The sequence below is a fragment of the Anolis sagrei genome, chromosome 1 (assembly GCF_037176765.1).
Source record: "Anolis sagrei isolate rAnoSag1 chromosome 1, rAnoSag1.mat, whole genome shotgun sequence".
In the NCBI taxonomy this organism is placed as follows: Eukaryota; Metazoa; Chordata; class Lepidosauria; order Squamata; family Dactyloidae; genus Anolis; species Anolis sagrei.
The window spans coordinates 187,330,762-187,402,850 of record NC_090021.1 but is presented as its reverse complement, the minus strand read 5'-3'; the positions used below and the strand labels follow the sequence as shown (position 1 = coordinate 187,402,850).

The following is a 72,089-nucleotide window of genomic DNA, read 5'->3' as shown; positions in this document are numbered from 1 at the left end:
GCTCTCTCCCTTTTTTGGAAGAACTTTATAATTCCCAATATTTCAAGAAAGCTCAAAATAATCTTAAGGTTTCATCAAAGGGAAGCCATTCGGTCGGAGAAGGAGGAAGAGGAGGGTCAGTCAGGGTGCAATGACTTTGAGGCTTTGTCCTCAGTTCCCTTTGGGGCCCTTTTCGAGGGGTTTCCCAATGTCTCACCCACAAAGCTTGAGGGTATTCTTTCTTTGAATTATTACTATCTGGTAGATGGTATGGGATGATAAAAAAGGTCAAAAAGGCTATTTATATATTGTGTCAGGAGTGAACCAAGGGTACAGTTGTATTGTATTTTTTTTAAAAAAAAAACACAAAGTTTGAAAACTTGACATTATACTAAATGTCTTTTGACCAGTAGCTGGCCACTTGGAGTTGCCATAAGACGGTCCTCTGTTGTGCATGTGGCGTGGCTCAGGCTGCATTGTAGCAGGTGCTCTATGGTTTGCTCTTCTCCACGAAAAGGCTGAGAGATAGCTTTTATCCTAGAGCTTTGACTATATTGAAGTCTATGGTTTCACATTGTTGTGGCATTAGTGACTAGAATGTGGAAGGATCAGTGTTATCATTTGTATTGGGGGTGGCATTTAATTTTGTTGTACAAGGTATAATGACAATTAAGTTGTTCTACTTTATTCTAATCTAATCTCTTCCCAATCTGCCACCCGGAGAGCTAATGACAGTCACATCCCCTTCTATTTCTACATGGGTCAAAGTTTTGATGCTACTTGCTCTCTCTCCTCCAGCACTTTCATGCAGCAGGACATGCAAGTAAAATCCAGGCAAGGCAGAATTGATTCAAACACACTGGATTTTTTGAAAATTGAAGAGTGACTATTCCATGGGATGCGACATACTGTATTTTGTCTCTTGATTATTGTACCTTCCATTTTTCTTCCGACGCATGGAGGCTGCTTCCTTGAAGCCCCAAAGCCCTGTACTGTCACACTAGCTTTTAACCCAAAATGCTGCTCGTAAGTCAAAGTGAGACCCAGGTCAAGCAACAGTTCTTAACTCAAAACGCCCTTAAGTTTGGATGCTTTGTAGTCGAGGTTCCACTGTATGTTTCACTGAAAATTGTTCAGATTGAAAAACAATTCTGCAAGGCTGTTGAGGATAGGATGACCTGGAGATCTCTCATTCATAGGGTCCCCATATGTTAAAGTCGACTTGAAGGCAATTAACAAGAAACAACTGCTTGAAATTATAGTTGTTTGTCATTATTATTGTTAAGTTTTTAAACTGTATTTATTCTGTCTGTTTACTATGCCTTAAATTGCTTTGAGCAATCTTTTGGAAACAATGCATACATGCTAACAGATGGTGCTGCCTAGCCTGAGCACTTGTGGAATTATGTTAGGATGTTTCTGCTGCCGCTGCTGTTGTTTTTGTTGCATGCCTTCAAGTCATTTCCAACTTATAGTGGCCATAAGGCAAACTTATCACAGGATTTTCTTGCCAAGACTTGTTCAGAGTGAGTTTTCCATTGCCTTCCTCTGAGGTTAAGAAAATGTGACTTGACCAAGGCCACCCAGTGTGTTTCCATGGCTGAGTGTGGATTTGTACCCGACTTTCTCCGAGTTCCAGTCCAAAACTCAAAGGACTACACCACGCTGGCTCTCACAAGGTATAATGCCTTTCCAGTTAAAGTAGGTTAATGACGGTCATCGATCATAAGAAATTCTATTTATGAAGCCAAACAGGTCTCGTCCCAGAAGTCATCTGGATGGAACATCAGCTGAGAACCATATGTAAGATGCTTTTAAGTTGGGATGTATCATGCAATACACAACAGTGATACTAATTATTATTTTCCACAAGACTTTGGCTCATCTTTAATACTTACAAGTTCCTTAACAATGATTTTCTAAAAGGGCTATAAATGCAAATTTGAAACTTTTAAACAAAATACAACAAAATCTCAGAGCATCATGAAATATAAACAAATTTAAGCATATGGCTATTACGAATCAATCGGGACATTTTTATTTTCATTTTTATTTTCATTTTTTGCCTCTCACTTTCATGGCAAACAATTACACATTTTATCCTGAAATTATATGCATTCTACCACAGATGTTTATGAAATCAACTCTCACAATAATTCTGAATTTTGCAGTCAACATTATTTATTTACTTGTTTAAAACATTTATATTCCAACCTTCTCACCCGAAAGGGGACACAGGGCGGAGCACAGCATATACATGGCAAACATTCAATGATGAAATAAAAATAAACTATAAATATACACAAACAATAAAATCAATCGTAACCACTTTAAAATCAAATTATTAAAAACCATCTCAAGCCAGCCATGGTTTCCTATTATTACCTTATTACACTGTCCCAAAGGCTTGGTCCCACAGCCAAGTTTTGACCATCTTTCTGAAGGACAGGAGGGAAGGGGCTGATCTAATCTCACAATGGAGAGAGTTCCATAGCCGAGGGGCAATCACTGAGAAGGGTCTCTCTCTTGTCCCCACCAATCGCGCCTGTGATGGTGGCAGGACAGAGAGCAGGGCCTTCCCGGAAGATGTTAGTCTCCATGGTGTTTCATAGGAGGAGATGCATTTGGACAGGTAAACTGAGCTGGGGATGTTTAGGGCTTTAGAGGCCAAAGCCAGCACTTTTAATTGTGCTCAGTAGCAAACTGGCAGCCAATGGAGCTGGTGCAACATGGGAGTTGTGTGCTCCCTGTATGCTGCCCCAGTTATTAACCTGGCTACCTCTTGTTGGACTATTTGAAGCTTCCGAACAGTCTTCAAAGGCAACCCCACATAGAGTGTGTTGCAGTAGTCTATCCTGGATGTAATGAGAGCCTGAACCACCATGGCCAAGTCTGACTTCCCAAGGTACGGATGCAACTGGTGTCCAAGTTTTAATTGCAAAAGCCCCCCTACTCATCACCAAAATCTGAGGTTCCAGGCTCGGTGATGAGTCCAGAAAGACTCCCTAGCTGCCAACCTGCACCTTCAAGGGGAGTCTAACCTCTTCCAGCACAGGCTATAACCCTATACCCTGTTCGACCTTGCGACTGACCAGAAGGACCTCTGTCTTGTCTGGATTCAACTTTAATTTGTTCTCCCTCATCAACATCAATCTTAAGACATGGGAGTCAGGTAGGTCTTTGGAGAATTTGAATTTTATTAACAAGAGCAATACAGCCTCGTATGTTTTGTTTCTGCAGGCAGGAATTGATAAGAATGTACACGTGCACTTTTCATTCATTCTTTGGTTGATTCAAATGCATATGTTTAATTAAAATTGTGTTTTAAAGAAATCTGGATTGAGATGATTTACTTGAAAAAGTTCCAGACACCAAACTGCCCTCTTTGAAAATCCTAAAGCTTCCAAGAAAGTTAATCTCTGATATGACTCCAAATAAAATTCAGCCTGGCTCTCAGTTGACCATTTTAGTCACAGTGCTATATAAGCTCAAAAATACAGTGCAAATATGTGAGTGTTGGAGAGGTGATGCCAAAGACATTTATTGTTCCCCAGATCATACCTACACACTATGTGTGATAAAAAGCCTCAAATACTATGTGTGTGCATCAGACACAGTTGAATCCATAACAATTTGGGAGACATCTGAGTGGAACTGTAGCATCTGCTACTAGTCTAATTGTTGTATTCAGATGAACAGACTTGGAGCTTTATCACATGAGGATGGTAAATTACATTTAGAGCAGGATAACAATGTATTTGGCTGGTGCTAATCCAACAATGTTTTGTTTCTCCTGTTGCTGCTTTGCATTTCAATTGTTAGTTGTTGTTGTTCATTCGTTCAGTCGTCTCCGACTCTTCGTGACCTCATGGACCAGCCCACACCAGAGCTCCCTGTCGACCGTCACCACCCCCAGCTCCTTCAAGGTCAGTCCAGTCACTTCAAGGATGCCATCCATCCATCTTGCCCTTGGTCGGCCCTCTTCCTTTTGCCTTCCACTTTCCCCAGCATTATTGTCTTCTCTAGGCTTTGCTGTCTCCTCATGATGTGGCCAAAGTACTTCAACTTTGTCTCTAGTATCCTTCCCTCAATTGTTAGTAGAGTGCCTCTTTTCATTGATGGGGGAAATCCATTAATGGCTCCATATATCTCTGCTGTTCCCATACTGCCTCTGTTGTCATGGGTTCATTCCGCTGCAGTTCTAATAGTCTAGCAGTCAAGTGACATGAGTGGGTGTGATCCTCACCCTCAATGTTCTCAAGCTTTTACTTCATTTTAAAAAATAGTCCTCGTCCTCCCCTCTTCATTTTGCTGTAATTGCACCATCACAACAAAAAGGAATTAAAAAATTAAAATAAACACATGCACTGGGTGGGTGGGGCACACATAAGTAAGAAGTCAGGGTTATGGAAGCAATGCCGAGTAGCGATAATGGGATTGTGCCTTGCCCAAGCAGAGAGGTTTTCATATTGCTACGTTTCTGTTTGCTTCAACAACATGATTACTCCATGGCAGTGGTTCCCAACCTTTTTTTGACCAAAGACCACTTGACCAGGGACCACTTTGACAAGGGATCACTTGATCAGAGGCTACTTGACTAGGGACCACTTTGACGGGAAACCACTCCTCAACATTACCACCAAAAGGGTTACAAATCAGATTTTGGTCAATTTTCGATGTAATTTGGGGTGCTGATTTAGAAAATTGCATCAGATAGACCACATCAGCTCTAGTTTCTGATACAGAACATATACCATAGTCAGCGACAGAGAAGGAGTGGTCGGTGGTGTGAAAGGAGTGGAAATACAATAAATAAATACATACACACATACATACATGCATACATACATACATACATACATACATAAAGAAGAAGGAGGCTTGCGGACCAGATTTTCCTCCTCATTGTCCACTGGTGGTCTGTTGCCCACAAGTTAAGAACCACTGCTCTATGGGTTGGTATGAAAAAGCTCACAGGCATAGTGATGGGAAAATATTGTGCATTTTTCCCCAAGGCACAATGATTTCCAATGAGCATGGTGGGGTTTTAAGCTTTAAACCAACTTTACCCACTTTATGCAAAGCCTGGAAACTCAGGAGGATCCTGCAGTTTTAGGGCAGTCTAGATAATGGCATTTGGGTCATCCGTGTAGGGAAAGGAGATGGATTGTGCCCATGTCATGATCTCCCCTCTTTCTTGTTGGTCATACAAGGACCTCATCCTTATGTCACCAGAGACACCTGCGATGGCCAGAAACACACATGGAATGTATGTTTGACTAGAAGCAGTGGTAGCAACACAGAAAAGGTGAGATGCAGGTTATCCCAGCAGAGTGGATGCACTCCCAGGCTATCTGAACAACAGTCCCAGATTTGGCATGAAGAAATATGCTCCAGGACATATTTACACAAGGCTTAATTGCCTGGTGTTGATGAGCCCTTGAATATCTCAGTCAAAGAGATTTTCCTTAGTGCCTCTGACAAACTACAAGCCCTGGGGTTCCATGTGATACAGCTGTGCTAGTTCAAGAGGATTAATTGCAGGGATCTACAATGATGCATACCAACATGGTCGGATGCAGACCTAAATGGAATCTGATAGTCTCTTAATCATCAGAAACCAAAGTGATTAGTTGGCTGATTGGTTGATTTCATAGGGTTCTAGACTGACTTTTATGATTGGATACATATCCTTACTGATCATAGTTTGTTCGTGTGTGTTAGTTTCCAAATGTAGTTACAGTATATTCTGGCATATAAGACTACTTTTTAACCCAAGAAAATCTTCTCAAAAGTCAGGGGTCGCCTTATATGCCCAGTTGTCTTATATGCCAGAATATATGGTAGTTATTAAATAGCTATAGTGAACACTGACTAATTCCCAATCTGGGCAATTACAGGAAGCTGTTGTATGCAGACAAAAACTGATACAAAGGCTTTAAAACTTTTTTCTGTAGCTGTGTCATAGGCTCAGTCATACAATGATAACTTCTGTATTAATGTTATTAATGTATTAACGATGCCTTTGATTTGTTCAAAGTTGCACCATGAAAGGTTCTCCAGAAGAAGTCCTACATTACAGTGTCCTTTTCCTCTCATCTTCATTGAGTCACATATCTCAGCCTTCCCTTTGTCAAATATCACTATACCATTCCTAAAAATTTGATCTTTCAGAAGTGAACCAGTCAATCAACCACTTGATGTATAGCCTGCCTGTCCTCAAGACTGGAACTCAAGATCGCTAAACTAAGGCCCTCTAAAATTTTTGAGGTTGTGTGCTCATGTTCTTGGTGCACACATCTTTGTGATGTAAAGATATGCAATCCTACCCATGGTCCACAGTAAAGACCATCTCCCTAGTAGAGTTTATCTAGGGCAGTGGTTCTCAACCTGGGGTCCCCAGATGTTTTTGGCCTACAACTCCCAGAAATCCCAGCCAGTTTACCAGCTTTTGGGATTTCTGGGAGTTGAAGGCTAAAAACATCAGGGGACCCCAGGTTGAGAACCACTGATCTAGGGGAAAATAATATTGTTGAACATGACCAGGCTGCTTTATTATTATTCACAGTAAAATACAATTTGATAGCCTGAATGGGCTACGTTTTCCTTCAAATAGACTCTTTGAGGAACATGCAACAAACACTGATCCTTCTACTAATGTGTATCAAGTTCCATGTTTTTTTTAAAAAAGTAAAAATAGTGACATGGTAGTTCTTTAAAATAGTTTGACCACGTGCTAAGAGGGTCACGTAATCTATGCTAAGAGGGTCACTTGAGGGTCTTGACACTCGCTCATCATTCTTCAACTTGAAAGCATGTTTCTCAAGTGGAAAATAATGTTGAAGATGAGTAAGTTAAAGTTAATGGTTGTTTGGCATCTCCAAGCAAGATGTTTGTCTTTCTAAGGAAGAGTTTGTTTTGTGACGATTATGTTCTTCTCTTGATAATTTAGGCAGCATGCTAGCTGGCTTCCCACATCAGCTTCTGAAGGGCAAGTGACTGCATTTTCCTTCATTGAAAGGAATTTTAATTGTCCTTGCCAGAAATAGCAGGAACTCAATGTCTTGTGCAAAATATAAAAATTTAAAAAATCAGGATGTGAGTCATTGTCAACAGCGGGACCCCTTTAGGTGTTCTGAGCACTCCATATCTTTAATGGTGTATGAGATTAAAATGAACCAAAATGATGGGAGCAAGTAGAAAGCCCAGCATGCAGTAAGAGTCCAAAATCCCTTGTGCCTTCAGGTTAGCAATAACCTTTTTCACTTCCCATAACTACAAGACATTTTATTTAAATGAATAGTGAAACCTCACAACCTCTGAGGATGCTTGCCATAGATGCAGGCGAAACTTCAGAAGAGAATGCTACTAGAATATGGCCATACAGCCCAAAAAATCTACAGCAACCCAGTGATTCTGGCCATGAAAGCCTTCAACAATACATTGAATATTGAAATATAGGCAACAATTCATTTCTGGACAGTGTGGCAAGAATGTTACATGGAAGGAACTTATTTGATTTTTATTTTATTTTTTTTGTCGTGTCAGGAGTGACTCCTGGTGTGAGAGAATTGGCCGTCTGCAAGGACGTTGCCCAGGGGACACCTGGATGATTAGATGTTTTTTATCATCCTTGTGGGAGGCTTCTCTCATGTCCCCGCATGAGGAGCTGGAGCTGATAGAGGGAGCTCATCCGCCGCTCCCAGGATTCGAACCTGCGACCTGTCGGTCTTCAGTCCTGCCGGCACAGGGGTTTAACCCACTGTGCCACCGGCCTCTAGGGATAGAAACCAGGAGGTTTTGCAATTAAGCACCACTATACCAAAAAATTGCATGTGGTGAGGGTGGGGTTACAGGCTTTTAAAGATCTCATAGCCCCCTTATATGTCTTAATTGCTAAATGTAATTCACCCTCAGTGCAGAATGAGCTTCTCTAGTCACTTAAGAGTTGAGTAGAAATCCCACCTCAACTTTACATTATGTTTTAAACTTATCCCATACTTTACTTGGGGGGACTTTGACAATTAGCTAGGGAGGTGTCCATAAATAGTCATCTGCAGCAGATGAGAAGTATAGCTCTAAGACAAACCTTGGTATTTCACTCAGACCTCGCCTATGCTGTTTGAAACTGCATTATATAGTCAGTCTAGACCAGTGGTTCTCAACCAGTGGGTCCTCAGATGTTTTGGCTTTCAATTCCCAGAAATCCTAACAGCTGGTAAAGTGACTGGGAAGTGACCTGGGAACCCACAGGTTGAGAACCATTGAAGACCAGGCCTATAGCCAGGATTTTGATTTGGTGGAGGGCTGAGTCTGAGTGAGAGAGGATCTACCCTAGTAAACCTTTTGTATCATTATCCCAATACCCCCATGCATATGGGATATATTGAGCATGGTGATCAGATCATGATATGAATAAACATAAGGGTTTAAATAGTGTACCAGTAAGGCCTTCTCACAGATCACCCTGAGAATTTCGGGAGGGGCTGAAACCCCTCAAGCAACCCCCCCCCCCCTCCCTGGCTACATGCCTGGTCAAGACCCATATAATTTATTGAACTGCATTATGCAACAATGTAGATAAAGCCTTTGAAGCTATAAAACTTGAATGAGAATGCCCAAAGTTTACTTTCCAGTAAAATGCTAGCTGGGGAGCAATCCAACTGTTTGGACAGTTCTCACACTGAGGACCTCATCAGATGGGCTGCACAAATCATAGCAAATCTGGAGGCGCACATTGTCCCACATCCCGCATCGCCTGACTTACCTATTACCCTATCACACAGGGGGAAGTGTCAGCTGCCTGTCGTCTCCCCATTGATCCAATACAACACAAAAAGCCATTGGTCTGAGGCCATCATAAACTTAAACTAATCTGGATGTAGGACTGTGGTACAAAAATGATTTAAAAACCAGTATTGGAAACCATGTTTTAAAGTATTGTCAAAGGCTTTCATAGCCAGAATCACATGGGAGCAACCCATGTTTTCAAGGTTTGTCTTCTTTTAGATCAACCTGAAGGAGCACAAATAGATGACTCACCTATGACTCAGTTTTATTAAAGACAAATGCTGCCCAATGTACTTTAGAAAACTTTACCATAATAAGATAGACAGGAGAAAGAGAACCTAATGGAAATCAAAACATACATCTGTCCAATCATCATAAAGCATGGAATTGTTTTATATTAAATTCTATCCTGGGTAATAAATCTGAAGATTTCAGAAACTTATGCTGAGTTTCTCATTAATATTCCAATCTGGTTTTTAAACATCTGGCCAAAGTTTGTACTTTAAACACAATGTTTATTCTTTAGTTCAAATATTTTTCACTAAGTAGAATAATTATTTTGGCTGATGATGCATTAAATGCATTCCTAAGTGTATTTACACAGATGTAAATCCCACTAAATTTTCATCAAGAACATTTTCCTCAAGAAATCCTTACCTTGGATTATAACTTTGAGACTCTCATTCCAAATTCACCCAGACAACTTAATTTTGAAATGTCCGTTGTCAGTGGATTATATTATTTAGGTCTGAGGCTGCTAAAAATTGTTGCTACTCAGAAAAGTCTGTCAGTACTTGGCCAAATTGGGAATACAGCATAACAAATAAAGTCTGAAAAATATTACCTTACACACAATAACACAGTCAAAATTCTTTCTCTTGAGTAATCTAAATCTTTCTTTCCTGAATTAATGCCATATGTTTACATCCAAAAGCCACAGTGGGATAATACCTGTATAGGGACCAGCTTTAAAACCTCCTTTTTTTGCAGGGATTCTGGAGGACAACTTGAGGGATTGCGAGGAAAGTGAGTCATAATAATAATAATAACAAATCCTCAAAGTCTGCAACAGTTTAGAGATGAACAAGTCTAACCCTATCATTTGGCAACCATTGTGTCTTGAAAAGGCAGACAATTGTTGTATATTTCCTTTGTTATTTTACCACAGAGAAAATCTTCTTACATATAAGATACTTGACTTTAAAATCTGTGCACTTTTGACTTTTTGCTGTTCTATTTCAAGGAACAAAATGTGTTGAACTGGCCTTGAAAGAAAGAAGATGAGAGGCATTAGGCAGATTGAAAGAAAAATAATTGACCAAAGACTATCAATCTAAGACTGTGAAGGAAGCAACAAACGCATGACAGCAAGGATAGATTTTTAAAAATCTAAACAGAGTCTTGAGTCCCCATACTTGCATGTTGCAACGCAACAACAACACCCAAAGTATCAGCCAGCAATAAATAGCTTAACTACTGAAAGGCGCAAGGTCCAAACCCTCTTCACAAGCACAGCTTTGGGATTCACACACAAAGGGAGGAAAAACCCAAACAGCTTGGACCAAATTACTCTCTGAAGCCCCTTCTACACTATATCCCAGGATCTGATCCCAGGTTATCTGCTTTGAACTGGATTATATGAGTCTCCACTGCAAAGTAATCTGGGATAAACACATAATCTGGGATCAGGTTGTGAAATAGAAGGACAGTGTAGAAGGAGCCTGAGAAGGACAACAGCAGTGTGGGTCACTAGATCAAGACCAACCAAGAAAGAAAAGACTATGGCAATTACTTGGGGAAGCATACCATAGAATCACCTGGTGGACCTAGCAAATTCCTTTTTCCCTAGTGTAGGGGATTTTGTTTACCTAGTGTAGGTAAATTAAATCACAGATATAATTTCTGTAGTTATGAGGTCCTACACCAGATGCACCTTTGATACTAGCAATTATCATACCATCATACTTTGACATGTGTACTGTGCTATAGTGTAGACCAGGAGTCCTCAAACTAAGGCCCAGGGGCCGAATGCAGCCCTCCAAGGTCATTTACCCGGCCCTCGCTCAGGGTCAAACTAAGTCTGTAATGACTCGAAAGCACACAACAACGACAACAATCCTATCTCATCAGCCAAAAGCAGGCCCACACTTCCCATTGAAATACTAATAAATTTATATTTGTTAAAATTGTTCTTCATTGTAATTATTGCATTGTTTTAAAGTGGTTTTTGCACTAAAAATAAAATATGTGCAGTGTGTTGATGGCAGAGGACCATTGCTTCAATGCTGGTGGTCTTTGCTTCTTCCGAAATACAACACTGCCTGAGCTCTGCGAGTGTAGCATTTTTCCGAATGAAGCAGAGAGTGTTTGAGGACCGGGACATCCGTAGGGATACCAAGGTGCTTGTCTATAAAGCTATTGTCCTCCCAACCCTGCTATATGCCCGCAAAACATGGACTGTCTACAGGCGTCACATGCAACTCCTGGAACGATTCCATCAGCACTGCCTCTGGAAAATCCTGCAAATCTCTTGGGAAGACAAGCGGACAAATGTCAGTGTGCTGGAAGAAGCAAAGACCACCAGCATTGAAGCAATGATTCTCTGTCATCAACTCTGCTGGACCGGCCACGTTGCCCGGATGCCCGACCACCGTCTCCCAAAGCAGTTGCTCTACTCCGAACTCAAGAAAGGAAAATGGAATGTTGGAGGATAGGAAAAGAGATTTAAAGATGGGCTCAAAGCCAACCTCAAAAACTCTGGCATAGTCACTGAGAACTGGGAAGCCCTGGCCCTTGAGCACTCCTGCTGGAGGTCAGCTGTGACCAGCAGTGCTGTAGAATTTGAAGAGGCACAAATGGAGGGTGAAAGAGAGAAACATGCCAAGAGGAAGGCACTTCAAGCCAATCCCGACTGAGACCGCCTCCCGCCTGGAGGCCGATGCCCTCACTGTGGGAGAAGATGCAGGTCAAGAATAGGGCTCCACAGCCACCTACGAACCCACCCCCAGGACACCGAACTTGGAGGACCATCATCCTCGAACTGGGGGGGGGGTCGCCTAAGTAAGTAAGTAAGTGTGCATAGGAATTCATTTTCATTCATAGTTTTTTTTTTCAAATTATAATCTGGCCCTCCAACAGTTTGAGGGATTGTGACCTGGCCCTCTATTTAAAAAGTTTGAGGCCCCCTGGTGTAGACCATTTGGGTAGTGACTGATTTCTGTAATGGGGCGACTGCTTTGAAAGAAACTTTTGGGAAGTTCTTTTTTCATTTTCAAACACCACATCCTGTTGTGTACATTTAAAAGGTGAACATCCAAATCTGCTTATACAAGTGAAATAATTTAGAGTGCTTTTTAAGGGGAAAAATGAGTGGATTTTCTAGAAATGTCTCATATTATTACAGCAGTTGGTAGATTTGTGGTATGAATCATGGGAAGCAATGGAATCAATTAGTGGAAAACCTTTCACAATATATCGAGCACAGAAACGAAAAGGTCTTCTGATTGTTATCATTTAATTACATTACGGTTTTGGCACCGGAGTGCCAAATTGGAGCCAACATGATTTGATTTCTGCTTGGTGGAATTCTATTGCTTGAAAAACATTTTATCTAATTCTTTTTAATTACAAATGTCTGTGCATACCGGCACATTATCCCAAGGGCTCATATAAAATACCTGAGCTTTTCAACCATCACATACTTCACATACTCACAATTTTTCAGAATTAATGTGTTGTTATAGCCTTCAGAAAATAGCTCAAATGCATTATTATTTTTCTGACACAGTCAACCCCGAGTATAGTACAGCTTAAGCTTTCCACTGACATTTTATGTTTTCTTATATCATTCCTATGATACTGCTGCACTTATTTTTAAGAAGGGAAGTTCATGTGAAAGATGTTTGCCTTAGAACTAAGCACAGAACTTGGCAATGAGCTTTTAAAAAGAAATTTGGTACAATTATGATTTCGAGACCTCCTGCATTCATTATTATTAAGTGGCTCTTGTCACTGGACTTTTTTCTTTTCTATTCTATTCCATGTATAGTTATTTTAATAACATCTGAATAGTATAAGCTATGTAACTGAACTATTCAGGGTTTTCTTTAAGTCAATTAAAAGGAATTGGTTCAAAATACAAGAAAAAAGGCAATTATTGTAAAAAGAAATATACAATCACCAGATCCTTTCAAATTTGAAAAAAAAACATGGCAGCCCTTTATTGACTATTTAAAAGAAGAAGAAAAAATGAAAATATTGGGTTTTTTATAGCATTAAGGGTAAAATTGGTATAGAGATGCAGGAATAACAAAAAAATATATAGAAATGATAGTGATAAGAATAACAGGATCCCTAATGATATCCAAGGATAGTTCAATCAAACAGAAACAAAAAGAGAAAAATAATAGTTTTTTAAAATGTATTCTTACAGTAGAGTCTCGCTTATCCAACATAAATGGGCTGGCAGAAGGTTTTTAAACTCTTGCGTGTTATTGTCTATATGTTGAGTTATATTAATTGTATTGTTTTATTTGCATATTGCTTGTTGTTTTTATTGATGTGTTGTTGGGCTTGGCCTCTTGTTAGCCGCTCCCTTGGGGAGATGGTGGTGGGGTATAAATAAAGTTGTTTATTATTATTATTATTATTATTATTATTATTATTATATTAATATGGAGTATCTTACTTTTACCCTTCCAACACAGCGCTAGACACCTAGAATACTAAGAACAGAGACTCAAAGGCTTAAGGCAAAACAACACCTCGGGGCTAGAGCAGCCCAGCAGGAAGTGCCCGGATGCAGAAGAGGAGTGTGGAAATCACAGAGGGAAGGAGGGAGGGTGCTTCTGCTTCCAGTCCTGCCTCTTTTCCTCCTTTCCTCTCTCCTCCTCCTCCTTCTTATCTTTCCTTTTTCACTTATTGGGAATGGAGAAAAAGTTGGGGACTGCTCCTTTAATTGAAGGAGAAATGCTGGAAGAAAAGGGGGCATCGGATAGGAGCATTGGATAAGATGGAATGTCAGATAAGCGAGACTCTACTGTATGAAGAAGACAGCAAAAACAGAGTAGAAAGCATTAGTTAGGGCTTTGTGTTTTCTATTTGCCAACTTTTCTATCTCCTTTGTCTCAAAACACTATACACCCACTTTTCTGTCCTTCCGTTTCAGATTAGAAATGTTTTCTGTTTTTTTCTTTGCCTTTTTAATATCATATAAACATTCCTTGTACGTCTTAGATGACAATGGATGAAGACAAAGATGCAAGATATTTAAAATACCTCTGTTCTTTATCAACTCTTGTGTCCTTCCCAATTCCTCATATATTTTACAATAAAAACATATTTTAAAAAATATACTATGGCATTTTCAGACACGAGATCTTTTCTTATGTGGGAGGATAAACAAGGTGACTGCTGTTGAGTGTTTGGATAGGAGACCACCAACAAATACAAGGTGTATTTCAGAGGATTGAACTTGAAATACCACCTCTGATTATTCTTTTCCTAAGAAAACCATATAAAATTCATGTGCTCAACATAGGGCTACAGGTAATTTGATGGCAAATATAACTAGTTATTTAAGACTAATTTTTTTATACATTGCACTCTGTTATTTGGGAATTTCAATGGCAGCTCCCAGTGCCAACTGGAATGCTATAGCTACAATCCTTCAATGTAAGACAGAGCCCAGTAGCCACTGCCCATTTCTTCTCCTGCCAGGAGTACTGGGAAGAAGAAAATGCTTTTTCATCCACAAATCATATAAACGGAAGCTCCTCTTGTTCCAGTTAATGGACAGCCTTTGCTTGCCATTTTCACTCTTTCTGAAAAGAATATATATTTCCTGATCCTGGGGTGAACCTTTCACGCTGAACTGTGGCTGTTTGGAGAAGCAAAGCTATTTCCAGCTAGTCTCAAGCAGAGAAAAGTGAGGTGCTTGCAGGTAACTTTTCAAAATTTCTCCATGAGTTATAAGATTTTGCATCAGCATAAAGTGCTTTTAGATTAAAAGCCCAATGGCCTAAAGCTAATTTCTTTGCTTTGACTTTTGTTCTCCTTCTTCCCTAAAAAAGCATATTATAAAAGTGGGTGTCATAAACTTCAAGTCTTTTGTTAAAAGGTACAATTTTATTATCGGCAATACATTTAGCCAACTACCATGTCAGGAAGGAGGCAGTTTTTTCAAGGAAATCCATTGTTAAACTCACAGCATACCTTGCAACTCTCCTGCCTCATGAGGCCATGCTTACTTCTCTGACCTTCTGTGTTTTTCATCCGCTTATAACATGTGATTTTTCCTTTCCCAATTTCAATCTTATGAAATGTATTTCCCCTCTCCCAATTTCAATCTTTATTTTGTTTTAAAAGGTGGATAAATATAGGGCAAAATGTGTACTACACCACTAGCTTCTCCTGAGATGAAGCTGTACTTCATATCATGGCTGTACTTCATGGAAGCAGTAACAAAGATGTGGAGGAGGCCACAGCTTGAACCATGTCAATGTGTTGTTGTTATTCGGGCACAGTAGCAATAGTGATGACAGAGGCTCCCACTACATCCTCCTCCACGACGTCCTCCTCCCACCTCTTCCTCCTCCACCACTTGGGATTTGATGCTGGTGTATACATTGTCCCAATATGATGTGATGATCATTATATAGATCTTCTTCCTTAGCTTTCTCTGTATGGTGATCTATTCTGACTTAAGAGACCATGGCGCCACATCTACACCAGCCCTCTGGATGTTGCCTGATTTCAGCTCCCAGCAGCCCTGGTCAGCACAGTCCCAGATGTGAAATATTGATAGTTCCAGTCCAACAACAATTCTTCACATCATTACACACATTAGCACCTACAGACAGTAACATTACAATCCAAGAAATGTCTCTGAACAGCTTTAGCATATCATCTTGTTTGAGAAGACCAGGAGCCCTTTCTCACTATGCAGTTACACTGCTATGATTCCACTATTAAGTGTTATGACTGCATCCTAGATGCTAAACGTGTTCTAAACGCTCCTTGCAGATCCCACAATTGTATAAAAGATTGCCATGGCAGTTAAAGTGAAATCATAATGCTGTAATTCCATAGTGTGGAAGGTTATAGTCCATTTGTTGTTCATTCGTTCAGTCGTCTCCGACTCTTCGTGACCTCATGGACCAGCCCACGCCAGAGCTCCCTGTCGGCCGTCACCACCCCCAGCTCCCTCAAGGTCAGTCCAGTCACTTCAAGGATGCCATCCATCCATCTTGCCCTTGGTCGGCCCCTCTTCCTTTTGCCTTCCACTTTCCCCAGCATAATTGTCTTCTCTAGGCTTTCCCGTCTCCTCATGATGTGACCAAAGTACTTCAACTTTGTCTCTAGTATCTTTCCCTCCAGTGAGCAGTCGGGCTTTATTTCCTGGAGGATGGACTGGTTGGATCTTCTCGCAGTCCAAGACACTCTCAGAACTTTCCTCCAACACCACAGTTCAAAAGCATCTATCTTCCTTCGCTCAGCCTTCCCTAAGGTCCAGCTCTCACATCCGTAGGTTACTACAGGGAATACCATGGCTTTGACTAGGCGGATCTTTGTTGCCAGTCTGATGTCTCTACTCTTTACTATTTTATCGAGATTGGACATTGCTCTCCTCCCAAGAAGTAAGCATCTTCTGATTTCCTGGCCACAGTCTGCGTCTGCAGTAATCTTTGCACCTAGAAATACAAAGTCTGTCACGGCCTCCACGGTTTCTCCCTCTATTTTCCAGTTGTCAATCATTCTTGTTGCCATAATCTTGGTTTTTTTGACGTTTAGCTGCAACCCGGCTTTTGCGCTTTCTTCTTTCACCTTGATTAGAAGGCTCCTCAGCTCCTCCTCCCTTTCGGCCATCAGAGTGGTGTCATCTGCATATCTGAGGTTGTTAATGTTTCTTCCAGCAATTTTCACCCCAGCTTTGCATTCATCCAGCCACGCACATCGCATGATGTGTTCTGCATACAAGTTAAAAAGTCCATACTTGCTAGTTATAGTCCATACTTGGTAGTTATAGTCCATACTTGCTAGTTATAGTCCATACTTTACCTTTTCATCCTTCCCACATATCACACATATGTTCTGTCAGAATCAATAGTGCTAATAATCAGCAAGGTATGATTATTTGGCATGTCAGTAGCATCAAAATGGCATTGACTGATCTTGAATTAATCATCCCGGTAGAGCATTCTATTGATTGGAAAGCATACCTTATCGAGTCTTGATTAAACTAATGATGAGTGGAAGACATCTTTAGAAGAAAGGGGCAATTCAGTTTTACAGTGGCTTCAACCACATGCCAGTAGTGGATGGGGCCAACAGGTGGGACCCAAAATACCAGTGTATATTAATCTGAAATTGGTCAAAATTAATCCAGGAAAAATGTCAGCTTTTTAGAATAGAGACAAATGTACAAGAGCCAGGAAATCATCAAATGATGGTGTAATGGGGAATACACATAGAGTTCTGGTGAATCCCCAAGAACTAGATTGGGATGACAAGAGGATGAGTCACATAAATTGAGTTTTTCTACTTATTTATTTATTTATTTACAGTATTTATATTCCACCCTTCTCACCCCGCAGAGGACTCAGAGAGGATTACAATGTACACATACATGGCAAACATTCAATGCCATAGACACACAACACATATAGACAGACACACAGAGGCTATTTAACATTCCAACTTTTTCTGGCCACAAGGGAGCTGTTGCTTCACCATCCATCTGCAACATTGATTAAGTACTTCCTCATTCCCCGCATGCTTTTGCTGGAGATTTTTATGGCCTCATAAATTAGTTAACTTAGCCTCCCCACATAAGTGGTACCTAATTTTCCTACTTGACAGATGCAACTGTCTTTCGGGTTGCAAAGGTCGACAACAAACTACACAAAATTGGCCAGAAGCTCACTCCAACCCCGGCTGACTTCGAACTCATGACCTTTCGGTCAGTACCTATCTTAATGCAGCTGACTCCCAGCCAGCTGTACCATAGTCCCGGTTCTGATAATAGTAGTCGTACATGAAATGTCTTCTCTAGGTTGCAACAGAAGGATTGCAACAGATCTCCCAACACAAATGACTAAATGGCACTGTCCAATTAAATGGCTTATGACGAGATTATCTGAAAGGCATTCTGTACCAGCTGTTCTCAGACTCTGGTCCTCCAGTTCTTTGGGACTTCAGATCCCAGATTTTCTGAACATTTACCATCCTGGCTATGATATCAGGGTGTTGAAATCCCAAACATCTGGAGGACCAGAGAATGAGAACCACTCTTCTACACCATACAAAACCAGCTCCAAAACTAGACCAGCCAGAGAGCCCTGGCTCTTGCACCTACTGGCAAAATATATTTAAGTGATCAGGCACAAAAATACAGGGACTTTTCAGTGGTGATTCCCATCCTACCCTAATATTTGGACATGTCAGTTTTTAAATAGAAAGGATTACTCAAATCTGCTGCTGACAACCAATTTTACAAATGCAACACCCAAATCTGCTTCTGTGGGGTAATCACAGTGATCTTCAACAGTACTAAATTATTATTTTTGTAAGAAAGAGGGTTCAGTACTTGATAGGTTGTGTATGCAGCATTTCCAAAGTTTGCTGCCTTGGCTTTTGATTGGCATATTAGAAAAAAATCTGAACTTTATCAACATATGGCACTATTATTACATTTTTCTCCTTTGACAGAAGACATTAATACGTTAATTTGTTACCTAGGAACAAGCTCAGCTACGATTCTGAGCCATGAGCCTGAATTAAAGTTATTGGGCTTCATCCAAAGCAAGTTAGCTGGTTGCATTTAGTTCCTAATAAAAGAAATAGGACCTAGCATAGGTCATGGTTAACCGTTCAAAATGATTTTAGTAAGTGCTAAGTATAGCTCATCTATGTGACTTTTACATCTCAGAATTTTACAATGTAAAACAATTGACAGCTAAAATCTGGCTATTGCATATTGGACAATGTAGAAAGTATCCTGAAAATAGAATCATTTCAGGAGTTTGCATTTACAAAATACCGGTTTGTTGCTATAGTACAATCCCTGTATCTATGGGGAATATGTTCCAAGACCTGAAATTATAGATAATAGCAAAGGAGCCATGGTGACACAATGGGTTAAACTGTTGTGCCGGCTGAACTGCTGACCTGCAGGTTGGCAGTTCGAATCTGTGAGATGGAGTGAGCTGAGATAGGGTGAGCTCCCATCTATCAACCCCAGTTCCCATGTGGGGACATGAGAGAAGACACATCTGGGTGTCCCCTGCACAACGTTTCTGTAGATGGCCAATTCTCTCACACCAGAAGCGACTTGCAGTATGTTCTCAATTTGTTTCTGACATGATAAAAAAAATAGCGAACACTATATGTTGATTATATTTGGGCTGAAAGCGTATCATAGAAGTGCAGCTGAGTGCAGCTGAGAACCTAAAGAGGCCAACAAACACTTCCAAGAGGGATTAATAATTTTTTGGATCATGGATGAGTAAAACCATGGTAATATAATCTGTGGATAAGGAGGTTGTATTAAATTCCTTCCCAGTTGACCTTGACTTACGGTGATACGTTGGATCAGAAATCTACAAAAGTAATCAACAGACATATACAGTCTTGTGAGCTCAGGTCACTGGCTCCTTGGTGAAAGCAACCTGCATATACCACTAGCTGTGGGAAAATATTCCCCAGGGTTTGGAGTATCAGATAACCTAACAAGTGTCTCATCATAGGAAGGCAACATATGACTCAAAGTGTGCATTCCTCTAATCTCCCTAACACTAGAAATTCCTTATGGTAGTTGTACCAGTCACCGCAGGGGTAGAAAAAGTAGATCATGCATCCACACTTTCTGCTTTGAACTTGAATATATGGCCGTGTGGACTCAGATAACCCAGGGCCCTTCCACACAGCCATATAACCCAGAATATTGAGACAGAAAATCCCACAGTATCTGCTTGGAACTGGATCATCTGAGTCCACACTGCCATATATTCCAGTTCAAAGCAGAAAATGTGGGATTTTCTGCCTTCATATTCTGGGTTAAATGACTGTGTGGAAAGGCCCCCAGTAGTCTGAAAGAAATCAGTCTAAAATCAACCAAAAATAACCCAAGTTGCAATGATCGCAGTAGTTCTACTTCAAACACAACCCAAACCTGGTTGCAGACCTACGATTTTTTAAATTCAAAAATGGGAACCGCAAAGGCCTCCAGATGCTGGTGAATTGCAACTCCAAGTAATCCTAGCCAGCACATCAAAGGGGAAGAACAGTAGGGAATTGTGATTCAACAGCATCTGGGTGGTCACATAGTTCTAATCCCTGTGTTAAATCTTTCCTTTAATACAAGAAATCTGCACAGTATCTTCCTTTGGTATTTTTATTTAGATCTACAATCTCCTCAAATGCGATTGACATTCCATTTCCTGCAGCAGACCCCATGCAAGGCCCTTTCATTCTTGGAGGTTCCTTATCAGCCCACACAGCAGATAGTAATGCGTGACTTCAGCAATCAGAATGGCTATTGTTGCTCTGTGACAGCAGGAAATTATCCCCAGGGACATAAAAATAATTGCTTTCCCTATAAAATGCGTATCATGCTCCTTAGAAACATAAGATCTTCAAACTGGAAGGGGCCATAAGGGCCATCTAGTCCAACCAGCTGCCATGCAGAAATATATGACTTAAACATCACTGAAAGATGCCCATCCGATCTCTGTTTAAAGACCTTTAAAGAGAGAGAAGCCAACACTCTCCAAGGCGGTCTGTTTCATTGTTTAACAGCTCTTATGGTAAACCAAAAGTTTCAAATGTTTAGTTATAATTTATTTCCTTGTAATTTGAATGTATTGGCTTGTGTTCTAGTCTCGTGAAGCTGAAGAAAACAAACTTCTTTTTTCATCCTTCCTATATTTTGCTTTGTAGCAGCCAGAAGCACTTACCATGGGCTGGTGATATATAATAGACTCCTATATGCATGGGACTGGTGCACATGCCTGAAAAAAATACGTTATCTCTCAGTATTGTCTTGATCATAAATGACAAATTCAAGGTCTGTTGGCCAAATCCATCCCACCATGTCATGTTATGTGGCCATTCACTATTTTTGTTGCTTATTTGTTCAGTTGCTTCCAACTCTTCATGACCTCATGGACCAGCCCACACCAGAGCTCCCTGTCGGCCGTCACCACCCCCAGCTCCTTCAGAGTCAAGCCAGTCACTTCAAGGATATCATCCATCCATCTTGCCCTTGGTCGGCCCCTCTTCCTTTTTCCTTCCATTTTCCCCAGCATCATTGCCTTATCCATGCTTTCCTGTCTTCTCATGATGTGGCCAAAGTATTCATCATTGCCTCTAATATCCTTCCCTCCAGTGAGCAGTCAGGTATCATTTCCTGAAGTATGGGCTGGTTGGATCTTCTCGGGGTCCAAGACACTCTCAGAATTTTCCTCCAACACCACAGTTCAAAAGTGTCTATCTTCCATCGCTCAGCCTTCCTTCTGGTCCAGCTCTCACATCCATAGGTTACTATGGGGAATGCCATTGCTTTAACTATGCGGATCTTTGTTGCCAATGTGATGTCTCTACTTTTCATTATTTTATAGAGATTGGTCATTGCTCTCCTCCCAAGAAGAGGTCTAGCTTTTATATGTCCTTTAATTGCATTAAAAGAGCATTTCTCAACTTGGGGGTTGGGACCCCTGCGGGGAGGTTGTGAGGGAGTATCAGAAGGGTCGCCAAGTATTTTCTGTTGGTCATGGGGGTTCTGGGTGGGAAGTTTAGCCTAATTCTGTTGTTGGTGGGGTTCAGAATGCTCTTTGATTGTAGGTGAACTAAAAATCCCAGCAACTATAACTCTCAAATGTCAGAGTCTATTTTCCCCACCCCAAACTACACCAGTGTTCACATTTGGGCATATTGAGTATTTGTGCCAAGTTTGATCCAGATCCATCATTGTTTGAGTCCATAGTGCTCTCTGGATGTAGGTCAACTACAACTCCAAAATTCAAGGTCAATGCCCCCCCCCCAAACCCTTCCAGTATTTTCTGTTGGTCATGGAAGTTCTGTATGCCAAATTTGGTTCAATTCCATCATTGGTGGAGTTCAAAATGCTCTTTGATTGTAGGTTAACTATAAATCCCAGCAACTACAACTTCCAAATGACAAAATCAATATCCCCCCAATTCCACCAATATTCTAATTTGGGTGTATTTGTGCCAAATTTGGTCCAGTAAATGAAAATACATCCTGCATATCAGATATTTGCATTACGATTTGTAACAGTTGCGAAATTACAGTTATGAAGTAGCAATGAAAATAGTGTTATGGTTGGGGGTCACCATAACATAAGGAACTGTATTAAGAGATTGCGGCATCAGGAAGGTTGAGAAACACTGCAAAGAAACTTACCTATACAATTAGTCATCATGTTCTTACTGTGTAAGTAGGTCTATATGGGACTAACACCTGGATTTAGACCTTAATGTTTTGCTATTTTTGAAAGGAAGAGTTCTGTTGCCATGATACAGAAGTGCTTGAAACTACTCTTCCCCCTTCAGTTTGAGCGGGAGAGAGGGAAGGATTTTCCTGTGCTGTTTCTTCAATTTTAAAAGGCTTTATCTATTCATCATTTACCTATTTTTACATAAAACTGAACAAGAATATTCATGTGGCTGGCTTTACCTAGCCAAATGTAAATTCAAGCCAAAGCTATAATATGTCATCTTTGTAACGTCAAACAGAAACCAGCATTTGCACTCTGCAAAGAAGGTTAATTGTGAGCTTGTTTGATATTAGCACGGATTCAAAGAACCACACAGTAGGCATTCAGAAGAAACAAAGCAGAATAAAAGAGCCCCATCTCTATAATCAGAGCAAACAATTCTCTCTAAAAACTCAAACAATAGAAGCTTTCAAGTAGAAACAGTAAGGAAAGTGAACGCAAATGCGCTGTACATTTCTAGGCAGAAGTATATGATAAGTCATGCTGTGCATCCACACTGTAGAATTAATGCAGTTTGACACCACATTAACTGCCATAGCTTTGTCCTACAGAAACTTTGCATTTGTAGTTTGGAGAGGAACTAGCACTCTTTAACAGAAAAGGCTAAAGACCTTGCAAATATATAAATTCCAGTATTCCATAGGGTGAAATTATGGCCCTCAAAGTGGTGTCAGACTGCAATAGCTCTGCAGTGTGGATACACTCTTGAATATAACTTTGGGTGGATCCAGTTACAGGCAAGACACATTTGGTTCTAATGAAACAACACTTAAAATGAAAAGCAAGAAAGAAAAATAGTGGACTATGGTTTTTGCTATGCAGTGTGTTTTCCTACCAACTCCAAATTTCTTCCGATCCCATATCTCTTGTACTGACTCTCTTCCATACAGGCCTCATAGTGAAAATGAACATGCCTTGGCATCATAACAGCTTAGCCAAGCAGAGAGCCTCATTTCATTTAACCTTTGGGTTTCTGAGACATCACAAAACTTGAAACGGTTAGGGAAATTGTAAATGTGTTATTATTTTCTTATTTTCTGATTTTTAGGAGAACTTCGTGTAACTAGGTTTTCAAAATGAAAATATCAAATCACAAAACAACAGCAAATTAAATTCATGTCAATTTCCTAAAGAGAGAAAAATAGTTTTTAATATATACATACACAAAGATGGCTACATTCAATTCCATTTAGACTCACTGATTTATCAGGTTCCTATTTAATTAACATTTCCATTGATTCAATAAGACTACTCTGGCTGAGCCTCAGGGTCCTTCCAAAGAATGCAATTATAAAAATTATGATTTCACTTTAATTGTCTTAGCAAATTCCTGTGTCATCCTAGGATTGGCAGTTGAGGAAGAGACCTTTGGATTCCCCAGCCTGGAGAAATCTCTGGTGCTTCTGTTGTTGTTGTTGTTGTTGTTGTGTGCCTTCAAGTCATTTCTGACTTATGGAAAGCCATGCTTCTCTGGGAAATAATTATTCAGAGATGCCTTGACCTTGACTTCCTCTGGGGCTGAGAGTCTGTATGACTTCTCCAAGAGCACTTAGTAAGTTTCAGTGGTTGAGCAAAGATTTGAACCCTGGCCTTCAGCATTGTGGTCCAGTGTTCAAACCACTACCACTGTATGCCTCTGGCCAAATTGAAAACCCCAGGACTACATTGGATACAGCCATGGTAGTTAAAGCAAAATCATAATGTTGTAAGTGTGCAGAGGGAAATGATCTTAACCATCCAACTTAAGCCACAGACTACGTCCTTATAATGTAATATATCTCTCAATGCAGTTCAAAAATGATGCATTAAATTATCTGGTGGCTTTCATTTCAGAATTGGTTAGAAGTACTAGGGTACCAGCAGCTCCTTCCAAGAGTTCATTGAAAGATCTTTGTACACATATTTATTTATTTACTGCATTTATATACTACTTTTCTTGCCCCTGAGAGGACTCAAAGTGGTTTTCAACATAGTTGGCTGTGCGAAACAGCACAGAATCTGTTCTGTTTTTGTTCTGTTTTCAGGTCCCCTCTCCTTTTATTTTGAGGAAGATTCTTCCTGAAATAGAAAACTTGAGTCTCTGAATTACAAATTTGAATCCCCCCCCCCCCCCCCAATATCCTGGAATCTTCCCAAAAACAGAACGGGAGATACCCAAAATCTGAAATGAAAACAGAACAAAAACAGAACGGATTAACACACCCCTACTTTTTTAAAAACACAATTTCCTTAGTAAAAAAAAAAGTGTAGTTGAATAAATCTACATCTGACAACTACAGCCACCTCTCCACATTCATAGGTTTCACACTCATGGTTTTGATTATTCATGAGCTAATACCACCACCACCACCACCACCTCTCAAAGTTGTGGCTACTATGTAAATATTCACATGGCAGTCCTAGCTTCAGGAGGAAGTGAAGGATCAGTTTGTTCCCAGAGACCGCAGTGATAGTGCCCCATAACCTTCCCTCAAGATATTTGTAGTTTTTCCACGATCACAATGGGTTGCACACCTAATCTCCACAGAAGTGGAAGGCCACCTCTGTTATCAACTCTGTTGTCATGATAAAGAGGTCTTTAAGCCGCACTGCAATATGATCTATTTACATTGTTTCTACCCAAAAGGCTGTCAAATTGATTAAAAATGAAGAAGTCCTTGCATTCAAGCTTACAATTCAAAAGCAATGTCACTAAAGAAAAAATAGATAGGAAGAGAAGAGAGTGCATCATTGTTCTTTTTGTTGTTATTAGTGTTGTTGCTGCTGCTCATGATAAAATACAAACATTTCAGATAAATCTTGCAATACAGCTGGGTAAGTCCAGAGACTAAACACTAAGAAAAGTTAGCAAGCACATTCTGTGATAAATCCCTCTTGGATTACTATATGTAGTGATTAAATAACCCCATTTTAAAGCATGTCAAAACAATGGGGTTTTTTCCCTTCTTCTGTCCATTTGTCTAATTTAGATTTAGTATCCAAGTTCTAATACTAAAACCAAGTTGTGTCTTTTCTCCAGTGAGGCAATGTGCCTTGGCAGGCTAAGGCTAGAACTAGGTACGTGCTTGCTCTGATGTGTATCTTTATAACCAAGGCTGCACCAAATGTTCTTCCATTCAAGTTTCCATGGCACAGGTAGTGCTTTCAGAGGGAAACAGTATCTATCTACCTAACTACTAAACGTGACATTTTGAAGGGAAAAAATCCTTGACATTTTCAGGAACATCAAATATCAATCCTACAGTCATTTCCAGAAGATGATGCCCAGCTGATGATGACTCTGATTCACTGCAATTATGCTGTGAGAATCTATAAGGCTATATTTTGTCCCCGGCACTGGTTAATACCTACCTAAAATAACTAGAGATCATCATCAGGAGAAAGATTAATTATCAATGGAGTAGTCATTGTATTCACCAGTACACCCTGATGGTGCAGCGGGTTAAACCGCTGAGCTGTTGAACTTGCTGACTGAAAGGTTGGCGGTTCAAATCCCTGCAGTGGGGTGAGCTCCCACTGTTAGGCCCAGCTTTTGCCAAACTAACATTTGGAAAATGTGCATATTTGAGTAGATCAATAGGTATTGCTTCTGCAGGAAGGTAATGGCACTCCATGCAGTCATGCTGGCCACATGACTTTAGAGGTGTCTACGGACAACGCCGGCTCTTCACCTTAGAAATGGAGATAAGTACTCAATTCCCAGAGTCCACTAGACTTAATGTCGGGAAAAACCTTTACCTTTACCCGAAACATTGTTTTCAGGTAAAGTTTAGAAGATCTGAAGAGATACACACCTCTTGCATTCTGCTGTTCAAGAAATTGTTCCGGAAGACTCAAGTTCACTTGGAAGAGTAAGAAGATTTTTTTCTGATCTCGAAAGGATTTTTTCCAAAAATACAAGCAAGAGAAAAATGAGGCAATTCCAGTGAGAAGTGAAAAGAAAGCTATGTGAAAGGGATTATAAGGCTAAGAGAGAAAACAGCTGGGGGTAAAATGGGGACAAAAAGTGAATTTCACTTCTTTGGTTGAGCCATCCTGATGTATCTTAAGACCATGAGACCAAACAGCCCTATAACCAAGACTATTGTGGTAGAAAATCCCACAATATCTGCTTTGGACTGGATTATCAGAAAATGGGAGATGTTTTGCCTTGATATTCTGAGATATAGGACTGTGTGGAAGGGCCCTCGGCCACTACCACCAAAACCTAAATATTGCCTTCATCTTTTGAGATTCTTTGTTTCCTCATGCACAGCATGTTCCTTTCTAGGATGTTGGCAGCTTTTATTTGCAAAGGTAGTTCATCAGATATTTCAGATAAGGGTGCTGATGTACACTCATAAACAAGCACTTAAAATCCATTTTTCTTAATTATCTTTGCAGGAAGGGAACATGACAGACTGCTACCAAAATACTACTCCAAGGATGTTGTTCTCTTCAGTAGCAATAAGATTCAGGCCCGTGTACTTTAAGCACACAGCACAAAACACCCACACAGAGATATAAACCAGGCTGGCCAAGAGTGGACAAATTACAAACCTATTGTAATCTTTTATAAATAATTGTCTCAGGAGTAAAATTAGGCCTTTCTTCATAAACATTTTTCTTTGATTGGATAGAGAAATATGGGAAAGAAAAGAGCACCCTCTTGTGTCTATGTCATGTATTAAAGAAGGCATTTCTCAACATGAGGCAATACAAGCACTACTAGAATGAATTCATTTCTGCAGCTGATAATTACAAAATGCTATACTGTGGGCAATAATGCTACTCAAAGTAATGGTCCATTCACTAGGGCCAGTCTATGAGCTGTTGCCTTCTGGTCTGTGGTGACTTTCCAGGTAAGAAAGAACTAGTTGTACCCAATGAGTGCACCAATGAGGGAACCTGCTGGTCCTTAGATCACGTAAGAAGCATTGAGCTATAACAGGGGAGAGAAATGACTGTAGATCTGAAGTAACAGTTTTCTGATTCTGATACCCTTTAGATAATTGCAGCTCTTGGAAGTTTTCAGGAAACCCTAGAACAGTGGTTCTCAACATGTAGGGTTCTCAGATTGTTGACCTTCAACTCTCAGAAATCCTAACAGCTAGTAAACTGGATGGGATTTCTGAGTTGTAAGCCAAAACACCTGGGGACCCACAGGTTGAGAACCATTGCCCTAGAAGAAGCAAGTAAGGAAGAATTTGAGGAGTTGTGGACTATGCCTTAGTTCAGGCATCCTCAAACTGCAACTCTCCAACTGTTTGGGCCTCCAACTCCCAGAGCTGAAGTGGATGCTCTCCATCTTGACAGTGACAAGGGGCGTGTGTCCGTGTTAGTGCTTCTAGATCTCTCAGTGGCTTTAGATACTCTTGACCATGGTATCCATGGAATTTCTGGGAATCAGAGGTCATAGGTTTCAATGATTCCAGTCATATCTCTTAGGCAGGTTCCAGATGGTGGTGCCTGTGGATAGCTGCTCCTAAAAAAAAAAGGTTGAGGAACCATTATATGGTATCCCACAAGGGACTATTCTATCCCCAACACTTTTTAACATTTAATGAAACCACTGGGAGAGATCATGCGGAAACATGGGGCTGGGTACTATCAGTACGTTGATGACAGCAAAATATATTTCTCCGTGCCTTCAAAAATAGCTTATCCAAGGATAGCATGCCTCCTCTGAATGAATGCCTAGAGGAAGTGATGGGCTGAATGACGACTGTCAAAACTGCGTTCACAGCTTGGAAGTGCTCTTGGATCCATCTCTCCAAATGTCAGCTCAGGTAGATGTTATGGTCAGGCATGCTTACTATCAGATTCAGCTGATATGCCAGCTGCAGCCCGTCCAAGAATCGGAGGACCTAAAGATGGTAGAGTATATGTTAACTTCAAGATTGGACTAATTCAATGCACTTTACATTGGGCTACCTCCGTACCTAGTTTGGAAACTCCAATTAGTTCAAAATACAACAGCCGAACTAGTTACACGAACATCCAGGAGTGAGCATTTTACACCCACATTGAAGTCACTCCACTAGTTGTCACTTAGTTTTGGTACAAAGTACAAAGTTTTGGTTTTGACCTTTAAAGCACTACATTGTTTAGGTCCAGGTTACGTACAGGATCACCTTCTTCCATACAATCCATCTGCTGTGGACATTTAGGTCCTCTAGGGGGTGGCTACTCCATCCTGCCAGAATCCAACTGGCCACCGACACCCAGAGGAATTTTTCATCGGCCACTCCAAGAAGACTGTGGAAGGATCTTCTGGAAGTGATCTGACAGTAAAACTGGCTGTCAGAATTAAAGACCTATCTCTTCGTGAAGGCCTACCCAGACAATTTTAGCTAGTGAATTTTAACCTGCATTTAACTCTGTGTATCTTGTATTTTAATATTATTTTACCTCTTTGTTTTAACAATGCTGCACCCCACCTTGAGCCATAAGGAGAGGTACCACCATTTCACACAAGATTTCACATACACGTGTCTATACTCATCAGGGCTGTAACAGGGGAGGTAGGGCTTCAAACCCAACCACCCCCCAAAACTTCAGGTTTTAAAAAATCCTGGTTTACTCATGAATTTTAACTAGTTAACCAAATCCCCATGCTAATTCTATGAGAATTATAAGAAAATAAAATCAAGCTTCTCTTTCAAACAAGGATAGACAACCTGTGGCCCTCCCAGTATGTTGGGACTGCAAGTCCCATCATCCCTAAGAATGCAACAGAACATAACACATTCCTCATGGGTTACAGCTTTACAGAACTTAAATGATACCTGGGCTTGAATGCATGGAAGTAACTACAACCCATGGTGGGAAGTATTCCTCAAGGATTTGGAAGGTAATACACTCCCCATCCCTATGGCAAACAGTTATATATTTTATTGAATCTGAGGCACACTTTTTCCTGTTTATGGGGCTTCAAAAATGTCAGCCCCCATCAGTAAGGCATCTGCAAGATGGCTGTTTACAGATATTTTAACTAAGTGTCGCTTCCTGCTTTGAACTGGATTATATAGCTGTGTAGAAGTGTCCTATGAAACAGTGGGATGGGCTTGGGTTTTCTAAAATCACAGACCAAGAGGAAATCTACTCAATTATGCCTTCCCAAGATGACAAAACTGAGATTGTCATACCTTGAGAAGACATGACATATGAGAAAAGTCCAGAAGGCTTGATAAGGGAGAAGGCAGTCGAAAAAGAGTAAGATCTCATTCCTAATGGATAGATTCAGTCGAGAAAGCCATGGTTGCCCTGAGTCCGCAAGACCTGAGCAGGACTGTTTGTTGACAAAGGCAGAGTGTGGAACAAAAAGGTGGAGTAACAGGAAACAAAGTAATCCTTGAAACTGGGTTGGGTGAAGGCAACAGCAGCTCAAGACATTTTACTGCCTGAGGGAAAGGAAAAGCTTCCCATTCATTATGTCCAAGTGGCCTTTCATGACAGCTATCTCAGGGTGCCCAATAGCAGGGCTAACCTCGGAGGAGAAAGACAAGCAATATACTTGGGTTCAGGGCTTTCTGAAGCTCTTGGTATCCAGTATTAGAGCAAAGAAAATGCAGTGCTAGGAAAGGAGAATGCAGAGAACAGGCAGTCCCCGAGTTACAAATATCCAACTTACAAACGACTCATAGTAAAGAACAGGGGTGAGACAACAGGAAGTGAGAGAAATCTGCCCCTCAGAGGGGAAATTTGCTCCTGGAGGAGTTATTATCATGGGGATACAGTGTCCCCACTGAAGCTTTCTCACCAATCCTTGTTTCCACAACAAGCCAAATTTTTCAATATTCAATTATCACAGGTGAGGCAAAATCTTCTGAAGAGGGACACAGACAGCAAAGCAAAAACCAGAGGTGTTAACTCTTCCCTATGCTATTCAAAGGACCTTCTGCACTGCCATATAATCTAGAATATCAAGGCAGATAAGACACATTATCTGCTTTAAACTGGATTATCTGAGTCTACACTGCCATATAATCCAGTCCAAAGCACATAATGTGGACTTTATACGGCTGTGTCGAAGAGATCCAAAGCACACACACACCCCTTCTTCTATTTTTTAATTATTTATTTTGTGTTCAATTATTGTGATTTTATATAGTTTGTTGTGCTTAGGATGCTTGCCATAGATGCAGGTGAAACATCAGGAGAAATGCCTCTGGAACATGGCCCTATAGCCTGAAAAAACCCACAAGAACCTACTTATTTATATTGTTTCTTGTATTTTATTTATTTTTTCTTTATATTTTACTGTTGTATTCCTTTGTTGTATATTTGTATTGCTGTATTGTTGGGCTTGGCAATGGTTTGGTCAGTGATATTGTTGCAGAGAATGACATAGGGACACCTGTTCAAAATGTAGTTTCCCATGAGAATGTTCCTACAGGGTATAGAGATGACGGTTTACTCCCTGAATTGCTCCCAGAGAGATCCCAGGATTTGGGGCTTAAAACAACTCGGCACCTACAGAAACGAATGAGCATATAGATAGGCGGGCAGAAATTAGTCAAAACAGACAGGTTGAGCAATGCCTTCGGTGTTCTGCTAGGCTCTGAGAGAAAAAGATAAGGGCCACTCAAGGAAAGCGAAATCAGTTCCTAAGTGCTTGGAAGGGCTTAAAAGTTCCAAGCATGGGAAATATAGTCAGATGAAGCATAGTTTAGAATCCTGCTCAGTTCTTGTCCTTGTTTCATGGAAGCCGTGGTTGGAAAATGCATGCTTAAGGATTTCTTGTTTCTAGGTTTGGCTTTTTCTCTCTTGTACTCATGCCTTGGATCAACATTTCCTGGTTCTTTGGATTTTGTTAGAGAAGTGTAGACTTTGTTTTTGGACATTGTGGGGTAATAGTATGAAAGCTGGGTCCAGAAGTTCTGAGCCTTACGCTCTTTTCGCTTCGCGCCTTTGGGAGCGCTATTTGTGCAATGCAAAACGGAACACAGATATTATAGAAGGAATGTAAGAATTCTTTAATGGTAAAACCCTGACCCTTAACCCTAACCCAAACCCTAATTCTAAGCTTTATCCTATCCCAAACCCTAAACCTTACCCTAAACTTTATCCTAACCCTCCCCTCCTTTCTATCCTTCCACCAAATTGAAGTATATTCCCACCCTCCTTAGTGTGTTGCTCTCCCCTTCCCTTATTCACAACCATTGCTGCGGAATGTGCGTAACGCTAGGAGCTTCCGGACCCAGCTATCATACTATCACCCATTGCTGAACTTTACCTTGGACTAATTGGTTCCTGCTTATCTTCTTACCTAATTGGATTTACCTATTCCTTTAAAGTGCCTTTTTTACTTTGCTGCTTTTACTTATCTTCAATAAAGGATTGTTTTTCCCGACTCAATGTGTGGTGTTTTAAAGTCAGAGGGTTATTCCTGTCCTGGAGTGCAACAAAAACATCCCGGGAATCCCCTGGGCAACGTCCTTGCAGACGGCCAATTCTCTCACACCAAAAGTGACTTGCAGTTTCTCAAGTCGGAGTGGGAATCTGCCTTGATATTCTGAATTATATGGTTGTGTGGATGAGCCCTGTATTGTAGAATCTTGGGAGTTGTAGTTCGACAAGGCTGGTGCCTTCCCAGAGTGAAACCCTTCGGGAATTCCCAAGTGTGGCGTTAAAGCGGGGCGAGACTGCCTTCATTCCAGAGTGCAGACGCACTCTCCTGCTTTGGAGGCGAGCCCTCTCCCTGGGCTGCAGGAGCGGAGGCCACGTCAGCCTTGGAAGGGGGAAAGAAAGAGATGAATCTGCATGCACACACAAACACACACCCCAAACCCTTCCCGCCCTCCGCTGCCTCCTGTTCAGAGCCGGATCCGTGGCCTCTCCCTTCTGCTTTCCTTCCTTCCTTCTTCCTCCCCTCCTCCTCCCATTGGCAGCCCAGGCTGCCCTGCGCGCTCTGGCCCAGCCCTGGCTCCTCCTCCTCTCCTCCTCCTCCTCCTCTTCCCCTGTGCCGGCTACCCACGGGAGGGATTCACGAAAGCACCCGGTAAGGCTCCTCTCTGCTCCCCTATGGCCTGGAAAAGGGCAAGCCCTCTTCTCCTCCCTCCCGCAGCCCCCTTCCTTCCCCTCCAGGCCTCCCTTCTGCCTCATATTCCCTCCTCTTCCCTGCAAATGCCTTCCTCCCTATATGAGTGATTCTCAGCCCACCCGTGGGCCACATGGGGTGCATCCCCACTGCAGAAGGGAGGCCTCTTCCCAACTATTGTTTGACTCCATCCTATGGGATCCTGGCCTTTGTAGTTTGGTGGGGCGGCATCCCTCTTTGGCAGGGGAGGTTCAAGACTTTGCAAAACTATGGCCCCCTTTCACACTGTCATATAACCCAAAACATCAAGAAAATCCCACATTATTTGCTTTGAACTGGGATATATGGCAGTGTGGACTCTGGAGTCTTCCACACAGCCATATAACCCAGAATATCAAGGCAGAAAATCCCACACTATCTGCTTTGAACTGGGATATATGGCAGTGTGGACTCTGGAGTCTTCCACACAGCCCTATAACCCAGATCATCAAGACAGAATATCCCACAATATCTGCTTTGAACTGGGATATATGGCAGTCTGGACTCTTTCACACAGCCATATAGCCCAGTATAACAAAGCAGAAAATCCAACATTATCAGCTTTGAACTGGGATATATGGTAGTGTGGACTCCAGAGTCTTCCACACAGCCCTATAACCCAGATCATCAAGGAAGAAAATCCCACACTATCTGCTTTGAACTGGGATATATGGCATTGTGGACCCTGGACCCTTCCGCATAGCCCTATAACTCAGAATATCAAGGCAGGAAATCCCACAACATCTGCTTTGAACTGGGGGTCCTTCAACACAGACCTATATCCCAGAATATCATGGCAGAAAGTCCCACATTATCCGAGTGTGGACAAATAACCCAGTTCAAAGTAGACATTCTGGGATGTAGGGCTATGTGTGGAAGGGTCCTGGGTTATCCGAGTCCACACTAGCATATATTGTCTCCCGGTTCAAAACAGATATTGTGCAATTTTCTGCTTTGATAATCTGGGTTATATAGCTGTAGAAGACTCCGGAGTCCACACTACCATATATCTCAGTTCAAAGCTGATAATGTGGGATTTTCTGCTCTATGGATGTCCTGGTCCTCAAACATTCTCTGCTTCATTCAGAAAAAAGCTGCACTCGCAGAGTTCAGGTGGTGTTGAAATTCGGTGTCAATGTTAACTTTTGTGGAGAGGTGGCTACAAAGGTAGCGGAAATTGTCAACATTTTCTAATGTTACACCATTAAGCTCTATTTCTGGCATTGGAGAGGGATTGGCTGGTGACTGCTGGAACAGCACTTTGGTTTTCTCGATGTTTAATGACAGGCCGAGCTTCTCGTAAACTTCTGCAAAGGTGTTTAGAGTGGCTTATAGGTCTTCTTCTGAATGCACAAGCCCTAGCGAGCTTGGCCAATGGGCAGGTGGTATGAAATGTGTGTGTGTTTGTGTATTCCTTACCAGCTGCCCATTGGCCAAGCTAGCTAGGGCTTAACTATCTGTACTAACCAAAGGCCAAAATAAGTAGAAAGGATGTGACTCTTGGGGCCATATAACCCAGAATATCAAGGGAGAAAATCCCATAATATCTGCTTTGAGTTGGGTTATTTGAGAGTCTACATTGACATTCAAGGGAGATAATGTGGGATTTTATTCAGCTGTGGGGAAAGGGCCTTGGTTGAAAAAGATACTCTCTCGACCTTTAAAAATGGAACCAGAAATAGCTGAATCTCTCAAAACATTTATGGAGCTGGCCACCTCCACCTTCACGCTTAGCCCGTGTTCTTTTTCACTCTATCTCTTGGTTCTTTCCCCACAGGAACAATTCTGTGGATCTCTATTCAGGCACATTTTACCTGGATGCACTTTTGCAGGGCTTTTCCATTGCTGCCTGTCTATAGCAGCAGCAGTTAACAGGTGAGTTTATTTTATCTCTATGCTGAAAAGAGTTTCACCTGTTGGATTTTTGCACACCTCCCTGCCCTGTAAATTGGGTGATCCTGAGTCTAACTCAACGATATGTGAACAGGTAGATTCCAGAGCTTGAGATGTTATTGCTAAAATGGGGAAAATACAGTGTTGTTCATTACTCCAATTGTTGGATAGGCTGTTAACATTCCTGGTGCTGGCATCCTTCAATGCCCCTTAGCTGGCATTAGCTCTGCGTGCCATTTGCAGCTTGCTTCCTGGTGATCCAGGACATTTCCTGATAACCTTCGTAATACAATTTCCTGAGAACTATACGACTACATCTCTATCAAGTTGCATTTCATTGGGCTAATATGGTGTGTGTGTGCTCTTTTAATGAACTTTTTAATTGGTTTGTGTTTGAAATAACTCTTATAGTCACATGTTTATTGATGGCTTTGTATAGTTTTATTCCTATGGTTTATTCCTATAGTTTTGTTTCTATGGTTTTTAAATATGTTGTAAGCCACAATTGAATCCCATTATTAGTAGAAAGGCGGGTTAAATGAATTAAATCAATCGGTGAATCAATTCCATGTCAGTCAGGTGGTTAACCCATTCCAGGTTTTTACTCGCTTTTAAATATGCTATTTGTAGTGCTAGGAATTGAGTATAGCATCTTGGGATGCTTCCACACAGCCATATAACCCAGAATATCAAGGCAGAAAATCCACATTATTTGCTTTGAATTTAAATATATGGCAGTGTGGACTCCAATAACCCAGTTCAAATCAGCTATTGTGGGATTTTCAAAATCTGGGATGCCATGGGTATCCCTTCTCCTGGAAAAGAGTATAGGAACTTCAGTAAGGGGTGAGAGACTTAGTGAAGACATCTGGTAAAAGCTGCATTTTCCTGATAGTAAAGGTAAAGGTTTCTCCTGATATTAAACCTAGTCGTGTCCAACTCTGAGGGTGGTGCTCATCTCAATTTCTAAGCTGAAGAGCCGACACTGTCCATAGACGTTTCCTAGATCATATGGCCAGCATGACTGCATTGAGCCCTGTTACTTTCCTGCAGAAGTGGTACCTATTGATCTACTCACATTTACATGTTTTTGAACTGCTAGGTTGGAAGAAGCTGGGGCTAACAGTGGGAGCTCACCCCACTCCCCGGATTCCAACCACCAGCTCAGTGGTTTAACCTGCTGCACCACCGAGGGCTCCGATTCATGATTGACTTGATAAGATAAGAGAAATTGGGTGTGAATGTTTTGGGAAGCAGTTCCAAAACTATGGAGGCATCAAGGGAAGTGAGAGTATGATATCTATAGAAGCTGGGGGCTAGGGTAGTAAACATAGTGATATAAGAGAAACATGGCTAATACTTTCCTCAACAGTACAGAGAATCTGAAAGCTTTTGTTTCCTTTTTATAGGTGCTTGAGAAACACAAGTGTCATCTTCTGGATTATGACAGCAAAAAAACAATGTGACGCTTCTTCAGAGATATATGCAACCCTTTTGACTACAGTATCGTGAAGCCCATTGGCCTGCTTTAGTTGCACTCGACTCAAGGACTCATCATGGAGCCCCTCTTGCCTGAAATGAAGTGCATCAGAGAGATGAAAAGAATTGTCTTCTTGTCTTTAGTTTTAATGTGCCTGCTGGCCTTTGTTTGCCCAGATCAAGACTACTACAGTTTACTTGGAATATCCAAAGAAGCAACAAGTAGAGAAATAAGGCAGGCTTTCAAAAGGTTGGCATTAAAGTTGCACCCTGATAAGAATCAGGTGGGTCGCCTTGGCAATAAATGATTTCTATTTTCCACAAAGTGTTGCAGGTGGTGAACTCTTTCCATTTCTGAAAATTAAGTATCATGGTAAAGTAAAGGGAAAGGTTTCCCCTTGACATTAAGTCTAGTCATGTCCGACGCTGGTGCTCATCTCCATTTCTAAGCCGAAGAGCCGGCTTTGTCCATAGACACATCCAAGGTCATGTGTCTGGCATGACTGCATGGAGTGCTGCTACCTTCCCACTGAAGCAGTACCTATTGATCTACTCACATTTGCATGTTTTCAAACTGCTAGGTTGACAGAAGCTGAGGCTAACAACGGGAGCTCACCCCAATCCCTGGATTCGAACCGCTGACCTTTTAGTCAGCAAGTTCAACAGTTTAACCCACTTTGCCATCAGGGGCTCCATGTCATATCATGATATAGTGGTAGAGAAATGTAATGGGTAATTGGTATAATGTTTAGAACTTTTTTAAAAAAAATGTTACTCCAGCAGCTCTTGAGTTTTGTTTTTTTTTTTTTTTCAGCTGGGAAGTCTTAACATTATCAGTGTTTTCATGTTATAAGATAGTTAAATCGATTGAGTGTAATGTCGTCTACCAGGCAGATGTTTAACAACAACCTTGTTTCTGTAGTCCAATGGTTCTCAACCTGTGGGTCCCCAGGTGTTTTGGCCTACAACTCCCGGAAATCCCAGCCAGTTTAGCAGCTGTTAGGATTTCTGGAGTTGAAGGCCAAAATATCTGGGGACCCACAGGTTGAGAACCACTGCTGTAGTCCTAGCCAAACAGAATATGTCAAATGATTGTTGCCATATATATGTGTCCTATATGATCAGGAGCCTGTGTTCAGTTTGATGAGTTGCAGATCTGATGTATGCTACAAAACCCCTACATTATATTGTGCCCCAACAATAGTTTATGGTGGCATTAGTGATAATTTCTGTTACTAGATTTGAATTCTGAGAAGTACTGATAAAATGATGGTGGGAGGAAGGTGAATTTCTACACCTTCCTTTCTCATTGGCCCATGAATAAGCCTTTCATAAACACTGGAAGACTTGCCTGAGTGGACTGAACTCTCGTTCCTAAGGGGAAATTGTGAGTTTGCCAGAACGTTGGCAGATACAAGGTCCAATCAATAGGGATGCCACCAAGAATAGGTAGCTCTACTTGGTTTGAGTGATCTTTGAATCGAAAGCCCAAATATTTGCAGACACGTCCATTGGCATTTCGTAAATATTGTCCAAGATTCCAAGACTGAATATTCTGTTAAGATCCAGATGTGGTTTTTTTGTCTTGCAGAATGATCCAGAAGCCCATGACAACTTTTTGAAAATAAACCGGGCTTACGAAGTATTAAAAGACGAAGACCTACGAAAGAAATATGATAAATATGGGGAGAAAGGTTTAGACGACAACCAGCAGGGAGGACGATACGAAAGCTGGCACTTCTATCGTTATGATTTTGGTAAGCTCCATGCTTGTCAGTAGAACAAGACCTGCCAAGGCTTTATATATATATGTATTTATACACTAAGAGGGAAAAGAATGGCCCAAGTAAACATGGAGTTGAAGGGGGCTTTAATGCTTGTTTGCAGATGCTTTTTTCCATGTTAGGAGTGACTTGAGAAACTGCAAGTTGCTTCCGGTGTGAGAGAATTGGCTGTCTACAAGGCCTTGCCCAGGGGATGCCCGGATGTTTTGATGCTTTACCATCCTCGTGGGAGGCTTTTCTCATGTCCCTACATGGGGAGCTGGAGCTGACAGAGGGAGCTCATCCATGCTCTCTTGGATTCGAACCTCTGACCTGTCGATCTTCAGTCCTGCTGGCACAAGGATTTAACCCATTGCGCCACTGGTAGCATATACAACCTTCACATTTGCAACTTTCTCTATTTTTGATTATTTGTGAATTTGATGAATATGTTATCTTGAGGAATCACTTAAGTCCTCAAAACCTGCAAAAGTGGCAGACCAACCCTAGCATTTTTTTCCTCTTTTGACACGTAACCATTAAGTGTGTTCGCCCTTAGGGCCTCTCCACACAGCCCTATATCCCAGAATATCAAGGCAGAAAATCCCACAATATCTGCTTTGAACTGGGTTATCTGTATCCACACAGCCATATGTTCCAGTTCAAAGCAGATAATGTGGGATTTTATTCAAATGTGTGGAAGGGGCCATAATTAAGCACAGTGAGGTAGTGACTGATGGTTTTTATTATTATACCCTATATTAATTAACTCTCGAATTTTTTTTTCAATACTGACTCTGTTTTTTCTTCACCAGGTATTTATGATGACGATCCTGAAATTGTAACACTGGATAGAGGGGAATTTGGTAAGTCAGTGCAGTTAACCTTGTTTCTTGAGATTTTTAAAGTCATTTACGTAAAGTGCAGTTTGGGTGCCACATACTCTTTTCTTGAGATTACAAAACGTTAACACAGATTGCTAAATGTCAGCCAGAGAGAATAATGAATTTTACTATTCAAAGATAATATCTTATTTGTACTCAGTGAAGCATTTGACTATAAACTTTAGGGCACATACTATTTTTAGCTCGGTGGGATCTTAGTGGTTCCTCAAGGAGAGGGAAAGTTCATTTTAAAGCCCGGCTTTTTCGAACATTCATTTTGCAGCCTTGAACATTTGCCCTGACTGGTCACCTCCTACAGAAGGATTAGGCGTCTAAATAAAGCATGGAAATACTTTATCCGCCCCCTAATTCTGTTCCTCTTCAGACATTTTGATTAGTCCTTTTCTTTAGAGATTGCTTTCTTAATTGGAAAGAAAAAAAGTTTAACTGTATATTTCTGGTTCCAATTTTCTCTCATGTTCTCACGAATCAATCCTGTGATAGTTGTGGGATTGAGAGGAAAAACCTTCCCTTCTAGCATGTTGGCATGGGGCAGTATTTCTCAACCTTCCTAATGCCACAACCACTCAATACAGTTCCTCATGTTGTGGTGACCCCCAACCATAAAATTATTTTTGTTGTTACTTCATGACTGTAATTTTACTTCCGTTATGAATCGTTATGTAAATATTGGATATGCAGGATGTATTTTCATTCACTGGACCAAATTTGGCACAAATACACCCAAATTTGAATATTGGTGGAATTGGGGGGGGGGGGGGATATTGATTTTGTCATTTGGGAGTTGTAGTTGCTGGGATTTATAGTTAATCTACAATACCTGATATACCCAAATTTGAATACTGGTGGGGTTGGGGGCCAATTGATTTTGTCATTTAAGAGTTGTAATTGCTGGAATTTGTAGTTCACATAAAATTAAAAAACATTCTGAACTCCACCAACAATGGAATTGAACCAAACTTTGCACCCAGAACTCCCACGACCAACAGAAAATATGGAAGGGTTTGGTGGGCATTGATCTTGAGTTTTGGCTTTGTAGTTCACCTATATCCAGAGAGTACTGTGGACTCAAACAATTGGGACCAAACCTGGCACAAATATTCAATATGCCCAAATGTGAACACTGGTGTAGTTTGGGGTGGGGGAAATAGACCTTGACGTTTAGGAGTTGTAGTTGTTGGGATTTATAGTTCATCTACAAAGAGCATTATGAACCCCACCAATGATAATATTGGGCCATACTTCCCACACAGAACCCCCATAACCAACAGAAAATTCTGTTTACTGATGGTCTTTGGCGACCCCTTTGACACCCCCTTGTGACCCCTCCAGGTGTCCAAACCCCCTGGTTGAGAAACACTGGCATAGGGAGATATGGCTTTTCAGATAATCTGGACCTAACCTTTATAGGGCTCTGTGGGCCATGACCAGCACATCACATTCTTAGTTCTCCTCCCAGAAAAAGATAACTAAGTGCTGGCATGTGTTTGCATTTCCTTTTTGTGTTTGCCCTTGGTATTTACAGATTGTGATGTGTTTACCTTGCTGATTATAACATGCCTGTGCATACAGTATGAATTCTCCCAGAGCTGGCTTTGGTGCCATCGTTAGTTTGTCTGCTTCTTATGATATTCACACTTTATGGTCATCCATTGCACCATCTCATCTGGCATAAATAATAATGCTCTAATTGAAACAACCTTAACTTTGTGAAGTATTTACAACTACTGTATATAACTTCCTCTGTCCTGGGATAGAGAAAGTTTGCCACTCCCTTCTAAAGGATTTTGGGTTCCATTTTGTTTCTACACTTATTACTACTCAAAGCTGATAAGGCGGTGTATCTTCTTGATTCTTAGCATTGCTATGGCTCTTTGGGAGCCCTGGTGGTGCAGCGGGTTGAACCGCTGAGCTGAACTTGCTGACCAAAAGACTGGTGGATTGAATCCAGGGATTGGGGTGAGCTCCTGATGTTAGCCCCAGCTTCTGCCAACCTAGCAGTTCGAAACCTAGCAGTTTGAAAACTTGTAAATGTGAGTAAAGCACTTCTGCGGGAAGGTAACGGCGCTCCATGTAGTCATGCCAGCCACATGAGCTTGGAGGAGTCTACGGACAATGTTGGCTCCTCGGTTTAGAAATTGAGACGAGCACCAACCTCCAGAGTTGGACACGACAAAATGTAATGTCAAGGAGAAACCTTTACCACTTACTTGCAGCTCTTTGAATGCAGGTTAGTTTTTTTAAAAAAGAAAAAATGGTAATTTTACCTGGGTTTTACAAAAAAAGAGAAGAATGCCCAAAAAGATCCAAAGGGCTTCACGTCTGAAAGGAGATTTGAACTCAAGTTGCTGAAGTCCAAGTCCAGCACTTTATCATTGACAACACATTGACTATTTCCATTTTTTCTGAAATGTGTATCAGTTGAGCTATAAATCCTCCTTGATTCTCTCTGTTGGTCTCTCCTCTTACCTCCTACAAAAATACCTGAAAATAGTAGATAACTGAAATTGTTTTCATCCGTATATGTGTGTATTCAAAGCAATGGCTAAACTGTCAAGGGAGTGTGTAGGCGCTGGGATGCAGAACTGTTCTCTGTTGCTGGGCAACTAGAAACCAAAATGGTAGCCATTCTTTCAATAGCGGAAGTCTCTGAATCTACGCAATTAAAGCTTCAAGGAACCAAAATTCCTTCCGCTCATCAATTTATTTTGGAGTCCGTGCTAAACCAATCTCTTATTGCTCTTCCTATATCAAATGGTAATGGGTGCATAACCTATAGACCTCAAAACCTTACTTGAGGACCTCCCTCCAGGGTACCTGTCCGTCCCCAAAATGTAATGTCAAGGAGAACCCTTTACCACTTTAAATCAATTGAATCAATTTTGGAAACCAAAGATTAAATAAAATAATTCAGCTTTGAGCTTTTAAGATGGGACAGTTTATCCATTGAAAATGTATTCTCTCACACATTTACCTTCTTTCTGAGAGCACAGATAACTTCAAGAGTTGACTGAATGGAAGGACTAAGTTGGGCCTTTACTAGCGACCTAGTCCATTCTCATCTCCTCCAGTTCTATATGATTTGATATTGGTGAACAGTTAAAATAACCACAGACTTGTTTTCCTTCTCTTTAAAATAGATGCTGCTGTTACTTCTGGAGAACTGTGGTTTATCAATTTTTATTCCCCTCGATGCTCGCATTGCCATGACCTGGCACCAACTGTAAGTATAAGTTAGTTTCTGTTTCCCCCCCATGCAATGTATACTTCAGTTTTCTTTGGCAGTGGAAGGGGCACATGGAGACTCAGTGAAGGGAAAAGGTGAAGGTGGGATGGGATGAGAGAGCTGCATCATACCCTAATGGCATGCTTCACTTTCACTTCACTTCAGTTTATTTCTTAATTAGTCGCTCTTCACCAAGGTGCTCCGAGCGACTTACAATCTAAAATAGCATTTACACAATATAAAAACATTCAACATAAAAACATACAACAGTGACTATTTGGCAAATTAGATCTGATTACTTAAATGCACAACCAAACAGCCAAGTCTTGAGTGCCTTTACAAAAGGTCGCAACTCCGACATTGCTCTAATGTATGGAGGCAAAGAGTCCCACAGAATTGGAGCATAGGTCGAAAAAGCTCTACGCCTTATAGCTTCCAGGTGTACCTTCCTAGGGCCCGGTATGTATAGATTTTCCTGGGTGGATCGAGGTGATCACAGATGGAGAAAAGGAATGAGGCGGTCCCTAAGATATAAAGGTCCTTGGCCATTTTGAGCTCTAAATGTCAGGATCAGTATCTTGTAAGAGATCCGATGTTCTATTGGTAGCCAATGCAGTTGTTGCAGAATCGGTGTGATATGGGATCTTATAGATGATCCTGCTAGCAGCCTGGCCGCTGCATGTTGGACCATCCGAATCTTCTGGGTTGTTGACTTCGAAAGGCCGGCATATAAGGCGTTGCAATAGTCCAACCTCGTGTCCAACCTGTAGCAGGGTTTCTGGGGGTACACCATATTTTATTTGCCTATTGTGGGGTGTACAACTGTAGGTGTTTTGGAAAAAAATTAAACAGGCTTGGAGATGCAGGGTGGAAGTGAGGAGTTGTTTGGAGGCAACCTCAACTTCACACAACACTGCCTGAGAGGCTTTAATTCGATCCCCAGTGCAGTCACCAAAGTCCAATAGATTTTTTCAAAGTAAAGATTGGCCCTTCCAGACAGGCTCTATATCCCAGGATCTGATGGCAAGTTTGCTGTTTATTCCAGATTATCTGGCAGTGTGAACTCATATAATCCTGTTTAAAGCAGGAATCCTGGGACATGGGACCTATCTGGAATGGCCCATAGTTATATTTAGCAGTGTATGGCCCTCTGATTACACTATGTAACAAAAATTGAATTTCTGTTCCTGGTTTGAAAGTGTTGTTTCCTGTTTAATTGTGCGGTATTTACTTCGAAAGAAATTCTTATATTCCAGAAACTTTATTTTTGTGGCTGCTGCAAACTGTGCTAAATTGGTTGAGTCTCTATGAGATATTCAGTGAATAATTATGGCAAAATGTGCTGCAGGATGTCCCATAAAAACAGTTTAATAAATTTTTCCATATTTTAATGATAGAACCAATTAGGAAATGACATATATAACCCAGGAACGGAAATCGTGTTACATAGTGACATTTGGAAGCTTTTAAATAGCTTCCTCAGAAGTTTTAAAACAGAAGCTGGATGGCTATCTGTCAAGGGTACTTTGATTGTGCCTTGCTTGCATGGCAGGAGGTTGGACTAGATAGCCCATATGATTTCTTCCAACTTTATTATTCTATGATTTATTACTCAGGAACTGTGTTTTGTGGGTTGAGTTAGGTTTTAATAACTTCTTGTATTGGTTTTTAGCTTAGATGTTAAAATTTGTTGGAGTTTGAAGTGTATAACCCTTTGGGTTTGATGTGAATGTACGGGACTGGGTCCCAATGTTGTGATCTGGTCATTGACCGTAATAAACTTTACTTACTTACTTAACCAGGAACTGAAATCGTGTTACATAATGTTATTGGTCATTACAATCAAATTATGAATGAAATTGGACCAGATATTTCTGCTCTCTCTTGAGACCATATGGGGATAGATCGTTGGTTCTCATTGTGGTGGTAAGAGTGCTAGGTGAGCCAGTATTTTCCTTCCACCAAGCTGTGAATATGAAGTTGCATTGCATTTCAAAAGGAACAAAATACTTAGAAATTCTGTATATAGCAGGGGCCACATTTTTGCGTAGAAAAAAAACTGGTTTCTTTTTCAATCTTCAGTGGAGAGAATTTGCTAAAGAAATGGACGGTTTAATACGTATTGGAGCTGTCAACTGTGGTGATAACAGAATGCTCTGCCGCATGAAAGGAATTAATAGCTACCCAAGCCTGTATGTCTTTAAAACCGGAATGGTAAGTAAGCCATTGCCCTTCCTAATCCTATAGCTACCTGGGGTCCCAGGGGAGCTGTCTAAGGAATGACAATACCAAGTCTTACAGAAGGGGAGTCTTCTGGTATTTATTTGGAACATTACAGATAGCCTCCAAGAGGCAAGAGACACATAGCAACAGTAGCAAAAATGTTGTCACCGAGATAAACATTAGCAACAAGAATCTGGTGCTGAAAGGGCAGAAAGAAATGCACACTTGGAAAATTGCCTTCATTTTTTGAGGGAAATTATGCTTTCTAGAACCCCCCCCCCCTCACAGTATAGCCACACTAGTTGGGCATTCTTGGAATTGTTGTCCATAAGCCCAGTTACCAAGCTTTGCCAGATTTGCAAGATTCCATATTCCTTTGTGGGTATTAATTCCTTCTCAATCTTCTCCTAATAAACAGAGATCACCGACAGCATATAGGAGTAGAAACCTTCATGCCATTGGAACCTGGTTATCAAGTTTTCTAATCACATGGAGACATCTATGGGAATTCATGGAGAGGACAGGGATGGATATGGCCATGTCCCATATGGCATGGATGTACCTGCTCAAGCGAAACATAGTAGAGTCTCGTTTATCCAACATAACCAAGCTTGCAGAACGTTGAATAAGTAAAAATGTTGTATAATAAGGAGGGATTAAGGGAAAGCCTGTTAAATGTCAAATTATGTTATAATTTTACAAATTAAGCATGAAAACATAATGTTTTACAACAAATAGATAGAAAAAGTAGTTCAATACACAGTTGTGTCATGTAGTAATCCCTATATTTACGAATTTCGCACCAAAACATCACAATGTATTGAAACATCTGTGGATCCGGGAGGGAGGCAGACTGTGCTGGATAATACAGAACGTTGGGTGAGCGGAGGTTGGATAAGCGAGACTCTACTGTAATAACATAAGGACGGCTGTTCCTTGGTGGGAATCACTTGGGTTTTGGATCTTTTTTCATTCCTGCTATATTTCTGTTGGGGAAGAGTATTGCGTAGGTAATTAATATGTTCTAAAGATGAGATACAGTGCTTTTAGTTACTGAACCATTTGTGGATACCAAAATCCATGGATTCTGAAGACACCTATATAAAACGACAAACAATTCAAATGAGTGGTGGGGAGAATCTGAGGATCTGTGAAAGAAGGCTAGAACAGACTATGCCTACACATCAGTGCAATGCTCATTGTATGACAAAATCAGGATTTGTTTTGGGGGATTTTTTTCCAAATATTTTAGAGCCGTGATTAATTGAATCCATGGGTGCAAAAGCCATGGATATGGAGGACTGTGTGTACTTAGGGCTTAGGGTTTTATTCCTAGATTTCTGAATTCACTTTAAGAATTTCCTTGCCGTCTATTGACTAATACATGTAATCCAAGACTATGTCTTTAATTGAAAATCTTTTTCTTTGTAGAATCCAGTGAAATACTATGGCGATAGGTCAAAAGAGAGCTTAATGAGCTTTGCCATGCAATTTGTTGAAAGCACAGTGACAGAGTTCTGGGCAGGTATGTTTAATATTATTCTTCAGGTTGCAGGAATTACAAACTTTACAATAAAATAATGGAAGATATATATTCCAATCAAAACAGTCTATATGGTAATAGAAATGTAGAAAAGATAAAAGTGCTGTCAAAAGATGTACATCAAAAAGTTTGTACTACATAATGTTTCTGAATAAATCCATTTAGTTGTCACTCATTAAATCGTGTTTTTTTCTATTTTAGGAAATTTTGTTAATGCTGTTGAGGCTGCATTTGCTTCTGGAGTTGGCTGGTTAATTACCTTCTGTGCAGAACAAGGAGGTAAATATAGTTTCCAGCAATTAACATTTACAATGGAATTTTAATAACTGTGGAGGCATTGAAGTAGATAAATTGACAGTGGAAGACAAACAGGAATAGTGTTAGAAATGTGTAAAAGCTGAGACGTGTTGCAATTTTCTTAATACATCAAATGCCAAACAAGTTACTTGATGTGAGAAGGCCATTAGTGTTGTTTAGTCATTGTATGAAAATCTTTCTGTAAGAGTGATTTCTTAAAAGAGCTGTTTACATTGTCTAAAAGAAGTGTTAAACTTGTAGTACTATTTCTGATGAGATATTGAAAAGTCACCACAGTTGTTTGTGGCATTAAGTGCGGTTTCTCTCAGAAACAGAGGGATTTTTCTGGATATTGTGGAAATTGTGCCATCCCCTTTTCTGATAGTGCCAGGTTTGCTCTTAGGAAGACTGAAGGCAGGTGCCTCTGGTGGCAAATGCATCTGTGTAGGATTGACAAGAGACTTAGGGCAGCTATCCCATGGCCCTCAGATGTCATGGAAGATCCCATACTATTCCATTTCAAGATATGCAAATATTCTGTTTCTAGACTTTTATGTTAATCATTGTGTGATACATTAACGGTGGAGTTCATTTTTATGAGGCATCTTTGTATGTTTTTGCATACAGTACAATCCCTAGTTTAGCCACACTTTCAGCTATCCACAATCCAACAAAACACGTCTTTTTTAGAAGTTTTCTAGGTTCTCCAGAGTGATGCTATAGTTTTATTTGTCAAAAAGTCCTTCATTTCAATAGAGTTCACTATTAACCACAGTTTAATATATCCACGCGAAGTCCGGGAACATGTCCCCCACAAATATGGAGGTTGTACTGTGTTGGAATTCAATCCCACAATGCCCAAGTCTCAAGTCCTCAATGAGGAACAGTTTAGTTAGCTTAGAATAGGCTAAGTGTTTCGCTTCCCCATGTCACCTATTTGTCACCTATCTCTCCTATCTGTTTCTGCTCTCATTCTGATTGATTGTGTAGAATGGATAATTTTCTACTGCATTCCTTTACTTTGACTTTAGCTTCTTACATCTGAGTGTGTTCTGTCTGCTTTGAGATCTCTCTCTGCGTGTGTGTCTAGAGAGATGTAGTGATTGGTGTTTTTCCCCTCTCTTTGAAACCTTAGAAGAGATTGGTGTTAGAGTAGCTCAGACCCAGTTCTTCACCGTGAAGAGATGTAATTAGTTGTATTGTCGAAGGCTGTCATGGCCGGAATCGCTGGGTTGTTGTAGGTTTTTTCGGGCTATATGGCCATGTTCTAGAGGCATTCTCTCCTGACGTTTTGCCTGCATCTATGGCAAGCATCCTCAGAGTTTGTGACCTCACAACCTCTGAGGATGCTTGCCATAGACTCAGACGAAACGTCAGGAGAAAATGCCTCTAGAATATGGCCATATAGCCTGAAAAAACCTACAACAACCCAATGTAATTAGTTCTTTATTATTGTAAATAAATATTTTGTGATTTTTTAAAGTTTGGGCTCTGCATCTTTTCCTGCCTAAGCTCTTAATTCTCTGCAGCCACAACCAACATCACTTCTCGCTCTGCTTGCTAATGGGTTGATGCTCAACTTTTGTATCCTGTTTGATTTCTGTAGGCTCTGCTATAATTTAGGGTAGTTTTCCCTAACATACTGTGCACACTTGTGTATTAATATAAATGTGATGATAAATCTGGTTTCTCAGAAATGTCATATTATCTTTCTTGTAGATTGTTTGACTTCTCGAACACGTCTTAAATTGGCTGGCATGTTGGTAAGCTTTATTTAAATTGATTAATGTTCCAAGAGTGGACTTTATTTGGTCACTGTTAAGTCCTTTAAAATCTCTCTCTGGCTGTAGAAGTAAAGAACTAAACTCATGCTCAACTCGTCCCCCGAAACTTGGATTGAATTCATTTTGAAATATATGTATTATTTAAGCATATTTTCTGAGGCATATAAGCTGTAGAATAAATGGTATAGTATGTCTGTGTTCTCATGCAAATCTCAACCTGAATGTTTGTGAGAGAGAAAGATAGACACAGAAAGAGAGAGGGGAAAGTATAGCTAGCTTTTGCGACGGCTGTACTATCGCAGTTTCATTTCCTCATTTCACTTTCTTTTCCCTGTTTGCTTCATACAGGAAGGCCTGGTTAATGTAGGCTGGATGGACTGTGCCACCCGGGGTGAGCTTTGTGAAAGTTTGGATATCTCTTCTAGCACAACAGCATACTTCCCACCGGGAGCCACCTTAACTAATAAAGAAAAAGGAGGCATTTTGGTATGCACTGGTTTTCATATACATACATGCCTGCTGGTGGAGGTGATGGTAGAAGAAAAGAAAGAAAGAATATTTATAAATGTTTTAATAGATATTCTTTGATTTGCAGCCAATCCTCATTCACTGGGGTTATGGGCACAAAAATGAAAAAAACTGTGAATTAAAACTGCTTTTTAAAAAACATAAGAGAACATCTCTATATTGGAACCCCTGGCAGCACAATGGGTTAAGCCCTGTGCCAGCAGGATGCTGACCGCCAGGTTAGTGGTTCGAATCCAGGGAGCGGGGTGAGTTCCCGTCTCAGCTCTAGCTTCCCATGTGGGGACATGACAGAAGCCTCCCACAGGATGGTAAAACATCTGGGCATTCCCTGAGCAACATCCTTGCAGTTTCTCAAGTTGTTGTCAAAGGCTTTCATGGCTGGAATCACTGGGTTGTTGTAGGTTTTTTGGGTTGTATGGCCACGTTCTAGAAGCATTCCCTCCTGACATTTCACCTGCATCTGTGGCAAGCATCCTCAGAAGTTGTGAGGTTTTTAAAAAATGCCCTTCTTCTGTGCTGGGGATTTTAAATGAGATTTCTTGGTTTTGTCATTGGGTTTCTGGGAGCCTCCAGGTTCCCTGTGGCCACAAAATAGATCTCTTTGAGCTACATATAAGCTAACCTTTCCCCATCCCACACTAGGTGCTTACCTGTTCCGAGTTTGTAGCTGATGCTTCTCTTCCTTTCCTAGGTTTTATTTATCGTGCTTTTAAACATGATATTTATCTATGCCAGATATTATTAAGAGATAAATTGCTGGCTTGCTGCTTTGTGGTTAATAAACAGAGAAAACAAAGTATGTAAGGACTGGGGATAAAATTGGAATAAATTCAACCAAGCAGTAATGAACTTAGTTTCCAAGGAGACTGGCCATTACAAATACAGAACATAGCTCTAGAGGATTTGCATTTTCAGCACAAGTCATATGGGTGGAGACTCAAGAATTTTTCTTCGTTGATCAAACAATATAAGATGTCCAAAAATCTCAGATTTTGATCAGTGAGGAAACAACTATGTTTTGTGATATTCAAAGAGGAGTTAGACAGGAGTGTGGCTTATCTCCTTTACTTTTTGAATTTGTTTTGAAAGTTCATAGCAGAACTGTTGGAAAAGAAAAAAAATTAAGGGATTGGATGTTGTCAAAGGGCATAGGTTTAAGCGGAGGACTACTTTGCAGACGACTTAATGCTTTGTTTTTGGAGAGTGTTGAGATTTTGATAGCTACATTTAAAAGATTATGGAGATTTAGCCCCTTCTACAATGCCATATAATTTAGATTATCAAAGCAGATAGTCCACATTATCTGCTTTAAACTGGATTATATGAGTCTACACTGACAAATAATCCAGTTCAAAGTAGATAATCTGGGCTTTATATGGCAATGTAGAAGGGGCCATAGTGAGGTTTACCATTACAAAGGACAAAGCAGTTGTATTGACAAAAATATGAGAAAAGATCATGTGATACTTTTAACTGAGGAAGCTGGGTTTCAAAATCGAGTAAAGGTTTTCTTCCACCTTTTGTTTTCAAGTGTGTCATTACCATGCTACATTGAACAGAAATGTTCTAAGTTAGCAAAGAGGCTCTTTGGCTGTCATCATCATTGTATTTGTTTACAGCTGTGGTTCTTAATCTGTGGGTTGCAGACCACAAAAAAGAGGACAAAAATTCCATCTGCGAGCCTCCTTCCTATTTATTTATTTATTTATTTATTTATTCCGCTCCTTTCTCCCTGCCTGCCATTCCTTCCCTGTCGCTGGCCAGTCCCGACCCCTTGAATGGACTACATTAGCTCTAGATTATTAACTATGGTTTTCTGTGGGTGAGCAGATGGCAACTACTGTATCAGAAACTAGAGCTGATGTGGTCTGTCCAATGCAATTTTCTGAATCAGCACCCCCAAGGAACCAAACCCTAAAGTTGACCAAAAATTGATTTGTAACCCTTTCGGTACTAATGTTGGAAAGTGGCCCATGGTCATAAAAAGGTTGAGAACTAGGTTTACAGTCTTTCCTTGTGGCTTGAGACAGGATACAACATACTTTATATCAGGGGCCCTCAAACTAAGGCCCGAGGGCTGAATATGGCCCTCCAGGGTCATTTACCCGGCCTTCGCCTAGGGTCAACCTAAGTCTGAAATGACTTAAAAGCATACAACAAGAACAAGAACATCTCAAAAGCCAAAACAATATCTCAGCAGCCAAAAACAGGTCCACTCTTCCCATTGAAATACTAATAAGTTGATATTTGTTAACATTGTTCTTCATTTTAATTATTGTATTGTTTTAAAGTGTTCTTGCACTACAAATAAGATATGTGCAGTGTGCATAGGAATTCCTTCACACTTTTTTCAAATTATAATCCAACCCTCCAACGGTTTGAAGGACTGTGACCTGGCCGTCTATATAAAAAGTTTGAGGACCCCTGCTTTATATAGATTATTTATTTATTTATTTATTTACAGTATTTATATACCGCCTTTCTCAGCCTGAAGGCAACTCAAGGCGGTTTTACACTTGACACAATTTGATGCCCCCCAACATATAAAATACAATTAAAAACGTATCATATAAAATATAGTTTCATAAAAAGTAAATAAAATTATACATCCTTAACGTCTCCAGATAAAAAACATAAGACTATCAAAATACATAGAGCAAAGATCAAAACATATTAAAATCATAAAGGGAATTGGGAAAAGATTTACTTGTTGTATCAGATGTCAACAGCTAACATCTCACACTAACTCCCAAGTAAATCCTCCAACCTGTCCTTGCTTTATTGTCACTCTTGAAGCAGCTGGATCAGATTTAAGTAAGAAGGAGAGGCATACAAAGGAGATCTGTCATTGTGTGCTGCCCTCCTACGCAGGGTCATGTCTGGCACTACCTGGAACACTTTGCAGGATTTCTGTCAGAAGGACAGAAATAGAATGTATGGGCCAGATAGGAAATAATCTTCCTCCTTGTTCTTGCCCTCCCTCCTCTGAATCCATTCCAGGTAGCACAGTTACTTCTTGAAATGCATTAGTGGCTATTCAGAGGCACGTATATATAAAGAGCTATCCCCGTTCTGGCTCAATAATCGTGAGAATTGTAATCTCAAAACATAATGTTCCATGTTCTGAATATATTATTCAATAGAATCCAATTCATTTCTTCTTCTCCAGTTCCTGACCTCTTTAGATGCCAGGGAGATATATTTGGAAGTCATGAAACACCTTCCAGACTTCAAAATGATCTCAGCATCTACTTTAAAGGTAAAGATGGGTTCCAGATTTAACTCCGACGAAACGTTTGGAAGGAGCCAAGTTTGCTTGACTTGTTTTCTCTATTGACTTTTTTGGTGTATATGAGATTGTCCATGGTAGCTTACCATCATATGAGATTGTTCTCTGGATAGTTTCTTTAGTGGTGTGGGTTTTCATTAGTAGTTATGACTTTGGACCATTAATTAAGAAAAAAACATGTCTTGTGTTCTTTCCCCCTCACTTCCCCTTCATAAGGATCACGTGGCTCATCATCGATGGCTAATATTTTTTCAGTTTGGCCAGACTAGCAAGTCCGAAGCCTATGATCTTAAAAAGCTGGGTTTTCTGCTTAAAGGAGAAAATATTCAGGTAAGAATAAGAGAGCTTCTCAAGATGCATGACTCTGGGGATTGGGTGTAACTTCCTTCCTTCTTCTTCTCAGCTGCTTGGCTGAATCTGTATCTCCACACTTGCCTTCGCCTCTTTGAACAGGGAATGCTGGAGATGTCTTGACTCAGATATCTTCTCCCATGTTGATATCAAGTAGCTACAAGAAAAAGGGCATAACTTATTGACAGGGCACATAGTATGAATCCAGAAGATAGCACATTCAATCCCAACTAACTCAAAAATAAAACAATTTCTGATGCAGAAATGTGGCTGCTGCTCAAGATAGTCAGTGTTAGTTTATCAGAGGTTCTCAACTTGTGGGTTTCCAGGTTTTTCGGCCTACAACTTCCAGAAATCCCAGCCAGTTTACCAGCTGTTAGGATTTCTGGGAGTTGAAGGCCAAAGCATCTGGGGACCCACAGGTTGAGAAACACTGGATTAGATGGACCAATGCTATTTCCATCTGAGACATCTTCATTTTGAAACTTGAAGCTTGTTCATGCTATCTAGGACCTTAAGACCGTCTGGGGAGGCCCTAATCTCGTTATCGCCTTTGTCACAAGTATGTTTGGGGGAGACGAGAGACAGGGCCTTCTTAGTGGTGGCCCCTCGGCTGTGAAATGCCCTCCCTATAGATATTAGATCGGCCACCTCCCTTTTAACATTCCGGAAAATAGTCAAGATGTGGCTTTTTGAGCAAGCGTTTGCAAATGTAGAGTAATTGACACAGGAAAATGGAACGACTAGACAATGTTTTTAACAAGGAGACACTATGAATTTATATTTTATTGATTTGTTTAGTTTTTATTATATGTTATGTTTTTAATTGTATTTATGAGATTGTAAGCATTGAATTTTGCCCTTTTAACCGCCTTGGGTCACCTACAGCCTGAGAAAGGCGGTATACAAATATATTAAATAAATAAATAAATAAATATTGTTCCTGGGAGGGCAATTTGTATCCCTTTTCCAGTTTGGATTGGATGTGTTAGATTTACTAAGAGTTTGCTTGATAAACCACTTTGAGAAATATTTATCTGTATCATAAAACTATTACACGTTCTCATTTACTCTCTCATGAATGTTGATAGTTTACTGTTCTTTGATATCTCTCTGTCTCCTTGAAAGTTACATAAATTGTAGTCACTGCAACCTATATTAATTTATAAAAGGCATGTATTCTATTTCTTCCCCAACCTAGACAAACTAAGGCTGGATTTCCACTGCCCTATATCCCAGGATCTGATCCCAGATTATTTGCTTATCTCAGATTATCTGGCAGTGTAGACTAATATAATTGAGTTCAAAGCAGATAATCAGGTATCAGATCCTGGGATACAGGGAAGTGTGGATCCAACCCAAGACACTGCAGTATTATCCTCTAAAGAAACTGTTCCCATGTTATGGAATGGGATTCCCATATCCACCTCATATTTGTAATGTCTCATTCTCTAAGGATGGTAATTATCAAATGGCTGTTTGTTCCACAGATTGGCAGGTTTGACTGCCTTACTGCACCAAAGACCTGCAATGATCTATATGTTTATGAACCTCGTGTAGTGGTATTTAAAGGGAGAGGATTGGAAGACTATGAAATCCATCATGGTAAGCAACTTTTGCATAGAAAGCTTAGAACTACACAGAGAAGCTATTGAAATCCACACGCATATGGACAATTTCAAAAGGATTCGAACTGCCAACCTTTTGGTCAGCAAGTTCAGTGGTTTAACCTGCTGCCCCACCAGGGGACAAAATTTACTTATTTTATTCATTTGTTTTCTGTCTGAAGGAAAGAAGATCCTATATGACATTGTGGCCTTTGCTAAGGAAAGTGTGAATTCTCATGTCATCACTCTTGGTCCTCAAAATTTTCCTGGCAAGGAGAAGGAGCCGTGGCTTGTTGACTTCTTCGCACCTGTAACTATCAGAAATTTCTTATTTTGAGACATAAATATATAACTGCATGCAAGCAAAAAGATAATTCTTTAATGTAACAGCCAATTTACAGAAATTCTAAACTAGTAATGTAGGAATATGGTGATATGTAGCTTTCCCCAGAAAATTCTCTTTTGGTGAGATTTTAGGAATTGTTCTCCAAGAAAGTAACTTTTTGAATCTATGGTTTATATATATATATTCACTATTGAACATTGGTTTGTCTTTTCGGGAAGGTGTACTGAGGAACATAAACCAATCCAATAGCCCATTTGATGCTCTTCCATTAAAGGGCACATTTTCTCATTTCCCGGAATTCCAGTAATTAGAATATTTACAGCTTATTGTATTGGGCTGGAAAGATGAGATGGGGAGACAAAAGACCAAGATACTGGGCCCAGATACTGAATGTATCTCAGTAGCTTTTTAGGAGCAGAAAGCAATGGAATGTAATATTTCTCCTGGCTAGAAATTTTTTTTCTAACACAGTGGTGTCAAACACATTTTCATTGAGGGCCACATCAGCTTTCTGTCTGCTTTCAAAGCGCTGTTGAATCCATGGATGGCGAATCCGTGGATACAGAGGACCAACTATATTTTTTACATAGTGGTTGGTGCTCTTTACTTTTTGCCCAATTTATTATTGAACACCAACACCCATCACTTGATTATCCACCCTGCAGACTGGGGATAATGAGAATTGCAGCCCAACAGCACTTGTAGCTCTGATGTAGGGTTAATGGCCATTTTAAAGTCAGACATCGTATCCACAAGCCTTGCATCTATACTTTAAACCCCGCCATCCTGACTAAACAGAACAAACTGCAGCCTTCTGGGTGTTTCTGTATCACAACTCCCATGAGCTCTAGTCATGTTGTCTAAAGATGAGGAATACAGGAGCTGTAGTCCAGCATCTCAAGGGCCACATAAAATGTCATAGTGGATTGGATTCGGCCCATGGGCCTTAAGTTTGACATATGTGGTCTAAGAGATTAAAAACTATAACTCAAGGCGCAGGCAGCCAAGAACTGGGAATTTGATGTTACTCTCTTATGTTTGTATGTCCCTGTCTTTTCTTTCTTAGTGGTGCCCTCCTTGTCGAGCCTTATTACCAGAGCTGAGAAAAGCATCAAAGCAGTTGTACGGTCAACTGAAATTTGGCACTTTAGATTGTACACTTCATGAAGGGATTTGCAACATGGTAAACTGCAAGTATAGCTGTGTTTTCATCATACGCATATCTATTCTAATTTGACCTACTTTAAAAAAAATGATGGCTATAATTTACTAAACCTAGAATTACACATTGGTAACTGATTTGTATTCACAATTCCTATGTATTCATGTAAGGACCATGGAAGTATTCCAGCCCATAGTTATTGGGTAGCAGCTGCTGCAGTCACTAGGGATCTGTTCCCCTTTTCAGTTGGGAAGCAGTTGTCTGATATCCCCATCTATCCTTGTGTAAGCAATCTGTGGTATATAAGCAATCTGAGTTTGCAACAAGGATCTTGCTTCTGCCTATGGTAACAGAAATCGCTCATGGAACTGGGTGGAGATTTCGCTCCCTAGAATCATATTATTATATACATTTTCTAAGTTTTAAGTTGAATTAATCCTGCTCAATTGCTCTGTTCTGTGCTATTTCCTATTCTATTATGCATTTCTATCCACCCTATTGAACCACTTATCTTTGAATTAGTTTACATAGTGGCCTTTCCCCCCCCCCTCCATAATTTTAGCCTGTTGTTGCTTTATTCATGTTTATTAATGACTGCTGTTTTATGCTGTTTTAAATTGTTATTGGTTTTGCTTTTGTTTTAATTGTACTTTGCCTGGGCTTGGCCCCATGTAAACGCACCGAGTCCCTTCGGGGAGATGGAGGCGGAGTAGAAAAATAAAGTTCTCCTCCTCCTCCTCTTTCTCCTCCTCCTTCACAGGATAATAGAGTTGGAAGAGGCCACATGGGCCATCTAGTCCAACCGTCCACCATGATCCTTAGCCTTGGATATTGTCTCTTGGGTGAACCTCGGATTTTTCCCCACCTCCCGGCCCAGTCCCATATGATTCCCAGCTGGCCTCACTCATGAGGTCTTCAAAGCCTTCCCTCAGTTTTCAAGGCCTTGTGAATGAGGCCTGTTGGGAATTGTGCGAGGCTGGCAGGTTTGTCAGCCTCGGTCTGATGAAAGGAAGTGGCTTCCCAAATGGCCTGCCTCCCTCACATACTATCTGCCTCCATTATGTACATGCCTGTGCCACCATGTGTCTCATCCCCTTCTCGGCATAAGGACGATGCGAGCAGCCCCATCCTTATACCAGGAGGACGGCTCAAGGAAGGCACGTGGGGGCTGAGAGCCCTCCAGAGCACTCTCAGCTGCCACCTGTCTCACCCTCCTCCCAGCGTGATGCCAAGAGGACAGCCCGAGGATTGGGAGATGAGGATCAGGGCAGTTGCTGCGTGTCCCGCCTTCCTCTAGGTATAAGGGTGAGGTGAGCAACCTTTCCTTATGCTGGGAGGACAACCTGAGGATGACCCCGGCCCTGTCCTGCCCCTTCCTGGCCCCGCCCTCCCCCAGGCCCTCCCCACACAGTGTGTGCCCCCTCCTGGCCAGACCCGCAATACAACCCCAAGGCAAAAAAGAATTGCCCATATCTGATCTAGGACTGCACTTAATTTGAGGACATACAGCCTTCACGACATTACACTCAAATGTTTGTTAAACCTTTTTTGTAGTTATCTTGTTTTTCTCAGGCATTGAGGTGATGCAAGTTTTTTTTTTTTAGTTTTATTAGTTTGGAGGTTTCTTCTTTTCATAGTGCCACAATTAAATTCCAATAAATCTGCTGAAACTTGAAAGGAGTCTTTGATATTTCTGAATTTTTTTTTTCATTTTGATATTCCATAGCACAACATTCGAGCTTATCCAACAACTGTGGTTTTTAATCAATCCAATACTCATGAATATGAAGGACACCACTCTGCTGAGCAGATCTTGGAGTTTATTGAGGTAACTGTATTTTGTTGTTGTTGTTGTTTCCCTGGTTAAAACTCAAGGGAACTTAGATTAGCTTTTAAAATATGCTATATAATGTAGTAAACTGCGTTCCCTGTTTGAAACTCAAGACAACTTTTTAATCTTGCAAACAGAAGAGTTTGTGACATCATTTCCTGTTCACTTCCTGTTTTTGTTTTTTTAAGGAAGACCACTTTGGGGTCTAAAATAGCCTAAGGGCCCCCAAAGCCTAACAAATATGCTTTGTTTTGCTGGTATTTTGGTAGTCTAGGCAAGCCCTGAATTTATCCCAGCAACCCATCCCTTGTTTTGGATTAAATCCTTCACACAACCTAAACCACCATATTTAAACTTGTTACAGAGCCTTTGTAAATGTGAAAGCCAAGTGCTTTAAATGTTCTCCATTCTGTGCCTTAGGATCTGATGAACCCCTCTGTGGTGTCTTTGACCCCTGAGACCTTCAATGAGCTTGTGAAGAAAAGGAAGGCTAATGAAATCTGGGTGATTGATTTCTATGCTCCGTGGTGCGGTCCTTGCCAAGCTTTAATGCCAGAATGGAAGCGGATGGCCAGGGTAAAACCATGCTACTAACATACCTTATTGGGATTACAAACACAGAATGCGCGGATGTATAGAACATATACCTTAATTTCTACAGCATTTTTGGTGGTGCCGCAGCAATCTTATATCTATCCAGTCAGGTTTCTCTGCAGACTTTTGCAGATTTCTACAATTCTATGCTGAAAATGCAGTAATATCTCTATCTCTTAACTAATTACATTTGTACATCTATTCACCAGTCCTACAAAGCAACTCTACATTACTTAATCCACTGGAAAGGCCTTAAGTAGCAGTGTTGAAGGGGCTTTAATACAGAAGCTGTTTCCATTTTATTTATTTACATAAAGATGTTCAACCTGTCTGTAAGAACAGTTTAGCCTCACAAAGGAAGATTACATGATGAAATATATTACTATTTGTGTTGCGGTTGTGAATAGGAATAAGCTACTTTGGGCATGTAGAAAACAGGCTATCTTTGTATACATTCAAAAGGCATTGTCACTTTGCTTTCAGGAATGGAAAAAAGGTGGAGAAGCCCCCAAAAGCAGGACTTCTTGAAATTTTCCACTTGGGACTCTTTTTGTCCTGATAAATTATGATGTGACCCTGGATCTATAGGTATATAAGATAGGTATAAAAAAAAGGATGACAAGTCAGCACCTGCAAAATTTGCTAAACAGGCTGAGTTTTAGTGTTATGAAGTCTAGCAGTAAACACTGCATTCACTCTATCGTATCATTTTCCATTTTAATTGAGTGCAGTTTCTGGATTTTCTCTGCTTTCTTGGGTCAAAATAAATGCCAGGCTTAAAGCAAAACACTGCACAATAAATTCATGTAAATGTCTAAAACAGGCGCTAGGTGACGTTAAAAAAACATTAAACTAAGAAGACCCCATTTGGGGTCAAGACACATAGTTTAAGAAGCAGTGCCCAACACCCGTTTTTGTTTTGTTGTTGTTTGTTAGCTTTTTCAGGCACTAAAGTTTATTGTTACTTGCATTACTTTTGGAGGGAGCTGCATCAAGGAAATCTCACTGAATTGCTTTCCCTCAAATTTTAAAAAAGCCACATGGGAAAGCAAAACTGGATTAAGAGCTACTTGAAGTGGACCCTCCCTTCGCACATAAGAAGCCCAAAGATTTCCAATTTCCCATGCAATCCTTCTCAAAACGCTGTTATATCACTTTCCGTTTTAAGAGCTGACTGGAGAGAAAAACAGGAATATCTATGGGTAGTATTGTGAAGGTGTGGTGGGAGTATTTTTTGTGAGTTCTTATTCATTTGAGAAAGTTTGTGTGCTTAGGAGGCAAATAAATGCATAGAAATCACACCATCAAATTCAGGAGGTGGGGATGATTGATGTGGGGTTTCAGGTTGCTATAGAAGTAGGGTCCTGGGACTGCTAGTAGCCTGTAGATCACATTTTGGATACACCAGAGATTAAACTTCCAAACTTGTTTGAATTTAAACACTGCTTAAGAGCTTTGGGAGGATTTCATAAGAAGATTCCATCTGAACATGAGGAAGAACTTCCTGACTGTGAGAGCCGTTCAGCAGTGGAACTCTCTGCCCTGGAGTGTGGTGGAGGCTCCTTCTTTGGAAGCTTTTAAACAGAGGCTAGATGGCTATCTGTAGGGGTGATTTGAATGCAGTATTCCTGCTTTTTGTCAGGGGGTTGGACTGGATGACCCATGAGGTCTCTTCCAAATCTTTGATTCTATGATTCTATTATTTTAAAACCTCAGTTTTTATATACGTCTCACACAGATGCACAGATAGCCAAGATACAAAATGAGAGAGAGAGAGAGAGGACATACACAGAGAAAGATTCATTGTCTCTACAGGATCCTGGGGTTGAAATATAGTCCTGATAGCAATAAGACTACAAAGGAATCTCACTTTCCAGTCATAGGTGTCAGCAGGCGTTGATAGCAAAGGATTCTTTCTTTGTATCTTTACAAAGGAAGCTGATTCTCTCTGCAGCACCCTGCTAATTTCACCAGAATCAAAGTGTGTGCCCTCCAATATGAATGTCTAAACCAACATTGACCTTTTGTATTAAGATGACAAGCTTCAGAAGAAGGCAGAGCCGATTGTTACTGTTTTGGGGTGTTTTAATATGTCTTTGACTTTGGATTGGAGTTATTTTTGCATTTCACTTTGGATAATATTCCTCTGTTTCAGTTGATGAATGGACTGATCTCCGTTGGCAGCGTGGACTGCCAGAAGCATTTCTCTCTTTGTCATCAAGAAAATGTTCAAGGTTATCCTGAAATAAGACTCTTCCCACGGAAATCGGCTTCATCTTATCAATTCTAGTGAGTAATGGAATTTACTAGGATTTTAAATTCATGGCCCACAAAAAAGCAAAACAAAATAAAAACCACCCTGTTTTCTGTTCAAGAGTTGATAAAAGAAGTGTTGAATTGCCCACAAACTAGCTGTGTCCTTATATGTTTTGGTGATGAAGACTACATCTTGTTTGCTACTTTGGACTTGTGGTAACCAAAGCACACTCTTTGAAGTTATTATTGGGACTGGGTGGGACATAGATACAATATTCAAAAATTAGTAATAATAATACATTTTATTTCTACCCCACCCCCATCTCCCCAAAGGGACTCAGGGCGGCTAACAAAATACAGTGAAGTGCCGCATATAGACAATACATAAATCTAAAACGATAAAGCCATAGAATTACTATCACACACATACACAATTACAATGTAAAACATTAAAATTCATAAAATGCAGTCACTTGTGGATAAAAACAAGTTGTTTCCAATTGACACAGCACAGTGCTGACGTGACACCATCAGTAAGTCCTCTGACTAATCCTAAAAAACTTACATAAGATCAAAGACTTGTTCAAAAAGCCATGTTTTTAAACTGGAACAGAAGGCTTGAAGCGAGGGAGCTGGCCTGATCTCTCTTGGGAGGGCATTCTAGAGCCATGGCGCCACCACCAAGAAGGCCCTCCCTCTCAGCCCCACCAACCGTATTTGAGATATTGGTGGGACCGAGAAAAGGGCCTCCTGATCAGATCTCAGTGCCCGCACCAGTTCACAGAAGGACATGCGGTCTCGAAGATAGGTTGAACCCGAAGCATATTAAAGGCAATTTAAATGTAAAGCACTTTATCTTCCAGGCATATGAATTAGACATTTACACTATGTAACAGTTTTTGTTCCTGGGTTATAAATGTCATTTCCTAATTGGTTCTATAATAAAAAAAAACACATGGAAAGTTTATTAAACTGTAAAAACTTTGTTTTTGTGGAACATCCTACAGCACATTTTGCTATAGTTTTTCAATGAATATCTCATAGTCTAAACCACTTCAACATAGTTTGTGGCAGCCACAAAAACAAAGTTTCTGGAATGTAACAACTACTTTCAAAGTAATTCCTTCACAATGAAACAGGAATGATACTTTCAGAACAGGAACATTTTTTTCAAATTTTGTTACATAGCATCATCTATTCTTAGCCTGGTTTGTACAATTAAAATATTCTCAGATTTTTGGGAGGAAAGAAATATTTGAATCTGGACAATAACCTTTAGGCCAGATAGGAATGACCCATAAAGTACTCCATACGACATGGATCACTCTCTCTTATTTTACTTTGGTTACCTATATGTTACTTCTTTGCACCTAATATGTCTCACATTTATTTCTACATGAGAAACAGGTAAACAAAAAATGTCTCAGAATTGCTCCTATGTAAGAAACAGCTAGAAAAGATTAAGGCAAAAGAAACGAGGGGAGAAATCAAGTGTCCACCCAAACGTCATGATCTTTTATGAGGAAAATACACCATGTTGTGAGTCCAGTGCAGTGAAAGTAGATCGCATTCGTGCTTCAGATCCCAGAGGTTGTCTCTTTCAATATAGATTAATCCTTACTTTTGTTATCTCCCAACAGTAGCTACAGTGGCTGGCACAGAGATGCTCATTCACTGAGAAGATGGGCACTCGGGTGAGTTATTACAGTGAGAGTTGGGTGCAACATAATGAAAAGTTTTGGGGCTAAAGAGTGGTTGGGACAGTTAGATGAATCAGGGATGTACTGAAAGGCTGTCCATGCATTACACTTGACAAGTACATAGCAACTCTTCAGAGCAGAAATTTTGGTCAGTCAGAGCTCATACCTATGTACTGGCTTATCCAACCTTTGCTCATCCAACGTTCAGTATTTTCCAACATAGTCTGCCTCCCGCCAGAATCCACACTTTCAATACATTGCGATGTTTTGGTGCTAAATTCATAAAAGAGTAATTACTACATAAAGATACTGCGTATTGAACTGCTTTTTCTGTGGATTTGTTGTAAAACATGATGTTTTGGTGCTTAATTTGTAAAATCCTAATGAATTTGATGTTTAATAGGTTTTTCCTCATTTCCTCCTTATTATTCAACATTTTCGCTTATCCAATGTTCTGCCGGCCAATTTATGTTGGATAAGCGAGACTCGACTGTACTCCTTTTTTTCTAAACAATGCATTTTATCCTGCTTTTGTTGCACTTTCAAATGGCTTAAGCTGTTCAAGGGATTTTTTTCCCTTTGCTAAGGGTCTTGGCTGAAATAATTCAAGAAAACTCTACACAAAAAGAACACCTTTCTGAAAAACTAGCACTTCCAGTGGCTCTTATTTTTAAACTGGTTCTTACTAAATGATACATTTTTATTTGTTGGTCATGTTATTGACGGTTGAATTACACTTCAGTGATAAGATTTTAGAAATAGTCTATTTATTGTCATGTGTAAGCTGTCCCAGTTCTGTAGGAGAGGCAGGGTATTAAGAGAGTAATAACAAAAAATCGAAGTAGAAGTAGTAATGACTTGAGATGGGGAAGTCTGGAAAAAACAGGAAAAATTGAGGGGGAAATGGGGAAAAAAACCAGAAAAATTGGAGGAGGGTTGGTTTTTCCCGCCCCATTTTTTCCCATTTTTTTTCCAGGCCTTCCCATCTTTAGACAGTAAAAACTATACATTGTTGACATGAAACACATGAAAGTGTTAATTTTGTTACTGAATAATTTTTCAAAATGGCTTATGTAACTAAAACTCTTAAGATCCTCTTTCTTTTTTTCAAAGGTATTTACCTCAAGTATCTCTGGATCTGACACCTCAGAGCTTCACTGACAAAGTCCTTAATGGGAAAGATCACTGGGTTATTGACTTCTATGCTCCTTGGTGTGGCCCTTGCCAAAATTTTGCACCAGAATTCGAGATTTTGGCTAAGGTAAAGGTTCTGCCCATCTTTAGGAATGACTAATAACTACAGTAATGAGTCACAGTACAAATTGAATATCCAAAATGCTTGTGAGTTTCAGATTTTTCCCCCCAGATTTTGGAATACCTCTGTTTGCATGAGATATCTTTGTAATCAGAATAAAAATATGCAGGATACATCCCTATACATGCTTTGGCTAAGGTAAAGGTTCTGCCCTGTTTTGCAATGTTGCTTTTAATGATTTTGTTGTTTGTTTTGTTTTCAGTTTCACTATTCCCTAAATTGAATGCTATTTTCTTTTTACTGGAAAGGTGGAGTGAACAGTGAACTTTTAACGCTTCTTCCTCTCTCTTTCTTTTAAAGACTGTTAAAGGAAAATTGAAAGCTGGGAAAGTTGACTGTCAAGCTCACGCTCATATCTGTCAGTCTGCTGAAATCAGGGCATATCCAACGGTTAAGTTTTATCCCTATCAGGGAACTAAGGTAATAACAACTTGTTCTTTTAGCTATGGGGGATCTGTATCCCATACTTGTTTTGAATGTGTTAGTTCTGGTTTCAGTCCTGGGTATCTTCAAGTAGAGCTTGAAAAGGACCCTCTCAAAAGTACATTGAAGAGGAGTGACAGTATTGACCTCATAAAAGTGACAAGGAAAGGGTGGGCTCCCTATGGCTTCTCCAGGGTGTTTTGGCACTCCCCTAACATTTCTGCCCCAAATCAGAGTGATGTAGTGTTTTGAACATTGCACTAGGACTTTGGAGATGAAGGTTCAAACCCATGAGTGGTCATGGAAACACATTGGTTAACCTTAGGTGAGTCATGCTCACTCAGTCTCAGAGAAAAGCAAGAGCAAATTCCCTCTGAACAATTCATACCAAGAACCCCTCAACCGCCCCCCAGATAGATTAACTTCAGGGTCATCCTAAATTGGAAAGGACTTAGGGGTAGAGAACAATAACAGCAAACTTTTCCCACAAGCCTCTAAATCAGGCATGGGCAAACTTTATCTCTCCAGATGTTTTGGACTTCAACTCCCACAATTCCAGTGGGCTGTTAGGAATTGTGGGAGTTCAAGTCCAAAACACATGGAAGGCCAAAGTTTGCCCATGCCTGCCCTACATGCTCCAGAAAATTAAATGAGATGGGGAATTTGCCCTAAATGAACCAAAAACATTGAAGGGAACCTCTTACATTGGAATACTCTCAGTTCTTCATCCCCTACAACTGTTCCCAGGCTCATCTGTAGAAACCCAAACTGTGAATTCATTCTAATAATTTTATCAGTGAAGGAGTTGCTTTACTGTGGCAGCTAAGAAAGTCCTTGAGTACATAATTTGTACATATGTCACACCAAATGTAGGTGTACAGTTTTAACAGCAAAATATGCATGGAGCTGACTTACTACTTCCCCTCTCCTTAAAGTAAAACTCCAAGAATATTTTTGTCGAGATAATCCTTTTTAATGGCAATATTTTTTCATAGTAATAGTGGCAATTTGTTTGCTTCAGCACATAAATGTGGTAACTTTCACTCTCTCTTGCTCTGTTCTTTGTCTAAAGAAAAATCCAGTTGGAGAACACATAAACAGCCTTGATGTGAAAACTATAGCCGAAATATTGACAGCAAAAGTAGAAGAAATAAAAAATAAGAGGAAAAAATCGTCCAGGAACAAGGTGGGCCATGTTGTTTTGAGATCCATGAATGCCAGTAGTTTGACTTAATTGCTGTGTTGATACAACTGATCCTTCAGCTGACTGAATATTCAGCTCGTATCCAAGCAAATTTAAATATTCCTCTTCTAGATACCTTGTTGCGAAGTCAAACCAGGACTATTACACTATGTAACATGGTTTTTGTATTCTGTCATTTCCTAATTGGTTCTAACATAAAAACAAGGAAAAATTGATTAAACTGCAAAAACTTTGTTTTTGCGTGACATCCTGCAGCACATTTTGCTATAGTTTTCAATGAATATCTCAAAGTATAACAGCTACTTTCAAAGTAAGTACCGGACAATTAAACAGGAAATAACACTTTCAAACCAGGAACAGAAATTTTGTTACAGTGTTGCATTTCAAAAGAGGAAGAGAATCTTTGCATTCAAAACATATTTAATAACTAGCAAAGAGGTGCATTTCTTTATCTTGTGGTACAGTGTGAAGAGCAACTTTGAGAAAAATATATTCAAAAAAGTAATTGTAATATAAGTTTCTGAGCCAGTGTAGTTTAGGACTCAGGGGACCAGGGATCAAATCCCCACTCATCTGAGGAAACTGACTGGATGATCTTAGACAGATCACGCTCTCTCAGCCTCTTAGGAACTTCCACAAGAAGACCCTAAGAGAGTGTCATCATAAGTCACAGTCATCACAAAGCCATATAAATATAATTTAGACATTTCCAGCATAATAATAATAATAATAATAATAATAATACACACTTTATTTATATTCTCCTTTATCTCCCCAGAGGGACTCAGAGCGAATTACAGTACATATAAGGCAAGCATTAAGTGCCTTTTTACACAATGGCATGCAATACAATACAAAGATAAAGGTAAAGGCCTTCCCTTTTTTCCATCTCCTGCATCTGGAGGCGATGCTCAATTCTGGCCATAGGGAGATGCTCTTGTTCCATTTTTCCATGACAAGGAATCAGTTGTCCATAGACATCTCCGATTGTGTTCTTCTACCATATCTGCATGGGGCGCCCTTTAACCTTCCCACTGAGGCAGTACTATTGATCTACTCGCATTGCATGCTTTCAAACTGGTACGTTGACAGAAGATAGGGCTGACAGTCACCCCGACTCATGGCTTCAAACTGCTAACCCTCCGGTCAGCAGCTTTTCCTGCAGTTAGCGGTTTTACCCGCTGCACCACTGTGGCCTCAATAGTAGTAGTAGTAGTAGTAGTAGTAGTAATAATAATAATAATAATAATTTTATTCTTGTATCCCACAACCATCACCCCCAAGGGACTCAGGGCAGCTTACACAAGACACAATGCACCTAAAAAGCAGAACATGAAATATAACACAATATAAAATACAATTAAATAAAACATATAAGCAGGTAAACAACAACATAAAACTCAGAATGAAACAGCGCTCATCCGTCAATAGCGGTAGCTAATGTAAACATGGTCTAGAATCTAAAGTTCCCAAGCTTCATGATATATGAATGGAATATTTTAATACATATTCCATTTACCATATATATTTGAATATAAGTTTTTCAGCCCTCTTTTTAAACTGAAAAAGCCCCCCTCAGCTTATACCTGAGTCAAAGTTATTTATTATTTTACTTTGTTATTATTACATATACATTATTTTACTCTATTATTATTTTTATTACATTTAGTATTTTACTCTATTATTGCATGTATTATTTTACTCTATTATTATTGGAAGGATACATAAACACATCAACATTGAAAAAGGTTAGACTAATGGTTTAATCAGAGTCGAAGAGTCTTAAAATTACAGTTTTATGTAAATATTCAAAAACATTTAACCTACTGATGCCTCAATTAATGTGATTTTATTGGTATCTATTTTTATTTTGAAATGTACCAGTAGCTGCTGCATTTCCCACCCTCGAGTCAATATGTTTTCCCAGATTTTTGTGGTAAAATTAGGTGCCTCAGCTCATATTCGGGTTGGCTTATATTCGAGTATATACAGTAACTTTTTTTTTCATTTTCTCCCTCACTCTTCTTGACCCTTTCTGACCCTCAGGATGAACTTTGAGTCATGGAATGAATTCCAAAGATACCAAGGCTGCAGCCTGTTGAAATATTGGACTGTGTTCTTCTGGAAGGAAAAAGTAATGGCATGGGATTCAAGGACACCCTGGCTCTTCCCATAGATGCTGTACAACTGAGTCTGAATCATCCAAATGAGACTGGCAGTCCTGACAATATGCTACCTCTGTGCAGTGGAGGATTTTCATGCTCTGATTACGGACTTAAAACTTGGTCAGTAGGGCATCCGTCGGACTTTTCCCGCAGTCCTCTCAATCTCTCTTTCTCCTTACAGAAGAGTCTTACTTTGCGCTGAAATGGAAATCTAACCCCACCTGTGAAACAGTGGACAAAGAGGCTACTCTGTAGGCTAGAAAGCTAGAAGAGAACAATCTCCGCTTCCCATGGGAAGTAAATGAATGTGTTTTACCTCTGAATCATAGCCAGTGAGCTTTTTGTATAGGATTCACTAAGTCACTGAAAAGTAGGAGTTCAGTTTCTGCGGCATTCAATCTCATGAATATTCTTCCAATGACCTGGAAGAGCACTCAGATCTTTGTGATGGTTTCAGTATAAACTGGCTAGAAGGTGGGAAAGAATGATTTTCAGTCTGTTGTGTGGAATGACTTCCTTGTACAGATTTGGGCTTTGGGAATATGCCTGCATGTGCCTAAAGAGCAATGTTACTGGAGTCCTTTTATGATATGCAGCATCTGCGTCCGCTAGGAGGCAGCAAAACAGCTTGTGATTGAAGTAGCTAAAAGTCAGCACCAGCAAAGCTATTTCCATGGTTCCTTAAGCCCATTTTCTCTCTGTTGGACTTGTGTTCAGGTAAGCCTGGTTACAAATGCAGACTTCGCTTTTCCACATCAAAACTGATTTTTGTAGCAAAAATAATAATAATCCAAAAACCTATGTGTTGGTTGTTGTCAGACAGCAGAACAGAACAAATTGAACTTGTTCTCCACCAGACTTGTGCTGGTTTCAAAGCTACATGTTTTAATCCATTTTCATACCAGCCTAATCTCCTGTCTTCGGAACAGAATTGCAACATGTAAATGCTGTGCTTTTGCACAGCATTGCAAGTGCCTTTTGAATGTAGTGGTCACTGAAGGGTTTTTCGTTAAGACGGTCAATGCGATATGTCGTGTCTTTGAGAGGCAGAAATGCACTGTATGTTTTTTTCCAGTGCTGAATAGACACTTGCCAACGTTTTCAAACATTTGTAATCGTATCTGTACTGTACTTGCTCTCATTACATTAATCTTGATCTCTTATATTGAAAACTTGGATCATTTTGCTCTCGCTGAAAAGGAACGGTTGAGTACCTGTTGACCCTTAGTAATATGCCTTTTCAAACAGTGGATTCTGCCCATCCTTTGCACGTGTTAGTAGAGACAGGCGTCTTGTGCATTTACATAACTCGGCATATGCAAAGTGCAAACGTAAGACGATTCCATCCAAAATTATTTTTAGTACTCACACTTGTAAGTATACACAGTGGCAGCTCACTGTGAAGATGTTGCTGTTACTAAATTGCCAAATCTTCCATAGTGAGATTACAGATTCTGTTTTGTGTCATAGTCTTGAGTATCCCATCAAAACCAGGCCTAGTGATAATGGGTGATTAGATCACCTTCTGCTTACTCAATAATTTTCAAGGTATCCAGAACTCTTTCCTTAGTACATTATGGTACTAGATATAAAAATGTAGAATTGGATGAATTATGTACCACAGTGTTTTGGGAGGGAATGGTGAGGAGAAATTTTGGGTGTTTATGTTGCTGATGTTTCCTACTTACTTGAACTTTTCATAATATGCAAAAATATGTTTTTATCCAGTGTGTTATATTTTTTTCAGTTTTCATGCTGCCGTGCCTTGCTGAAGGGTTTCCTACAGTTAGGTTTTATAACCTCCACCCTAAAAGGAAGTGTTGGTAATCCCAAAAACCGTACTGGATAATGTGTAAATTGGGTTGTTGTAGGTTTTATGGCCCTGTTCTAGAAGTATTCTCTCCTGACATTTCACCTGCATCTATGGCAGGCGTCCACAGAGATGGTGAGATTTCACAACTTCTGAGGATACCTACCTTAGAAGTAGGCGAAACATCAGGAGAGAATACTTCTAGAACATGGCCATACAGCTCGAAAAACCTACATCAGCTCAATGATTCCGGCCATGAAAGCCTTTGACAACACAATGTCTAAATTTTTCTGATTCACTATTTTTCGTAACGTATTTATGAGGTCCTGTTAAGCAGCCAAACTTTCACGGATATCAACATTCACCATGTAGGTGTGCACTTAATAAGATTAAGATTTTAAAAACTTTCCCTATCTAAGCCAGCGATGATGATGATGCATCTCCTCAGATATTGCTGGCCTATGGCTCCCATCATCCCCTACTGTTGGCAGATGGGAGTTAAAGTTCAACATGCAAAGGGCCACACTTTTCCCCATCCCTCATATAAATAATGGAAGTATGTAGAGGAAATTTGCATACAGTGTAATATTCTGCTTTTTTTTACATTTACGCTTGAGATGATGTTTTCTTGCATTTCTGAATGCTTATGTACTTTTTGATATCACAAGATGCTAACAGTTCAATGAGATTTCTTTCCAGGAAGACAAATGTGGAATCACAGATCATATTATCAGAATCTCCATGTGTTGTGTGAATTATGTAGTCAAGATGTGAGTTTACAGCATTATTCTTCTGTTTGCCACTACCAGCCTCTGTTGCATCACAGGAAATGTAATCAAACTCCATAATTTATGAGGGTCAGTGCTCTGGATTACCAATATTCAGAAATGAATTTACTTTGTCCAATTACCTGCCTAGTCTTGTTTTAATTATGCATATATTAGAGACTTTACTTCTATACTGCAAAATTCTTGGACATGCAAAAGCACATAACAGGCTGTGCTACCAAGCTGGTGGCTTCATTAGGGATGTATGGAAATATGGCTATTTCACTCATAGCTCTACAGATCATCCCAAAATTGCCAGTAGATGTGTTTTCCTTTGTTAGTTTATTCCATGACAAATCCCAAGACGTCTTTGAAGACCTAAGACATTGACCAATTTGAAGATTCTTTTCAGAGGAACCAGACGTTCGTCATTGCATAACCATTTCTTACATGCCTTACTGTTAGTAAACCTAATTGCCTGTAATGAGACAATAACATCACTTGACAAGATACCTGTGCTCTGAACAGAACTCAAGGAACCTCCATGAGAAAAGACTGCTTTAGGTCCTCAGTCCATAAGGTCATTTACTGATAGTGAGGCATCTTGCAAAGTCAAAGAATCAACAGTAAGGGGAATGGACCATATTTTATTGAGATATTTGTTCCCAATAATGTGATATAGGCGGCTGTGCAGGCGAATGAGGATGGCAACAGATTGCACGCAGAAAGACAACAAGCATGGCGGGCAATCCCACTCTGAGGTCCGTGGCAAAGGAGAGACATTAGAGATGTCATTCTTCACAGAGTTTCTTCTCAAAGGAAACAAGTTATTTTATTAAATGACATGAAAATCTTTCAAAAACATGTCATTTCCAAAGCCTGTTTACAATTAGAGGCAGTTTTGTACCGAAAACATCATTTTCTGCTCAGAAGAAAATCTGTATAGAGATTATATTCTGCACAGAAAATGCTTCCACAACAAAATTCTGCACAGATTAAGTCCTCAACTGTAAAGATTTGTATAAGTCTAGAATTTATTTTTGGCAGGATTGTTAAACATTTGAAAAAATTGTTTTTTAGCCATTTTTCAGATACTTTCAGTATTCTTTCCATCTCATGGCTTCATCAACCTTGAATTCCCTAAAGTTATTTATTTATTTTATTTACAGTATTTATATACCAGGGCTGTCCAAACACGGAAAAATTTGTTTCTAAACTCGATTCGTTTTTAGGGTTTTTTTGCGTTTTGTTATTTAAAAGAATTCCGAAATTTTCCTTTAAAAAAGTTCGATATTTATGAAATTTCGGAAATCATAAAACAATTACGAAACAATTACGAATCGATTACGAATCGATTCGTTAATGGCGGCCGCGATCGTGCAATACACTAAAAAAACTTCTGAATCTTCCCTCTCCCTCTGTTGTTGACTGTTGGTGTGATAATTATATTTTTTTTCACTGAGGAAACAAACAGCAACCCTAAAACTTGCACCAGACATGCGGAAATAATAACGAAACATTTACGAATCAATAACGAATCAATTACGAAACAATTACGAAACGAATTGGAAAAATTCGTTTCGTTTTTTAGTTGCTCCTGAATGGTTCAATATCGCTTCGTTATAAAAAAAATAACGAATTTTAACGAATTACGAAACGAAACCGCCCAGCCCTATTATATACCGCTTTTCTCACCCCAAGGGGGACTCAAAGCGGTTACATACAGTGGGAATAAAGTTACATACAGTGGGAATAATTTCCAGTTTGCTGCTCTGCCCCAGGCAACAGAACAATATGGGACAGCCCTGACTTTGTAACATTATGGCATTCTTTAGCACTCACCATCACTGCTGGAGTTCTGGACAGGCAACTGGCAGCATCTGTGCCAAAAGGCTTTTGACACCCGCTAGAGAGAAAGTGCGCCCAGTCATATCTCAACATCTGGTGTTTTGATCTGATGTGGAACATCTATTTGGGTTTTTGTTTTGGATTTTCCTCCCAAGTGTGTGTGTGTGCGTGTTTAAGAAAATATAGACACAGCTGAACTGCTACTTGGCAGGATCCCAAAGCACAGCAACTTGTAAAATAGCAGAATGAGGGTCATTCTTAATTCCTCTCCCAAGGCAAGTGGCACTTTCAAAAAGGTGTGTTTATTTTGGGGAAATGGCACCAAGGGGCAGCGACACATTAACCCTTCCTTCACTTATGTTGCTATCATAATAAGGTTCCCATGTGGCATTTTCTTTTTTAAAAAATGAAGCAGTCACCATGCATCTCATGCAAAAACCTGGAGATCAACAACAGGAAGACAGATGTGATATAAACGTAGCAATTCCTATTGTGTGCCACCATTGGTTTGCCCAGGGGCGGCTCAACCCATTATGCAAAGTAAGCATTTGCAGTATAGTTGATTTTGCTCTGGGGCTCTCTTGAGGGAAAATAGACCCTGCCATATGCGAGTTGTAGTTACTGGGATGTATAGTTCACCTACAATCAAAGAGCATTCTGAACTCCACCAATGATGGAATTGAACCAAATATGGCACACAGAACTCCCACGACGAACAGAAAATATATATCAGTGATTGGTGGGGGGGGGGGGGGGGAATATTGTTTGCTTACCATTGAAAATTACCTAGGGCCACTTCTGGGTTTGCCAGTAGGGTTTTAGCAGCCTTCAATTTTTTATATATATGTTTTGCTAGCTAGATTGACTATGTGGCAATACTTCATGCCATATGGGATTGCCAATTTGAAACCAGAGCAGGCTCCTGCACCTTTAAAGAATATAGAGCAAGAGTCCTCAAACTTTTTAAGCCAAAGGCTGGTTCACAGTCCCTTGAAGGGGGACGACTATAGTTTGAAAAAAAATGAATAAATTCCCAGTCACACTGTACATATCTTATTTGTAAACATGAAAGAACAATACAAATTTAGGGGGCGCCGACTTTTCATTTCTAAAGTTTTTCCAAAGTATTGTTAGTGAAAATTTCATTACTATAACAAAAGTAACGGAATTTCATTACCTTTTCATTATAATAATTGCGCAAGTGGGGAAACTTCATGATTTTTGTTACCTTTTCATTATAATAATTGCACAAGTGGGGAAACTTCCTCATTTTTTGCAGCTATTGGGGTGAAACTTCCTACAATTATAGAACACATGGACCATTGTTAGCCCACCATGTTTCAGAATGTTTCACTTATCCACGGATGTTGGGGAAATTTTCAAAGTTTTTATAAACATTAAAAAGTACAAGAGCTATCTCCTTTAATTTTCTATA

At 40.1% G+C, this 72,089-nt stretch overlaps 1 protein-coding gene across 3 annotated transcripts; it reads left to right on the top strand.

Moving 5' to 3' along the window:
- The first annotated feature begins 32,176 nt into the window (after positions 1-32,176).
- On the top strand, positions 32,177-67,952 carry DNAJC10 (DnaJ heat shock protein family (Hsp40) member C10). Of its 3 annotated transcripts, XM_060780111.2 has the most exons (24): positions 32,178-32,267; positions 34,123-34,220; positions 35,648-36,001; positions 37,309-37,474; positions 38,296-38,346; positions 41,526-41,608; positions 43,694-43,825; positions 45,266-45,359; positions 45,579-45,656; positions 47,394-47,437; positions 47,807-47,944; positions 51,156-51,245; positions 51,492-51,605; positions 53,117-53,231; positions 53,416-53,543; positions 54,646-54,762; positions 56,468-56,569; positions 56,993-57,148; positions 59,322-59,455; positions 61,063-61,116; positions 62,236-62,383; positions 62,738-62,857; positions 63,933-64,046; positions 66,111-67,952. In XM_060780111.2, the coding sequence occupies exons 3-24, from the start codon at positions 35,795-35,797 to the stop codon at positions 66,120-66,122; spliced, it is 2,397 nt and encodes a 798-aa protein (XP_060636094.2). In that variant the 5' UTR covers positions 32,178-32,267; positions 34,123-34,220; positions 35,648-35,794; the 3' UTR covers positions 66,123-67,952. The 3 variants fall into 3 exon arrangements, with proteins under 3 accessions (XP_067327190.1, XP_060636094.2, XP_067327186.1); XM_067471085.1 differs by lacking the exon at positions 34,123-34,220 and having other exon boundaries at positions 32,190-32,267; XM_067471089.1 differs by lacking the exons at positions 61,063-61,116; positions 62,236-62,383; positions 62,738-62,857; positions 63,933-64,046; positions 66,111-67,952 and having other exon boundaries at positions 32,177-32,267; positions 59,322-59,456.
- Positions 67,953-72,089: the final 4,137 nt, after the last annotated feature.

Coding starts and splice junctions, on each gene's coding strand:
- DNAJC10 (XM_060780111.2), top strand. CDS start 35,795: ATGGAGCCCCTCTTGCCTGAAATGAAGTGCATCAGAGAGATGAAAAGA. Junction 43,826..45,265: donor ATGTCTTTAAAACCGGAATG/GTAAGTAAGCCA, acceptor TTTTCTTTGTAG/AATCCAGTGAAATACTATGG. Junction 45,657..47,393: donor CTTCTGTGCAGAACAAGGAG/GTAAATATAGTT, acceptor TCTTTCTTGTAG/ATTGTTTGACTTCTCGAACA.